This window comes from Aethalodelphis obliquidens, unplaced genomic scaffold, assembly GCF_003676395.1.
Source record: "Aethalodelphis obliquidens isolate GAN/ISIS:26980383/991018 unplaced genomic scaffold, ASM367639v1 scaffold17, whole genome shotgun sequence".
Taxonomy (NCBI): Eukaryota; Metazoa; Chordata; class Mammalia; order Artiodactyla; family Delphinidae; genus Aethalodelphis; species Aethalodelphis obliquidens.
The window spans coordinates 294,771-350,283 of NW_020837961.1; the positions used below are offsets into that span (position 1 = coordinate 294,771).

Here is a 55,513-nt window from a genome sequence, read left to right on the forward strand (position 1 = left end):
ATAGAGTAATGGGCTATTTTAATGGTTAAAAATTTGTAGTTAATATTAAATAACAGTTTAATATTTTAATAATTATATAAGGTATGAAAGCCTCTAACTTATTTTAAAAATCCACCATTAGTGATAGAAATTAGTACTTTTATAGGTTGTTGTCTTATTTGTCTGCTATATAGCATTTCTGTGTCAATTACGTTTCAACATCCGTCTCTGGCTACAGAAGCCAGTACAATTTTTATTGCTTTGACATTTTTCTCTATTCTCCTCATAGAATCTCATCCTGGCTTCTTGGCTCCAGTGAGACTGGTGCCTGGAAGCACGGCTTGCCTTTCCTTCCTCACTCTTGACCTAACACTAGTCAACCGTGTCCGTGCATCTCGGGCACAGAGTGTTAACCAGCAGACAGTTCCTGCTCGGTCATCTTCTCCCCGCGGTAGAGCTCGGGGCAGTAACTAACCTAAGTGCCTGGTAGAACGGAGACCGGAAGTAGATTAATTAAAAGTCTGCTCGTTTGGTACCCGGCCTTTTCCAGTTCAGCAGTTCCCTCGGAGAAAGTGCAACAGAGGCCAAATTGTGGCCAGCTGCGGACTCCCTGGAGTCGTGGCTCCTGGCTGTGGTGCGGGGTCAGGTGTCCCACCCGGATGGAGTCCAGCGCCCCCTGGACCTGGCAGGGCAGTTGAGTAACGGGCAGGTCTGGTTGACACGATGCTCATCCAAACCATGTTACTGACAATTTTAGCTCTCTCAACTAGTCTCACTGACGAAAAGTGAAACGTGATGAGCGCAGTCTTACTAGCTTTCAGTTTGCTATAAACGATGTTGAGGGCACAAGCCACAGAGGAAACGTTTATCTGCAGCACTACACTAAACAGGAGGATGCTGGCCACGAGGGCGTATTCCTTTCAAGACGTGTGCGTTGCAAGATAGACACACACACACACACACACGCACACCCTTAGTCTGCACACGCCCACCCTCAGTCTGCGCACACACACACGCACACACACACGCACACCCTCCTTAGTCTGCACACACACGCACACACCCCTCCTTATTAGTAGGTGCTCCCCCCCGGGGCAGACCTCTGCATAAGAACACGTTTGGTGGGAGGACGCAGCAGCTGCATCTCCCCGCCCCAGAATTGGTGCGCGGAGCCGCTGCGGCTGCTCCGCCGTCCCTGCCGCGGCCTCAAACGAAAGCTCGTCAGCCGGAGGGGCGGCACCGCAGACACCGAATTCCCTGCGCTGCGCGGCCGCGGATTGGTCGGGAGGCGGGGGGCGGCGGCAGCCGGGGGCTCGGCGCGCTGGCGCTGCGGGGGCGGCGTCGGGGCGCGCCGGGCGCCGCCGCTTGGGTCGCTCGGCCGAGCGGGCGCGGACATCATGGTGAGTGCTCTCGGCGCCCGGGCCGCGCGTCCCGCCGGCCGGTGGGGCCTGGCCGCCGAGGGGACCGGCCGAGCGCCGCGGACGCGCGGGGACCCGGGGCAGCCTGGCGGCTCGCCGGCGTCCGGAGCCGGCAGACCGGAACGGCCGGGGTCGCGGCGGGGGCGACCGGTGTCCGGCTTCCCGGAGTCCACACCGCGCGCGGCCTCCCGAGCTCGGGCAGGGTGCGCGCGGCCTCCCGAGCTCGGGCAGGGGGCGCGCGGCCGAGGCGGGGGGCGCCCGTCTCAGGCGGCCGGCGGCCGGGGAGGGGGCGGGCTCGCGCCCCCTCCGGAGGCCCAGCACTTCTCGGCGGCCTGGGGGTGGGGAGCACGGTGACCGAAGGGCTCTGCGCGCGGCCGGCGCCGGGGCCGCCCTTCCCCCGCTCCCGCGCCCCCCGGCCGAGCATCGGCGGAGGAGGCAGAAGCTGGGGGCGGGGTAGCGGGCGCGGCGCCTTGCCCCGCAGCCGGTCCCTGACGCTCGGCTCTCCTTGGCCCCGCAGTACGGGTTCGTGAATCACGCTTTGGAGCTGCTGGTGATCCGCAACTACGGTCCGGAGGTGTGGGAGGACATCAAGTAAGTGCGTGCCCGCCGCCCCGCTTCCTGCCCGGGGCCGCCGCGCTCCCACGCTCGGAGCCGGCCGGGAGGGGCGGGCGGGAAGGAGCCCGGGGCCGCGCGGCCTCCGCCCCGGCGGGCGTGGGAACGCGCTGTCCGCGCCCCGGCGGCTCCCAAGTGGAGAGGCCCCGGGGATGACGGGGCCTCGCAAGCGGACCGAGACCGGCTCGCGGGCCCTTTGCACACCTCGCAGGCACGCGCGGCAGGGACGCTTTTCCGGGCTGCGGACACTCCCTTCTGAGCAGCTGTGAGCCGAGCGCGTTTTTCCCCCTGAAACGAAGGGACACCTCTCCCGCCCCCCGCCTCTCCCGTACCCGCCACCCCGGTCTTTTACGTCTGGTTTCTGCTGTGGTGAAGGCTGTCAGCGGTAGGAGGGCACCCTAGTTTCTGTCCAGAGCTGTGAGCTCAGTGCTCTGCACGTGCGCGGAAATACCGCAGCCACTGGGAGTTTAGACCTGCTGCAGCGACCGGGGCATCGTCCCTGTGGACCCCTGAGCGTTGCAGTCCAGCAGCGCTCTCTCCTTTTCTTCCTCTCACTCTGGTGAAATTTGCGTGTAACGTGTATGGATGACCGCAGCCAAGTCGCCACACCGACACCCAGTACTATCTGGATTTGCATCCTGGGACAGCAGTGCGACTGCCACAGGCAACCAGAGGGAGAGAGGGTGTTTTCCCCTGTGGGCAGAGAATACCTTACTGTTATTCACTCTCGTTGCCTGTGCTCACGGATTTCCTTCTGTTGCGTCACGTAGGTGATGCTTTATGCTGTATGCTCCTAAATGTATTACAGCTAGTGGCAGTGAATGCCAGCAGGCTCTATCATGCAGTTCCGCGATAGTGATTTCTTCTACAGATCTGTTTCCGAGGAAATGCCCAGGATTAAATACTAAGCAGTAGAATGCAACTTTTCCTCCCCTCGGGTCTGTACCCTTGAGCATTGTTTCAGGTTCCATAAGCCACTTATGTTGCCCACGGAGCACATCTACTTATTATAAAGAGAAGTGGGGATTTGAGAGTTACGTGGTTCCATCAAATGAGAATCTAGGCACTAAAGCTTACTTTGGGATTTGAACTTTCTATCCACCTTATTAATACCTTCATAATTTTTATGTTTCTTCGTAGACAGAGTTATAGAGAAAGCAGGCATCAAGAGAAGATGTTAAACAGATGTAACCTCAGTGTAGGATTGTTTTTAAGCCGCTTTCTCTGTGAAGGTATGAAAGCACCATATATATCTCCCACGTGGTAATGTCTCATCCGTAAGCTAGAAGTCCCCAAATTTCCCGGTGGATGTGCGATGGCAATGAATATGTTTAGAATTTTGAGAGCACAGGATGGCTATTGTGGTGAAACAGTCTTATGTATGTTTATTGGATTTAGAACGTGTGTCTTACCCATTATCAGTTTCAATCACTGTCAAATACAGAAATGAAAAATCATACCTCATAGAGAAATGTGTCGGAAATGTAAAAATTAAAGTATCGAGTGATTTGTTTATGTTGGCCGTATTTTCCGCAGAGAAGGTAAAAAAATATCTAAAAATTTACAAATCCCCTCGATGTGAGAACTTAACTCTACCAAATCGCGCTAAGAATGTTGTTTCATTTTCCTTTAAAAAATGTATTAATTTTGAATTAAACATCAATATCGTCTAACTCATGAATTTATTTTTAAGTAGCATCAAGCAGTATCCTTCATCTGTTTAAGTGCTAATAATTTAAATCATACAAAACATCTTTTTTTTCTGGTAAAGTGAAGCAAATCATGGATCTTTTTCCTACAAAATGACCTCAAGGATCGTGTGCCCCTGCAAGAGAAATGCCATTGGTTATACTAGTGTTGGCAATCCAGGTGTTAAGTTGGGTTCTCTTTTGTCTCAGCATCCCTCTTGGGGGGAGCCCATCTCGTCTTGGATATGCTGTAGTATCTGGACGAGAGAACCTTGCTGAGCTCCCTGCATGGAGGACCTCAGAACAGCTCACTGTCAGGACCCCTGAGGGATCACCGTGTGCTCCCTGGAGGAGTATTTAGAGATTCTCACTGCCGGAGGGCAGGACAGGAGAGGTTGGCAGGGTTTAAGTTTAAAATGCTCCCTGGAGATGCTGAGTCCTCCTCTGACCTCACCATCTGCTCCAGGGAGGGTTGCTGCAGTCACTGGTCCAAGATACTTTCAGGTTTACCTTTTTATGGAAACTGAATATATGAAAGAAAACGTTTTTGTCTCAGTAAATTCCAGTCTCCTGTAGCTTCCGTTTTGCTCTGTGAGAAACTGTCTAAATTGACGTTTATAAAATTTCATAGAATACTGTTTTGGTTGAGGAGGAAGTGGCCATCCATCCTTCTTCAGAAAGTATATGCCAAACATTTAAGGACAAGTAAAATCCTGAGTAACAGATTCCAGACAGAAAATCCTAAGTGGGTTAGAGCCAGAAATGCTTCATTGTAAACTCCGTACCCACTTACACCGTTACCAACAATATAACCATTTCACAACAGTTTTAAATTCCTCTTTGGAAGAAAATGAAAAATGGTCAAGACTGAGGGTCAGCAAACTTTGCCTTAAAGGGCGGAATAGTAAATGTTTTAGGTGCTGCAGGCCACGAGTCAATGTTGATGATATTATGCGTACCTGTGTAACCATTGAAGGGTAACCACTTAAAAAATGGAAAAGCCACTCTTAGATCCCCAAAGAGCAGAAACCAGTGTTGGTTGAGGTTTGACCCAGAGACTGTAGTTTGCGCCTCTGATCTAGACCATAAATACATGTAAAAGAAGTCAAAGGGACCTCTGGATCTACCTCAGATCTTGCTGTGTTGGCGTCCCTTCAGTTTTGAGACGGCCCTTTCTGGGAGCCGTGGGTCCTAAGGGATGAGAAATATCGGTCACCATTTCAGGAAGAACATCAAGTCAGGATATACGTATTAGAAAAGCGCCTAAATACTGGATTTGATGACCGTCTCTGTCACCCTGCCGTCGGCCCTGGCTGCGCTCGCTTTGCATCAAATTACTGGGTCCAACATCTTGGTATGTGATTTGCAAGTGGAGTAATGACACTGTTAGTTGATAAATATTGGAGTGTGTTCCTTTAGAAGGCCGCCAGGAAGATGATTACTTCCCTGTGGAAAGAACGCAGACGTGTTTGGTATGTGTTGGCAGATTTATCTGTAGCAGGGCAGCGTACTTTTTCATTCAGTGACTCAAACCTGCTTCCATTCTCTAGTTAAGCTTAGTTTTAAGGAGCACAGTCTAGTGCTCGGGCAGTGAGCATGGGAAAATGTTTGACATCATCCTTGCTTTCAGCTCGAGTCTAGCGGTATCAGGATATTTCTAATCTCATTATATCTTGATTTTTCTGCCTGTAACTCAAACATGGAAGCATTTGGCTGTTGGATAGCATATTCTGATCTTCCAGTTTTGAAACGAATGCATCTACTTGAATTTGCTAATCACGAATTGATCATTATAGTTCATATAAGCAAACACGTGGCTGTAAGCTGGTTATGCGACTTTCCCAGTTGCCTAAACTCTCCAGGACTCAACTCTACAAGGAAACAGATAATAACTACTTCATGGGGTTGTCATATGTTGAATGATGCCTGTAAAGCGCTCAACACAGTTCTCGATAAATAACTGTTTAATAAATGGTAGCTGTTAACGATTTTCACTCTAGATCCAGTTTTTCAGCTCGTCCCTTCCCCAGCTCCGCCTACGTAAGAGTAATCCGTTGAATCCACATGCCACGTCCCTCTAAGTGTGCTGTTATTTGAAGATGCAGCATATGCTCTTTTAAAAAATCAGTAATTAGTTTGTTTCATTTTTTAGATCCCATATATACGTGGTAACATACAGTATCTGTCTTTCATTTTCTGTAGTGCATTATTTCACTAAGCGTAATACCCGCCAGGTCCATCCATGTTGTTGCAAATGGCATCATTCCGTCCTCTTTCGTGGCTGAGTAATATTCCATTGTGTATATCTACCGTATCTTCTTTATCCATTCCTCTGTTAATGGACACTTAGGTTGCTTCCATATGCTCTTAATCATTTTGTCAAAACAAATTAAAACCAAATAGTGGACCACATTTTGCCATGTTTTAATCAGATTTTCCTATTCCTGAGGCGATATAATTCAATTTCTATACCTTCCTATATTCTCGCTCAAGTAGGTCTTAAAATATTAACAGTACTTTTTATTATAAAAGCTGTTTAAAATTTCCAAAGTCCTTTCCTCTTTAATTTCACATGAGTGCCACAATACCCATTTGAAATAAGAAAGGCCTTTCTACCTCAATTTGTTTTCCAGCTTTATTGAGATGTAATTGGCCCATAACATTGTGTAAGTTTAAGGTGTATGATGTATGGATTAGGTGTACTTGTAAATTGCAGAATGATTTGTTCCTCTATTGAAAGTCTTTGTGGTCAGTCTTCAGATCACCCAAACGTGGGACCTTTCAGTCCACACGGCCCGCTTACTCTCAGCACCCTCATGGGCCGGGGGTCAGTTCCTCAGCCAGGCTGGCCTTTCCCGTCCAGGAGGGAGGACACCTGTGCTCAGTAGGGTCTCTCTCCGCATGCCTCACTCTGTCCTGCAAATGGAAATACTTCCCAGCTTTGAGATGGCAAGACAAATCTTACTTCTTAAGGGAAGACCTCTTTCACCTCCACAGCTGTACTTTTCCTTCATAGAACATGCACAAGTTTATAATTACTTATTTGTAGTATTATTTGATGAACAGCTGTCTTATCTCACTAAAGTCTAGCATCTGTAACTAGCAGAAGCCTTCTTTCTCTCTCTATCTATCTATAATATATATATGAATTATCTTTCATTTTTTAATTTCCAGAGAATAGAGCACATGTATATTCATCACACTTAATATTTTTTTTCTGTAACCAGGATTTATTATGTCAGAATGGTGACATCTTCAACTACTATTTAATAAAATATAAGCTCCGTTGAGATGGGCATTTCTGATATTAACAAAGGCAGAAGATGTAGCAGTAAATTATAACGTCTCTTTTTGGGAGGGTCAGCGTTCACACATGGATATAATAAAAGGATTAAGAACACTGCTGTTGGATTACCAGTTTCATAAACCCCAAGACACTGTTGGGTTGGATTCAGGGCAAGATTGAATCCTTTAGCAAGTGTCTCAGAGGTGCTGTTTAAAGTCCGTATCATAGACTGTAAGTAGACGTTTGTGATGCTGAAATTAAATTTAAAAACCAGATGAGGATGCTCACCAGGACCTTCAGTGTTGAATGGAACAGCTCATACGTGTTGGACACTTACCATATGTTCCACAGTAGTGGTCCTAAAAGCTTTGTACCTGTTAACTCACCTAATCCTCACATCCACCATAGAAGATAGATTTGTTCTATTTCATAAATAAGGGAACTGAGTCTTCAAGACTTTAAACGCCTGCCTCAGGCCACTCATTTGTCAATCATCAGAGCAGAGATTTGGACCCAGATAGGCTTGTAATGATCATATTATGTGCTTTTCCCCAAACAAGGACTTAAGGAGCTTCTCCTTTCCGATTTTCCAAAGACAGTTTAGCAAGGAAATGGGCAACATATGTGTGCGTTACTACTACCATCTTTGTTTTTGTTTTCACGTGCTTGCCAGGTGCTTGTGGCTGTTATGTTTTTACAGGCGGTTTTATTCAGGAACAGGACCTCTACTAAAGAAAATCAGAGCCTCAGAAATTCTGAGCAGTTTATGTAGTTCTGGAAGCGCTCTGGGCCGCTGTGCTCAGGGTCAAGGACACACAGGGCTGAGGGACTCTGGTGTGATGAAGCTGCTGCCGAGAGCTCCTTTGAGATGTTTGTGATTGTGTTTCCAGAGCTGGGGCAGTTTACTTAGGAGGCTGTCTCACGGCAAGCTGGACACAGCCAGAAAAAAAATACCATGATGTATCCAGAGTGGTACTTTGTCTAAATCCGTGTCACTTGTGAGAACGTGACTGTCACCATTTATAGGGCCTGGATGAGTGAAGACACTGGCTTGAGAGGACTGACCTTCACCAACTGGAAGGGGGTCCAAGCAGGAGGCCTCTCTCCTCCAAACGCCCTCAACTAGTCTCTCCTTTGGGGATGCAGACTTTGGGAACTGGCGATTGTGCTGTTGAAAATGGAGAGGTAGTTAATGCTTCACAGCCGCTCCGAATAAAGGGATGTAAAATTTTAATTTTCAGGTGTCATACATCGTAATTGCCTTGTTCTGTGGTGGGAGGTTTTAATTTTAATACCAGATGGACACAACCCAGCCCTGAACGTCCTAACCTCTCACTGAAATGGACCGTCCTAGGATCTGTCGTCACGACGATATCTGCGTGCTGTCTTTAATACAGCATGTGCTGGGATAATGGTTTTTACAGGATCTGCACCCCTGGGAGCTGTCGTTGGTCAGGTTGATCGTTTGACATGTGTTGATCTTTTCTGCCTGAGACCAGACCTTATTTTGAAACTCCCGTGTTCAGCCTGTCCCATCTAAGAATTCCCGTTTTCGTACCTCGTTGGGAAGCTTCTTTACCTACTAGCCAGCAGTCTCTGTAGTATCCTAAACTTCCTTGAAAGGTGTATAATAATAGCAGGAGCTCAGTGTCAGAATATGAATTCAGTTTTGTACATTCACATTTTGAAGATAAGGAATATCTCCGTAGGTATGGAGTTGTGAGAAATGCTGCCTGGATATTTCTGACAACTTTAAATAAAAAAATTCCCAAGTTTGAAAAGAAACTCTGAACTTCTGCCGGTAACGTGTGATTGTTTGATTTTTGGTAGGGAGTTTGGAAACACGTGGAGGGAAATGTATTTAATTCATTCATTCACTTCTTTTCAAACATGCACACATTCACAGAGTGCATGCTCTAATCCAGGTATCTGGGTTAGGCACCAGTGATTAAAAAAACAAAACCATAAAACCCCCACCATAATAAAAATAGCTGCGACCCTTTTGGGGAAAGGTAATTTGTGTAAATAAATGATTGGTTTAAATTCCAACGAATAGCCACCTCTAAAAGTAAGTAGGAAATGAACTGCTACTGGGAACATTTTTTTCACGTATACAGACTCAATTTTCAAATACTTCGTATGGCTACACATGTATAGAAGAGTTATTTCTGGTTTTGTTTCCAGGTGCAGGTTAGAGCTTTATTTTTAAAGCTCTTGGGAGAGGTGGCGCCTGTTTGGGTTTGGCTGTCTGAGGCAATAAATCCTATCCGCTAAGCGGCACACTAAGTGCAACCTTAGCTTAACTGCTTGGATGCTGAGTGGAAACCTCTCCCTGCGCTGTCCCTGCTTCTTCCACTCGCCGTGTCCTCGTCCTCCCGCCTTCGTCGTCTTCAGCTGCTGACTGCTGTCAGTTAGATGTTCGGGACGTCGAATGTGGGAGGCCTTCTCCCTAGATTCGTCTGCCATGAGCACGGCCCCAGGTGGCGCGGTTCTGCCTGTGAGAGGCGAGCGCGCCCATCCGCGGGGCAGTGCGTGTGGGGTCCTTCCTCTCCGGCGTGTGCAAGGCGAGACTGTGACCTGGGTTGAAAGCACTTGAGCTTCTTTCCATCTGGGTTTACTTGGTGGTCAAGGAAAGCGCCTTTTTACCTCACCCCACCTCACCTAGGCAAACTTAAAACTAAACCTTCTCTAAATATTTATTATTGTCTGCTGACCTCTTTCAGGGATCCAAGTAGAAAGATCTAATGCTTAACCACCAAACACAGTTGTTAAGTGTACAGGGAAAGATAACACAAACTACGGTCAGTCACACTGTTTGGAAACAGTGGGAGACTGTAGTCGTCTGGGTTTATCCGGGGGGTCGTTACAGTCATAATGGGAAACAACAGAGTGTAATCACACACACAGCAAGATATTTGATGATAGTGTTTCATCGGTTGCCATTTGATAGATGAACAGCGTTGAATACATTTTAATCCAGTTTGCCTATGGCTTGATATGGTCTTTTTTGTCAGCTAAAAATTATTGGGGAAAAAAAAAAAAACATGTCCAAAGTGTTTCATTTTGGGGAAAATTTTCAATCATGTTTCTCAGAGAAGCCTGTGTTTTTCTCACATGCAAACCGCATGTAATTTAAATAACGGGGAATTATATAATTGTCTTGTGTAACGCAACATTCTAAACAAAATTGCTGCCCCAAAAATATACTCTGAATAATGAATGAGTCCAGAAAATTTGGTCGTGTGCATGGCTGAATTTGGGTAATTTAAGCACGAAAGGAATTCTACATATCAAGGAAATAAATCAGATATTGTTAGAAATGTTGTATGTGTACATTTGAGTCATCCTTTACTTTGCTTTTAAGGAGGAAAAAAACCTTGAAAGTTATGGGATGACAAAATGAGGGATAGAGAAGTGTAAGGGGATGTTACCTGAATCATGTACGGTGTTTATGTAATCCGAATAGTAGCTTACTTCCCAGCCTTTCTTTCATTTGTTGGTCACCCTCTGTGATTTCAGGTAGCTGGTGAAAAAACATTTTCTTCCCTCAAAGAACAGGTACAACTGAGAGATTATTGTTATCACGACTGTGCTCTCTGGAGGCCGAAACATTTGACACAAAGAGTCTGAACGAACCTAAGTTTACCTCAGAGTTAGAAGAAAAGCAGTGTTGAGAATTGAGAGACACTCACTCAGAATGTCTACTGGCTCCAGTGGCCATGTTGCCAGAAATTAATTTTGGGGTATGGCTGCTTTGGCTCTGTAAATTCTCCTGTTCAGTGTAATGGAGCAGACCAGTCGTCGGTAAGTGATTGCAGTATCTCCAATTAGCTTTTACCCCGAAAAGGGAAGAGTCTGAAGAATGGGCTGCAGAACGACGTGCGTTGGGTCCAGAGAGACGAGGTCCCCGAGGTAAAAGTGTTGCCTCTGGACCCTTTGCTGAGAGGTAGCTTCAGGAAGCCCTTGTGGTCACTGCTTAACCTTGCATACTGCCCCTCCTCCGCTGCCCTCCCCTCCCCCGTTTATCCTGATCTCCTTTTTTTTGTAGCATTTATCACCTCATAATAAATTATAAAATGTGCATATATATTATGTAAACATAATATATAAATATGATAATACAAGAATATAATGATACATGCTTGTTGTTTGTTTCCATCTCCTGAAATGTAAAGCTCTTTGAAGGCAGGAATCTTCATCTGTTTCGTTCATTCATATATTAAAAGTGCTCAGAAAGGGCTTGGAGCGTAATAGTGTTCAGTTATTTGTGGCAAGACTCGTCCCCCAGGGGGAAAAGGACCCAAAGGGCGACCCAGAGTTCCCAAAGATTTCTAAGACAAATGTAAATAAGGAATTCTAATCATTTTGAATAATTTATTGGAATTCAGTGTGAGATTTTTGAGAAGACGATTATTTCCTTTCATGTACTGCTGTTTAATTTATATCTCAGCCTCCCTCCTGGGAGCATGTTGGGCTGATTATTCCAGGAAGTAAAGCTTAAAAGATACGGGCGCTTATTTTATTAAAGCAAGAGAAAGAAAAGAGGGAATGCATTGACTCATGGTTAGGGGATTTCTAGGGAAATGGCCATTTCTCTATTTTGTGCAAAAGAACTTTGTATTCTGTTTAACGGTTATGAATTGGTGACTGTTTCTGAGAAACTGAGTTCATTACAAAAACTTATGTCATTTGATTTATCTCAGTTGGAAGAAAAAGAATAGGGCATAGTGAGAGCATGAGTTAATTTGTCCTTTATTATATATTTAATTAAAATTTATTTATATTTTAGTAGAAGGCCCTAAATCAGAGGCTTCAGAATTCCAATCTGAAGACCAATGCTGTTCCATAATAAAATGGTAGTGACAAAATGAGAAAAATTAGACTCTCCGTATCCTACAAATCAGTAATTTCTTTCCTAGGAATTTATTCTAGTATAAATTAGAATTTAATTTAACTCTAAATCTAGAATTTTTACATAGACGTATAAATAATGCTACAAAGATATTCATCACAACATTTTGTTTGGACTTGTGAAAAAATAAAAGGAATTTAATATCTACTAAAACTTCAGTGTGCCTAACCAATGCAATTTTATGTAGTCAAGGTATAGAAAGGTATATTTATTGACATGAAAAGATGTCCGTCAAACAGTTAAGTCACTAAAGGAGGCTTTAAAGCATTATGATCTGGTGTGTGTTATATACGCAATTATTTTCAAGCCTAAGCAACCTGAATATAATACCAGCGGTGGTTGTCTCAGGATAGTGGAGGATTGTTTTAGGTTTTTCATTTCATATACTTTATATTTTTATACAGTTAGAAATTAGAATGTGTAAGTTACACAGTAGCATTTATCAAAAGATAAGTAAGTGTTTTTACATTCTATTTTCATGATTTGGGAATATTTCACTGACTTTTGGTATTAAAAAGACTTGCAGTTTTGAAGATGTGTTCCTTTCACTTAACAGCAGCGTATGTTCGGCCAAGGGGAGAGTTTCACAGCTTGTATGTAGCTCTTTGGTTTTAGGCATGGCAAGCGCTGCGGTCATCAGTTATACATATCAGTTATATACATAAAATGCTTCAGCGGCTTAGAACACACTTTTGCACTCTTCATCTCACTACAGCTGTGGAAGGTGGGGTATATTATTTCTCCCATTGTAGAAGAAAGGGTTTTAGAAAACAATTTTATTGAAGTATATGTAGTTGATTTACAATGTTAATTTCTGCTGTACAGCAAAGAGATTCAGTTCTACACATATATACATTCTTTTTCCTATTCTTTTCCATTACGGTTTATCACAGGATATTGAATATAGTTCCCTGTTCTCTACAGCAGGACCTTGTTGTTTATTCATTCTGTATATAATAGTTTACATCTGCTAACCCCAAACTCCCAATCCTTCTTTCCCCTGAGAGAGAGGGGTTTTAATGCTCACATGCTTTATGTGATTTGTCCAAGTTCATTCGACTAGGAAATCCTGGGCTCTGAAATTCACGTCTTCGTGCCCACCAAAATCATGCTCTTCCCCCCACGTGCACTGTTACGCGTAACCGCAGGCAAATAATTGGACTGCTCTGAAGAACACAGGGTGTTTGAAGAAATGTCCATCCTCCCTGGACCCAAGCTGTGCTGCCATTTGGAGCAGACACTGGTGTCACAGCCACGGGCGGCTACTGTGGCAGCCCCACTTCCGAGGGGCAGAAGGCAGGAGGCTGCCAGGCGGTGCGGAGGAGCACCCCCCCACCCCGCGATGTGGTGAAACGTCACCCAGTTACGTTCTCCCCGAGCCGCCCGTTTTTGTGCATCTCATGTGGACGGGGTGTCTGGGACCTCGGCTGCGCTCTTCCAGGGCAGGCAGTGTTTTGAACGATGGATTTCTCCTCCCGTTTAGGCACTAGTTTGAGAAAAACAAGCTAAATCCCATCAAAATGAATATATAACCATGACCACTATTTAACTGACAACTGTGATTTCCTGTCACTAATCCTGCGTGTATTTTGAGTTACTGCACTTAACACGCTGAGGATTTGGTGGACGATGCTACCTGTCCACCGGGCACCTCAAACTTCACGTGTTTAATACAGAGCTCCGGGCCTTACCCCTTGGTCCACGGCCAGCCGTCTGTCCCAGTTCAGCCTCTGGTGGCAACATCCTTCCGGCTGCTCCGGCCAAAACCTCAGTGTCATCCTTGTGTCCTTCCCTTCTCTCACGTCCTGCGTCCATTTCATCGGTGAGCCACGTGGAACCTTCTTGTACACCAGGATCTGGGCCACTTCCCTCCCTCCACTGCTTTCACCCCAACTCAGGTCACGGGCCTTTCTCGCCTGAATGTCCCGGTGGCCTCTAACCTGGTCTCCTTGCTGTGGCCTTGCTCTGTCCTTGCTATGACCTTTCTGTCTTTGCTCTGACCTTGCTGTGACATTGCTCTGTCCTTGCTGTGTCCTCTCTTTGTCCTTGCTGTGACCTTGCTTTGTCCTTGCTGTGACATTGCTCTGTCCTTGCTGTGGCATTGCTCTGACCTTGCTCTGACCTTGCTCTGTCCTTGCTATGCCTTTCCTGTGTCCTCTCTTTGTCCTTGCTCTGATGTTGCTCTGTCCTTGCTGTGACCTTGCTATGACCTTTCTGTCTTTGTCCTTGCTCTGACCTTGCTCTGACCTTGCTGTGACCTTGCTCCGTCCTATATGCCTTCCATCCATGCTCAGTGCAGCCCTAGGATCCGTCCCCTCACTGAAGCTTCTGCTCCTCCTCCAAGGCCCTGGGCTGCCCCTGCCAGCGCTCTCACCTACTCTTCCCCCGTCCGGGGCTCCCAGGCTGCTCAGGGCTCCCTGCAGGCATGCTTTGCACTTGACTCCATTGCCAGCTTCTCAGTGATGCTTCCGGCTGTCGTACTTGAGTCCCTTACCCCCTTGCCCAGTTTTACTTTTCTCCAAACTACTTGCCATTATTATATGTGTGTGTGTGTGTGTATGTATATGTATGTATATCTTAGTTCTATCTTAATTTTATGCCCTTCTGTCTCCCCTCCTAGAATACATTTGTTCCAAGAGGTTGGTACTCTCTCCTACTAAAGGCTGTATCCCTAGTGCCTCTAACTGTGCCTGGCACATAGAGGGACTCAACACATATTTGCTGCCTATTAATTTCACCAAAAGTTATTTCGTGATCATATTTAATATCAGGCATGGTATTGGGCATTAGAGTACTATACAAATGTTAATCTTGTTAAAACATACTTAAATATATCATTTTTAATTTGGGGAGGGGGGATGTGAAGTAAGATCTTTGCAATCACTAGACTTTTAGGTACCTGTCACTGATTTAACCAGATTGCCAAAAGTAAATTCTGTTCCAGATATGCAGCCATTTCTTATATGATCATTGTAGCTGTTCTTTTATTTGTCTGTCTTCTTTTTGTTTTCTAGAAGAGAGGCACAGTTAGATGAAGAAGGGCAGTTTCTTGTCCGAATAATATACGAAGATTCTAAAACATATGATCTGGTTGCTGCCGCAAGCAAAGTCCTCAGTAAGTTAAATGTGACTCGCCACCGTAGACGTCCAAAGGCATGCGTGGCCCAAGGTCGCGGTTGAGCTGCGCAGGACGCGTGCTGCCCAGCCCCACTGGGGCACAGTCACGTGTAATGTTAGCCTCGGGCCACACTGAGTCCCATTGCTCTTTTTACAGACTCTTTAGAGAAGAGAGGAGCTCTCTGCCCCTCCCCACAAAAAGCCATGTGTTGAGGAGGGAAAAAAAGTATTGATACTTAATGTAATAAGTTAATAACATAATAATTTAATGTTGCCATGTCAACAGCACAGTAATTTCAAAAATGTAGAATAAAGAAAATATTATCTCCAAATCTCTGTTGTAATCACAGGTTTTGTTGGGTATTGGTAAAAGAAACAAGAAACTGAGGTCTGCATCAGGCAAAACTCATGCAAGGAAGGCAAAGTCCAAAAAAAAAAACTTCATGGGAAAAATGTTGTTCTCAGAGTAGTATCTCGCATCCTCGTGGCACTTAACTTACAGCTAGGCTACAGGTCGGATAGACTAGATGCATGGTTTTTGGCTTTGTCAAATACAGCTAGAAGAGCAAGTGCTACCTTTTGCAGGATACAAGAATTACCAAAAACAGAAGTATGGTAAATTGTTAATAATAAGAACAATATCTTGCCTTATTGGTAATCAGAATTGACACAAATGTGAAATAATTTTTATACAAATTTGGCAATTAAAAAAAATATCTAGTGTAGTCAAGGGTAGAGTTAAGGAGGAAATGGTGCACATTTAAAATCTGTTGGTAAGATAAGAGTTTTTTCCGAGAATAATTTTGCATCATCAGTCAAAATCTTTTAAAAAATGTTCAAATCCTTTAGAAATTTTTCTTAAAGAAATGATTAGATTTCTTAACATTAAGATTTATGGGTGTTTTCATTTCAGAGTTACTTACATTATCAAAAATTGGAAAAGCCTACATTTTGAACAAGCAGGCATTGGTGAAATAAATTGTTGCATATCTGTGTTGGATAAAATAGTGATTAAAATTGATATTAAGAAAAAATTTTAAATTTTAGGAAATATTAATAATTGAATATTAAGAAAAACACAGGGTCTTAGGGTACATACTATATGCAACCGAGTTATTAAATATGGATATTTATATAAAGAAAAATAATTTTGCACCACAGTATTATCATGTGCATTCTTGATGATTTTCAAGATCCTTCTGTATTTGTTTGGAAAAAGTAGGTTATACCTTAAGTATAAGTTTAAAAAAGCTCAAAATTTTGTCATGCAAGCTGAGAAACTGCTCTGCTGTAAGTACAGACTTACCCTGTTAACACGTCAATACGCTGTCTTCTCAGATTTCATTGTATTTTCCTGGCCAGATGTTTCTCCTGTGATCTGTTCACTCTGCACAGAAATTGAGGATATTTAACAGTTTTTATTATGCACTTGTCTTCATTCCTCCCACTAACAATTTTCCGTCTCTAATATATTTTCTTTCTGTTGCCTCTCAAATCTATAAACTAGATCTCAATGCTGGAGAAATCCTCCAAATGTTTGGGAAGATGTTTTTCGTCTTTTGTCAAGAATCTGGTTATGACACAATCCTGCGTGTGCTGGGATCTAATGTCAGAGAATTTCTGCAGGTGAGCAGTTTGAGGTCCTGGAGGTTTTGATTTTCCAATGTAGTCTCTAGAATCCTTTTATTCAGCCAGCTGGATGAGTGTCTAACTACTGAAATGGAATCATAGTGACATTTTTCCTAATTCACGTAAAATAATAATTATTGGATGGTCTTGAATACATTTTAGCATTTTTCCTTTAATTTTTGGTACTGATGCTGAATACTTAAGTTGTAAAGCAGTGGTCTCTGAAAGACTCAACATGTTGTGATCTTTGCAGCTGCCTTTTTAAAAATAGTTCTTTGTGCTAGTAGCTGTGGTTTTATGTATATAACGTGGGCTTACTTTCTACTTGCAAGTCACTCCGAGTTTGCATAGCGTAATTAAAGAGTGTATCAGTATCTGTGATGTTCTACCTGAAGCTCGCTGTTTTGGAGAAAGTGCCTGCCACCAAAACAAGTTTGAGAATCATTGCTGCCGGTTACATATTAGTCAATCTACTCTGGAGAGGAAAATAGGAAATCGTCCAAAGTCAGTCTCAGGTGAAGTCAAAGGTAAATAATGACGTCAAAGGCCTTTGTCTTCTTGTTAAAATTACCTTATTATTATTATTTTTTTATTATACTAGCAAATGACACATTAGGTGGGAGACTATTTTGGGATTGACTGCCCTATTTTAAGCACAGGCATTTGTGAGACCCTCTTCTTGAAATGTGTTAACATTGAATGTTATGTGGTTGTTTGTAAAGGATGTTTCTAAACTGGCCGCTGAAAGCAGCCAGGTCTTGCTGGAAAATGATGTCAATGCAATACTAGCTGAACCGGAGCCCAGTTTGGGGGGAATGTAAACTGCTTGCAATCCGCTGCATTACTGATTTAACAGCCAAAATAAGAACTGTAGTGTTTAATCAAAATGTTGGTGGTTTACATAGTGACATTTTCCTTATAAACTAAAAACAGCCTTAAATCAAGATGGAAGCTGGTTTGTGGTCCCTGCCATGGATTTACGAAACTACTGGTGTCCGAAAAAGCTGCCACTTCCAAACGAAGTAGCTGCCAGGAGATACTTAAATTAACCTTTAACAGGTTGTATCTAAATGGATTACTTCACATGGATTAAAGTTTGAGATGTACAAGTAGTTTGGGATTTGGGGGTTTTGAATACATTTCCATTTTTAATACTTCTGTTGACTGCTGTCACCTCAGCTAAGTTTCAGTTGCAGTTCCTCTCCCTTAATTTTAACATTGTCGGTGGCCACATCTGTGTCAACAAACGGTTTACTTTTTTTTTTTTTTTTTACCCTTTACTCACTGTGACCGACTGCTAGGTGTGTAGTGGGACAGCAGAGGATGGGCAGCTCCGGAGGTTTCTCCTGTTCTAGAGCTGCCCTGCCCGGCAGGATGGTCTCCACGTGAACGCTCAGCCTGTGAAACGTGCTCTGGGTAAAACACACCAGGCTTCGAAAAGAATGCAAATAGCTCGTACCTAGCTTATGTTGATTACATGGTGAAATGGTGAAAGTTTGGAAATGCTGGGTTATATGAAAATGTATCATTGACGTTTATTTCACGCGGCTCTTTTTCCTTTTTTAAACATGGCCACTAGAAAATTTAACATGACCTGAAGACTAATATTTGTGACTTGCTTAATGGCTGTTAATGCCTTTTATTTTCCCTGGGCAGCATTATTTTAAATAGTCCTGAGTCTGTTTTCCTCAAAGTCAATAGGCAGTTTTAGTTAATATACCTTTAAATTACACACGATTTTATTTTATTTTTTTCTTTTAGTGCCAGTGTGAACAGTGAGGAAACTGGAAAGTTAGAATACTGTAAAGTTTTCATCAGTATTGTCTATTTTTGATTGAATTGTTTTTTTTCCTGGTTTTGAAATTAATATCTTAATGGCAAATTGGCTACATCAACATACTGCTTTTCTTAAAAGTAGCTATTTGTGTTATGAGTAGGCTAATTACAAACAAATTAAATGGACCGTTTTTCTGTAAAACTGACTATGAAATAAAGCAACTGATTTTCTTAAATTGTTTTAAGATCCTAGCTTGCATTTAAAAATTGACGTTCTTCATTACATAAAATAATAAAACATTCTTCACGGTAGACTTTAAAGAGTTAGATAAACTGGGCTTTATTCTAAGGATAGTTAAAAGATTATTTTTGTCCTTCACCACCTGACTTTACACAGTCACTAAATCCTTAGACTCTACGTCGTAAGTACTGAATTTTCAGAATCCTACCACTTTTCTTCGTTTCCCTACCCTTCCGTGGGACAGTCTACCATTATATACAGTGACGGATCGGTTTCCCCATCTCTCTGCATGTGACCCCTCCATCTCCTCTCCATTCTATAACTAGTGACTTTTCTGAAATGCACATAAATCTCCTCCCATCAGTTACTTGCTTAAACCCTTCAGTGATTCCCAATTGCTCATTGGAAATGTAAAAAGCAATTAAAATAATTGAAACTACTCACATCCCCGTCTATCTCTCCTCTTACGCTCCCCCCAGCCCAGCCAAACAGGACTTCTTCCAGAACGTTTTTTTTTTTTTTTAAACTTGCTCTCTCTGTCCTCTGAGCTTTTGCGCCTGCTCTTCCCTTTGTCTGCAACACTGTTCCTGGTCCTTTTCAGCTGGACCTGTCCTCGTCATCCTGCTGGTCAAATTACTTCTTCCAGGAAGGCTCCCCTCCTCTCTCCTGGCTCTACCCTGTTTGAATCAGGGAACTGACATTTCTCATGTTTTCACAGTACATCTATTTCCTCACCCATAGGAGGTCTCGCACGGTAGATCATTTCCTGTTTGGGGCTGGAATGTAAATGCCATGAGGCCAGAGGTCGTGTATAGTCTCTTAATGATGGTATCATCACAGACTTTATCTGGGAATGAAAGAACATTTTTTAAAATGAATATTTGATGTTTTTACAAAAATAGGAAGCAAATACCCCAATAGCTCAAGATTAATTTTTTATTAAGAATAATAATAACCCATTTTGAGTGAGGCTATATAACTTTGTTTAGAGATTGATTATAGATTGAAATATAGACGAATAGACACACTCTAGACCAATTTTTTCTTCATGCGGGCGTGGCATATTACTGTTCATTCATTAACATACAAGTGACATTACTTGTATCTATTGAAACTTTTAAAATGTTTGTTCTAATATTTCCATCTGAGGCTCTCAGGCAACAAGAAAATAGCTACTGAGATTGTACCACGGGAGACCACTGGCCATGCGTCAGGCTGGGTTCCTTCATCCACGCCCATCCTTCTGAGGAGGGCTTCCTTGGGGGCTGTCTCTCCCGGCCTCTCAGTGGGATACATTATTAACAGCGACTCCCTATTAAATACACATATTTTTGCTTTTCTTGAAATAATTTTTAAGTTTTCTGAGTACCAGGCACAGCGTATAACAGGCAATCAATAAAGAGTCTTCAAATGGTAGAATTAGTTAATTCTGAGTTCTATGTGTATACTTTTTATTTGGCCCAGGCTGTATTGTCCAGATAATACCTCTGTTCCTTTATGCACATTTTATACTCAAGGAGATGCTGTATAGATAGTATCTGTAGTTTAGTTCCGGAAAAATGTTTGTTTCTCTCATGGATTTTGTCATTTCCTTTGATTAGTGAACTTAAACAATTTAACAATTTACCAGCTTGAATAATGGACAGTTCTCCTTTGAAAGGCTTTGCTGCCAATAGCAAATTCCCGGCTCTGCTTACACACTCTCCCGTGCATTTTCAAAGTCATTTTAAGAATTTTTACATCATGCCTATTTTTAGTCTACCTCAAGACTTTCACGAAAAGAGCTACACATCTTAAATGGATAGTGTAATAAAATATAGGTTTTAGAGGAAACTTTTTAGAAACATTGTTCTTCCAAAGACATCACACAATTTGGAATTGATTTTTGTTAAATGTCCTATGAAACCATCAGTTTGTGGACTATTGATAAAAGTAGATAGTCCTTGCAATTAATTATTATCTTTTGCTGAGTTAGCAACCGAAAACATGATTTATCAAAAAGAGTTAAACAAGGGACTTCCCTGGCAGTCTAGTGGTTAAGACTCTGTGCTCCCAATGCCGGGGGTACAGGGGGTTCGATCCCTGGTCATGGAACTAAGATCCCACATGTGGTGTGGCCAATAAAATAAAATAAAATAATAAGTAGAGAAGAAAAAAAAGAGATAAACAAGAATAGGAAGACATTTTGATTTAGATTTTTGGATTTTACACATTTTATCTGGATTTATTGTCTTAAAGGTAAGACTATATTTCAGCAAGAATTTTTTCCCTATTCTGCCACTTTCTTACTCTTAACTTAGGAATAAAGTGTGGTTTCATGCTGCTGCTGTAGTAAATTTCTATCTGAAGCTTCTAGTGTATTGATTAAAAGAATGCAGAGAACAGATGGGACTTGAAGGCTCCATAAAACATACAGCTGGTAAGGAATGTCCAGTCTGATGGTATTCCCGGCCTAAGCCATGCTCCCCTTTACTTTCGGATGCCCTGTTGCATTACTGCAGATTGTCTTTACCCAGCTAGCCACACTGATGGCTCCCATCTCACACGCTCTGCTGCAGTGTGGTTGTGCCTCTCCTCCATGAAAGGGTGGAGTCCCCTTCCCCTGGATCTGGGTTGGCTTTAGTGATGATTTGGCCAGTAGAATATGGCAGAAGTAACATTCTGATACTTCCTAGGCTAGTTCATAAGAACTCTTGAAGTTCCCATCTGAGTATCTGGGAGCATTTGCTCTTGGGAGGTTCCCTGTAGGAACCCAGCCCGTGACACGAGCCGCCCAAGCCACAGGAGGGGCCTGTGCAGGCCCTCGGACAGTGCTGCTGGCTGCGCTCTCAGCTGTTACGATGAGTCCGTCCCAGCCTGTCTCACTCCAACCCGAGAGGACTTCCCACCTGAGTCCAGACAGCCCACAAAACCATGAGAAATAATATTAGTGTGTTAAGCCAGTAAGTTTGGGGTGCTTTGATGTGCAGCGGTGGATAATTGGGACAGCGCTCTGTGTGTTGTTTTTCCTTTTATGTTTTGTGTCTGTGTTAGTGTGTGTGTGTACATGTGTACCTGTATTTACGGATGGATGAGTAGAGCTTTGAGTTGTCCATGTTTGAAGAGATAAGATGGTATACGACCTCTGGGTCTGGAACCCAAGTCAGTCCACAGCAGGGCTACTGATTCATTTCCAGTGGTGTCTTGTTATTTATTATGTTATATATTTTTTACTTCCCCAATAATTTTACAGAGGTAAAATGAAACCTAAATGAGTGTGGGAAGCTGACTATTGAAAAATAAAGGAGCAGTTTGCAATCTTAGAGACCAGTCAGGATTTAAATTATGAGCCTGCTTAAACATGCATAGGAATCTCAGTGGAATAAGCAAACAAATATTCTGTCATCGTTCACTGGAAACACTGGCTTCTTCCACTACTTTGGGTTTGGTGGCGTTTTCACTTACTTCCCCAGTTCATAGACCTAAGAGTCTTCTGCCAGGGCCTTTGTTCAGCCTGCAACGGGATCTTCTTCAATCTGTGTCGGCTCCAGGGTTTGGCTTCTAAAAGACTACACTGTAATTTGGCCAGCCCGCCAGGAGCAATCTGGGGTTGATGGCTGATCTGCAAGTCTTAAATGTTTGTGCAAAGTGTTATTTCGGGAAATGGGATTTTTCCTGAACAGCTGTGAAATTCTAATATTTCCCTAAATTATTTATAACGTTTCTTAGAAAAAAATGCACCATTAATTTTATTTTTAACTTTTGAATTTCAAGAAGAGCTTTTCTCAAAATCCCAAACACCAATTTCTATAACCTGTGTCTACCTGAAAAAAAAAAAACGCACAACTCATGTGAGAGCCATGAGTTGATTCGGTGTCTTGCTGAGGACTGTAGCCAGGGACACAGCCTCTCGGGTGACTGAGAAACCGTGGCACAGATGGAAGGGGCAGGTCAGTGTGTATGTGGTGTTGGTGAAGGGGTATGTGCAGTCAGGCGCACGTCTCGGTACCAGGTGTCTGCTGGCCACCAGGAGCAGGGATCTTAGTTAATGGCTTTAGTGCTTTTCTGACTGGCGGAAGATGCAAGAATCCAGGCTCATCAGAATTTCCTAACTACCTGAGGGCCTGTGCTAACATTTTTTTCATCCCTGATCTTCACTCTGAATTCTTTCCTGGGTGTATTGAAGGTCAGCAACTGCAGGGGCTCAATGACTAAATTCTTGTAGAACCAGGTGAGGAGTGACATCCCTTAGTTGGCATCTGCAATTTTAAAGTTGACATGCTAGAACTCTTGAAGGAAGATAATATTTTAGAATTCTAAGAACTTTTTCTTTGAATAACTCGTATATATTTTCACAATTTTACAAGATATTGATTGTCAGAAGTTGTATATGAACGAGATTTTTTTAAACATGAATTTAAAGGCAGTATTATAATAAGTGAAATAGCTTACACAGGTAATTCTATGACTCTTTGCCTTTTATTTTTTAAATTAAATTTTCTCTTGAGAGGATGGTAATGATAACTATAAGTAGTTTTAAAAATATCACCATTTAAATATTTTTAGTGACTCTGGTACAATTTCTTTTTAAATAAGGCCTTACATTATTTCTTTTAAAAAAGATTCCCTGTAGCTTTTCGGTTGGAGCAGCTTTAAGTAGAAAAGGCACAAAAGTATCATTAAACGTTGCCCCTTACTTGCTGTGAGCTCGTGCTACTCACGCCCGGACCTGCTGCTTCCCGGTGTGTAGGGGTGACTTTTCCGCTTCATCTGCGTCTTGCTCGTTTCCGTTTTTCACATTCAGATTCTAACATAACATCTTGCTTCTGAAACTTAAAATGCTTTTCAAATTGCACGACTCTCACAAGTAAGTATTGATGTTGGTCTTGCTTTTCAGAAGTGTGAGGAATAGAAAGAAAGGAAATGCTGTCCCTCATCCTCTTTCCTTAAAAACAGGGAGGTTTGCAGTGACTGAGTTTTAAGATTCTTTCCAGCTCTTGACTGCAGTAATGCTCTCAAGTAACACAGACAGCTCCCTTCTCCCCATCCCCTAGAATAAGGATTCTTTTTTTCTTTTAATTAGTTAATTGATTTTTTTGGCCATGCTACTCTGGCTCTGTGTTTGCGGGGTCTCAGCTCCCCGACCACGGACTGAACCCAGGCTACGGCAGTGAAAGCCCGGAATCCTAACCACCAAGGCCGCCAGGGACCTCCCTAGAATAAGGGTTCTTGAATGCTGAAAAATCTCTCTCTCTCTCTCTCTCTCTCAACACTTTCAAGGCAGGGTCTTACTACACCTATTTATGTGCATCATTTAGGAATTTTTAATTAGATGCCCTGGAAACGGGAATGAGGTAGTTAATTCCCGGAAAACTTTGCCTCTGTAAGTATGTATAAGCTTATTTGTGCCATGCATAGTACAAAGAGAAATTTTGCATTTATTTTGAAGCATTCCAAGATCTTTAAAAATATGGAACTTCAAAGTAATATTTCTCAAAGGATTAATAAATTCTCTTTTGGTCCTAAATCTGTGGGGTGTACTAAATCCCAGGGCGCCAGCACTAGTTTTTTCTTCTGTAAATGATAAAGGCTGGAGGACTTATAAGTAGCAGAATTCCTGAGAAACAGTACATTCATCTTGCTTGTAGAAAAAGCAGTAAAGTGATACCAGGACATTCAGAGAAATGAAATGGCAACCTCAGACCAACCTTTTGGCATCTTGAGGCAAAATAGATGAATGAACCTGCTCTCTGTTCCTTTCCTGTTTCCTAGTGTCACAAAGCTAAGGAGAATGACGTGAAAGCGTATTTGAGGTTTGCTTTACTGTTTCCTGGGAATCTACTTGTGCTGAAATACATGCGTTTATATTTTTTTCTTTCTCTCATTTGTGTACTTCTTTGTAACTAGCCATTCAGCTCTTTTCTTTGTATAGCCACCTCCATGGGTATATTTAGAAATAAAACAAAACTAGTTTTAATTGAAACTCTTGTTTTCCAAAATATATTGCTACAACCATGTGGACAAATAATTACCTTTGTATAGATGGTGTTATAATATGTAGACAGACAAGGTTTTTCTCTTGGCTATTTTGAGTATCTTTGTTGTGGCCTTTGAGGTTCCTGCAAACAATTATCTGTGAAGTCTGTGAAGAAAGTACATTTTTAGCAGTACAGATGTACTCAGTTGAAAATAATTTAATATATAATCATGAATTCCATTTCTCATAATAGACAGCCAGTGGTAATCACTTCAACTTTGAGAGAGTAAGACCCAGTAAGGGAAGCTGTAACTCAAGAAATCCCAGGAGTGCTTTTTATGGTTAGATACTACCTAAAGAAAATCAATATTACATTAAGTGGTGTTAAATCTTTTATGCTCCAGGAAAGCACTTTAGTTGTCTAATTAATAGCAAACTCGACAAAACCGTCAATCCCTGGAGAGTTGGTAACCACAGAGACTTATTAAAAGATTGACATGACCTCATGTGTCTTGATTTCCCACTTGCTTTGAATTGATAAATTTAAGCAACATTTTATTATTAATACTTTAGTATTAACAATACCTTTAAGGCAAATATTAAATTAAAATGGCGTTATTTAATTGAATTATTTAAATTAAAATGTCCCCACATTTAGGGAGCAGTGCATGTCCCTGTGTGACTCCTGGCCCATCTCTCGCTTTCTTTAGCATCAGTGATGCAGAGAAGGTGAACGGTACCATCGGGTACCGCCTCCTGCCATCTGCTTATCTGCGTATAGAAATGTGCTCATATAATATGACACAAGATGAAAACAGATGAGTGTGAAAGTAGTCTAGGCATATTGACTTAAGATGTACTGTATGTGAACATTTTATAGAAAAGAAATTGAAAAAAAAACCCTACATATTTCAAGTTACTGTTTGACTCATTTTTAAATTTTTTCATGAAAATGAGCCGCAACACAGTACCCGGGCCTGACTACATTAGGAAATTATTTTAGGAACAAGGACAGAAATTTAATTTAGCAGCAACAGGCTGAATTTTGACTTTGCGGGAAACACATACAGAACTCTCTTGATGATCTTTTTTCTCACCAGCTTTTCTGTGACAGCGTTTTTGCAGCATCAGCAGACGTGTAAGGGGTCTGGCAGGGTTATGAGGGGCAGTCTTCATGTCTCCCTTCCCAGGAAAGGGTTCCCGTGGGAAGACCTCGTCATAGGAAAACCCTCCGTGTTACTTAGCAAGTGAAGTCGTCTCAGGCCTTCAGCTGCTCGAGGTTTCTGTAAACTGTCCGCCCTTAGCATCTGCCGTGTTGGGTTCCTCTTACCTGGCAACGGCAGCCTGTGGAGCAATCAGGACCACTTGGTATTTGAGTTAAGAACTGGCCTGACTTGATTATAACAGGTGGAACTGGGGGGCAGAAAACCAAATTTTAGCCCTAGGCCTGAAGGCATTTCAAAAAGAAGCCGCTTCACCAGTTGAGGGGACTTGAGCCATGTATCCCAATCAGAACGTCAGCCTTTGTGACCTCAGCTCTTACTGCACTCTGCGTCTTTGGACCCCGTCCTTTAGTCTAACCCTAACCCTTGTAGGCACCCAAAGCCACTCTGCACATCGGTTTGTGAGCTAAACCATGAACCGCTTACAGTCCGGGTTCGTGTGGTGCAGATCTGGGCCGGCCCTGCCCCCTGCCCCTGGCAGCAGCGCACAACCTGCGTGACGCATGCGCAGTGCACATGCTTTTATACGCTGCACAGACAGCGCACGGATGAGTGTTTGGCGACGCAGGGCCGCACGTGCCCTCAGGGCGCCACCTCCTGCCATACTCGCGCCGCGTCCTAACTGACGTCTTACTGGATCCTTGTTTCCCTAAACTGGCCTCTCTGAGACATCTGGAACGAGAACCGTCCTTCCGTTTTGGCCCCTTTCCACACCTCCTTTTCAGATGTGCTCCTCGAGGTTCAGGGCATCCTGAGATCGTTTTGCTTTTCCCATTCTCTTTAGTAATAATCACCAGTTATTGACAGGTTCCTATTTGGTGAATTAGCTGTTTTACTGCTACCATGACAAATGCCCACAACCATAAGTGCTTAAAACAACACCCATTATTATCCTGCATTTGCGTAGGTTGGGAGGCCATAGGGGTCTCCCTGGACCATGGTCAGGGGGCCAGCAGGGCTGCGGACGGGGATGGGGGATGGGGAAGATTTCCTCGCTCGTTCGGGTGTAGGCAGAATTCAGCCCCCGGGGCCAGACGTAGGGCTGTGGACCAGTTTACTTACCGGCCATAGCGGGGCGGTGGTGGTGGGGCTTGTAAGGCCCCAGGCTCTCCCCAGGCCCTGCGTGCGGTGTCCTGTTCCTCAGACCCTGTTTCCTCCTCAGTTCCCACATCCCTCCCTGCAACCAGGAAGGGGTCTTGGCACCTAAGGACTCGGTCGCTCCTGGGATTAGGCTGGGGCCCAGCCATAATCTTCCCAAGCAAGGTCCATAAGCTTAGCGCCATTTGCAAAATCCCTCTTGCCGCGTGAGGTAGCATGTTCACAGGGCCGAGGTCTGGAATCTCGGGGACACCGTTATTTTGCCTGCTACGTCTGGGGTGGGCTCATGCCTTGTATACATCACTTTAGTTATTTCCATTTTATCAGAAGAAATCAAGCCTTAGAAAGGTTGGGTAGGTTGGCTACATTATCATGAAATGACAGTGTCATGATTTAAATCCAAGTTTGCTTGATTATTTTTATTATTTAGTTATTTTTTAAATAGTTGAATTTTTTTTCATTTTTCTTTTTTTTGGCCACACCACTGAGCTTGCGGGATCTTAGTTCCCCAACCAGGGACCTAACCTGGGCCCTCAGCAGTGAAAGCACAGAGTCCTAACCACTGGACCACCAGCAAATTCCCAAAGTCAGCTTGATTTTTTTTTATAATAAGTGATTAATTTTATATTTGGGTTTTTTTAAAACATCTTTATTGGAGTATAACTGCTTTACAATGGTGTGTTAGTTTCTGCTGTATAACAAAGTGAATCAGCTATACGTATACATATATCCCCATATCTCCTCCCTCTTGCGTCTCCCTCCCTCCCACCCTCCCTATCCCACCCCTCTAGGTGGTCACAAAGCACCGAGCTGATCTCCCTGTGCTGTAAGGCTGCTTCCCACTAGCTATCTGGTTTACATTTGGTAGTGTATATATGTCCATGCCCCTCTCTCACTTGGTCCAAGCTTCCCCATACCCGCCGTGTCTTCCAGTCCATTCTCTGCGTCTCCGTCTTTATTCCTTCTAGCCACCTTGCTCTTAACTCCTGTACCATGCTATGCTACGTGTGTGCGCTACCATATTTGTGCAGCACACACACACACAACACGCATTATGAATTAAGTGTTGGAAAGCCACGTTGCACCCAGTCAGTAGTATAGTTTGTACCATTTCTTCTGGTGATCTTTAAACAAAAATTTTTTTTTAATATTAGAGAGTAATACAAGAAAGTGGGGAATTTGGTACATTCTAAATTAATCAAAAAGAAATTAATCACAAGGCTATCAGAACAGAAAATATTTATTTGCAAATTTATTAGTTTTCCAAGACTTCAGTTCCAAAAGGTTCAGTTTCACAGGTTAGCTATGAGGCTGTACCTTGCTTGGAGACTATAAATGAACATGGAGAAATTATACTGATATAATTTCCAAAGTAATTTTAATTACTAAAATATTATTTTACAAAGAGTATGCTTATATTTTCATATGCTTATAACTCTGATGTAGTTTTTGAATTAATAGTCAAGTTTTAGGATTGTAGTGGAAACAAAGTGTAATATGTGATCACTTTGGGCATTCCATGCTGGTTATCATAACATAAATATACAACTGCCCCAAACTCTTGTAAATATGCATACCTTTGTCTTAGAAACTGTTTTTCTTTTTTCTGCTTCAGGTATCCGTTTTACACCCCCTTGTTTGTTTACCTTCTTTAAAATATTTCCACTGTTAGCAGTCACAGATGTTTTTCTTTTTTTTTAATTTATGGAAATATAGTTGATTTACAGTGCCGTCTTAATTTCTGCTGTACAGCAAAGTGATTCAGTTATATATATACACATTCTTTTTCATAATCTTTTTTTAATGCAAAGGTTTATTTATTTATTTATTTAAATTTTATTTATTTTTGGCTGCGTTGGGTCTTCGTTGCTGCATGCGGGCTTTCTCTAGTTGCGGCGAGCGGGGCTGCTCTTCGTTGCGGTGCACGGGCTTCTCATTGCGGTGGCTTCTCTTGTTGCAGAGCACGGGCTCTAGGCACGCAGACTTCAGTAGTTGTGGCACACGGGCCTAGTTGCTCTGTGGCATGTGGGATCTTCCTGGACCAGGGCTCCAACCCGTGTCCCCTGCAGTGGCAGGCGGATTCTTAACCACTGCGCCACCAGGGAAGTCCTCATATTCTTTTCCACTATGGTTTATCACAGGATATTGAATACAGTTCCCTGTGCTCTACAGTAGGACCTTGTTGTTTATCTGTCCTATACACAGTAGTTTCCATCTGCTGACCCCGAACTCCCAGTGCATTCCCCCCCGCCCCGCCTTGGCAACCACAAGTCTGTTCTTTATGTCTGTAAGCCTGTTTCTCTTTCGTAGATATGTTCTTTTGTGTCATATTTTAAATTCCACATATAAGTGATGTCATATGGTATTTGTCTTTGATGTACTTCATTTTGTATGATCATCTCTAGGTCCATCCATGTTGCTGCAAATGGCATTATTTCATGCTTTTTTATGTCTGAGTAGTATTCCATTATGTGTGTGTGTGTGTGTGTGTGTGTGTGTGTGTGTGTGTGTGTGTGTACCACATCTTCTTTATCCATTCACACAGATGTTCTTCTTAATTTCATCACCTTAGTTTCAAGTTCTCTGTGGTTCCTGCCTTACCGACGTCTGGATGCAGCAGGGAAGGCTGTGCCCTGTGCATGTTCGCATGGCCCGTGGGCGCCTGAGCTCAGACCTGAGTCTGCTTCCTCAGCCTTCTCTCCCGAGGGCAGCTGCCACATGGGAGCAGGACTTACTCATCACTCTGTCCCCTTCCTTGCAGAACCTCGATGCCCTGCACGACCACCTTGCTACCATCTACCCGGGCATGCGAGCACCTTCCTTTAGGTGCACCGATGCAGAGAAGGGCAAAGGGCTCATCCTGCACTACTACTCAGAGAGAGAAGGCCTGCAGGACATTGTCATCGGGATCATTAAGACGGTAGCTCAGCAGATCCACGACACTGAAATAGACATGAAGGTAATGGTCAGTACCTGGGGCTCTTCTGGGCACAGGTGACATGCGGGGTGTTAGAAAGGTGCTCTGAACGTGCCCCTGGTCAGCGCTGCTACTGGCGCTCAGCAGAGGTAGTACCAGCCGTAACACTGGCAGTCTTCTATATTTGGCTTGGAATGCACACACAGGGTAGTTTTTCCTTGTGGGAACAGATTTTTCTTTCTAATTATATATATTGCTCAAGGCAACGGGAAATTTAATTTGCAGTTCCTGTGAGCTCACACTAGCTGGGAAGGAGGAGGACCTTTGTCTGGCTGAGCTGTGGCCTTCAGAATACAAAAAAAACCCCTGTAACATGGACACATTCTAAAGTAATATGAGATGAAGTATTATTTTACTGGGTTTTTGTGTGTGTGTGTGGACTTTTTGGTCTGTCCCTGAAATGTGGTTTGAATATTTCATTTTTGTGGGCTAAAACCTTTGCTTTTTTTTTTTTTTTTTTTTTTTTTTTTTAAATTAGATCACTTGGTAAAAGAAGCTGGTCTCAGACTTTAAAAAATGTGTTGCTGCTGATAATTCATCCTGTCAGTTTTGAGTGATAATTTCAAGGTACTGATACAATAGCTGTGCAATGAAGGGAGCTACCATTTTTCCTTATTTCTAATCCAGAGAGTTGCTCCCAGGGAGCTGTGTTTTGTGTGCTCAGCCCCAAGAGACATTTTTCAGTGGCCCTAGGTTTGAGAAAATTGGACCGAGGGTACCCTATTTCGGTTTGCTTTCTTTATGGAAAATCTAATAGGCAGTGCTTTCTTAGATCTATAGTTACATTCTAACATGTGTGGGAAGCCCACACTTTAAGTACAGTATTACACAAATAGAAATTGTAACATTTAAATTGATTAATTTAGAAAAGTATGCCGTATATTTAATCTAGTAATGTCACATGAGATTTCACGGGTGTTTTTACTTCCAAGAGTTGGTGTCGTTTTTTACGTGATCCCCAGGTGCATCCTTAGTTTCTCTACAACTAGAAAGTGGCAGTATGGATAACGTAACATTATCAAATCCAGAGACATTTAAAAACTTGGGTCAAGGATTGAAAGTCACCCGTGATTAGGAATCTCACTGGAATTCAATTAAGATTGTATACGCCTTTCATTTCCAGCTCTGGATCCTGACACCGAACTAACACTTCACTTACAGTACGTGAGCCTGTATCACGGGGGTTGTAAACACTGGGTCTGCTCTCGGTTTGTTCATTACGTACGTAGCCAAGCTGAGCAAGAAGTAAGGGCATAGAAACTTCAGGAAAGCAGCATAAACTGGGCACCCTTGGAAACTGCAGCTGCCACGGTTATTAGAGCCTTTGGTATGGGAGGTTGACAGCAGTAGCGCTCTGTATAATTATGGGGTTCACTTTATACATCCCACTTATACAATGTGGGTTGTCTTGTGACCTTCATTTATTCAAGTATTCCAATATAGATGTCTGAAGTATTTGCATTTGGTAATTATATTTGGTATATTTAATGTTTTTCAAAGGCACTGTTTTAATTTCCTGAGGTATTCTTATGTTGAATCCCTAAGTTTAATAGGTCCAGAGCTCCAGACAATTTAACTACTTCAGGAATATTGGACCATGTCATGAAGGTGATATATGAAGGAGAGGTTAAAAACATGATCAGAAAAGCTGTTCATTTCTCTGATTTAACCAAGGCAAAAGGGTATAATTGAGGAATTCATTAGTAAATTTAGGTTGCATATAATTCAGTTCTTCTAGCTGAAATGGAAACACAGCAGAACAACAAAATTTTAAGATTGTTTTGTTTTCTTTATGAGACTTTAGGGAAATTAATCTTCATGGGGCAGAATTTTCCAATCATAAATAAGAATACTAATCTTTCAGCAGTGTAGTAGATTAGTGTGACAGTTTTAGTAGTAATATCCTGATTTCACCGTGAAACTACATTTGGGAAAACATATACAATAGCGTCCATATTAATTGAGATTTGTTCTTAAGTGTCAGAGTTGGCTGCAGTGAACTAGGGAAAAAAGTGAGAAAAAGCAATGTTTTGCCTTCATTTAGCTGCAGCTGAAGAAATATTCATTCAGCTATTTCCCATTTTGATCTGGCCGCAATTTGAGATATGGTTTTTTCCCTTTATAAGAGGATGTGTTGGTTGAAGTTTCTTAAACTCGAAAGGAAAAATCTTTTTTAAAGCTTAATCATTTATTTGCCTGTGAATAATATTTAGAAATGTAGTTATTCTTTAGAGAGCTTCGCTCATGATCATGATTACTCCCATAGAATAAAGTCCTAGACTTGGAATTAAATCAAAAAAGGTAATTTGGGGAGGGGGGATTTTTATGCATTTTGTCGATCTATTCTTCAGAAAGATTAGTCAAAATACCCCATTAGTGGCATGTGAAATGACTCTTCTTCTGTATCCTACCTCATGTGGTACTGTAATTTTTATATACTTGCCGATTGATGGATAAAAAAATGACATGGCATATTAAATACGTATTTCTGTCATTTCATTTCCCTGTTTGTGCGTGTCATTTTTGACCATATTAAACATACCACTCTGTATGATGTGTAGGGCGTCTACTGTACGTGTGCCTGGCTGAGGGGTGCTGAGCCCACCAGGACAAGGGGGTGCTTTCCCCCAAATTCTACCAAAGAGGCTGCATGGACCACTAGGGGACTCGTACCAGATTTGCTATCTTTCTGTGAATTTACTTAGTCAGTCTTCAGGTTTCATAAATCAATGTCCAGCAATAGTTTTCTATGTTAGGCGTGTATACTGTTTGCATATATTGAATTTTTAAAATTAACCTGCTAAGGGAAGTTCTCATCACCAGTTTCTTAGGTATTTAGGTATTGTAACTAAATGCAGACAATTAACACCATTTCCCCTTTTGGCATCCAGGTTATTCAGCAAAGAAACGAAGAATGTGATCATACTCAATTTTTGATTGAAGAAAAAGAGTCAAAAGAAGAGGATTTTTATGAAGATCTTGACAGATTTGAAGAAAATGGTACCCAGGAATCACGCATCAGCCCATATACCTTCTGCAAAGCTTTTCCCTTTCACATCATATTCAACCGGGATCTCGTGGTCACTCAGTGTGGCAATGCCATCTACAGAGTCCTTCCCCAGGTAAGAGTACATCACATTCCCTTGGGGCCTGAGACAGAAGGCCACAAAGACACTATCGTTACAGGTGACCATTCATACCTTTAACCCTTTGCTTATGTATCAGGTAATGTGGAGCACACGGTACGTCACAGAAGTTCCGTAACTGCACACTAAGTGTGTTTCAGCATACTGCAGCTTTGCCTAGGACAGCTACTTATTTTTTTCTGTTTTAATCACAAGGGCAGTGGGAGAATTCTGTGGGAATAGTGTACTTGTTTTAATGAGGAAGTGAGTAACTTTCCAGTAACAATCAGTTTTCACTTAATTTATTCAACATGGAGCAAATAGTCACTGAATATCTACTGTCTGAAAATAACTTTCAAAATCAACCACTGACATTTGCAGGGAAAAGGAAGGAATTTAAAATACACCAAAGAGGAAAGCGATAGACGTTACCGTGGGGTTTAGTAGAAAAAGCATCAAAGGACAGCAGTTGGGTGATGCCAGGAATGTACGTTTGACTTGTATTATTATTATTGTTAATACATTATCTTCTTATTCAGACCTGTTGTCAAGTCCTCTCTTCCTACTTTTTCTTTTCTCTCCGTTTCTGACTTTTGGAATTGCACATGACACGTGTCTAGAGATACTTTTTGCTTGTAATTAAGGACTCTTAATTCAGGATGAACTCCCATGGGATCTGGCATGAACCCGTAAATCTGGAGGCAGAACCATGTGTGGACTGGGCTGTTATGCTGCCTCTGCCTCTCCTCCATTGATGACCTTGACTGTGTCACGTCCCTCTTGGCCTGCTCTCCCCTTGTTATACTGTGAGGCTAGAGGGTGGATGAACATCACTTAGTGTAAGCAGTCACTCACTTTTCCTTTTATTGGTAATTAGCCATCTCCCGATAAACTATGAGTGTCGTGGGTGGTTTTGCTATTTAAATTTCATTTTAGGCCGTGGACATCTAACACCTCATGCTACAATTTAAAAGCTAAGTTCCATTCTTTTTTCTTCAAAAATTCTTCTCTTGTTTAGATTAGCTTATATTTGAATATTAGTCCCCTGATTCCATATTAGGTTTCATGTTCAGGCAACTACTGGATGTTCATTTAGTCACCAAGCTGCTTAGATGATGATGTGAGTCCACAGTTGAGGTCACTTTCTTACGAAATAATTACGATTTTCTATGTTCGAGTGCTGTTGAGCTGGTCTGATCTAATAACTACTATCAGATCATAAGAATTATTGACTAAGTATCCTTTTGTTTTCATCTGCATTTTAGCTCCAGCCTGGGACCTGCAGCCTCCTGTCTGTCTTCTCCCTGGTCCGTCCTCATATTGACATCAGTTTCCATGGGATCCTCTCACACATCAATACGGTCTTCGTACTGAGAAGCAAGGTAATTGAGATATTATTTCAGTAAGTGTGAGGAAGTAAGGTCTGTTACAGATTAGAAGTGTTCCACAGGGATAATTAGCTGCAAAAACATTCTGTGAGATGCAGAAGGTGTAGAGAGAGAAACGCCAGAGCCCGAAGGGAGTCCTATTTCAAAGGCAACGGTGCTGATTTGGGGTTTGCCTGTAGGGAAGTGGGACCCTCTCCTCTGGTTAGAATAAACGCGTGAGAGTTTGGAGAAGGCCTCGCCCAGGCTGCCCGGGTGCACGCGATGAAACCAACACCTTTTACTCAATATACAGCTACAGACTCCTATTTTAGAAATCTGGGGAACTAATAAAGATTTTTTAAACTTCACCCAAAGCCGCTGGTTTGTTGTTCCCTAAATTGTCTGTTATTCTTCAGGGCATTTTTGTGGGGAAATACAAGTGATAACATTTTCATTCAGTTGATAGTTGGTGGTACCCAGATCTCGTAGTTTCTGTTCTTGGGGCTGATGTAGCCAGTGTTCCAGAGGACGAAGCTCATCCTCCCTTCCGCCTTCCACCTACAAAGGTCTTCCCTGCACCTGCTTCCTGTATTTGGAACCAGCTGCTTCCAGCTGCTCTGTGCATGTAGGGGTGGGCATGGGGACACTGGGTCTGGTCTTTGCTAGAGCCTGGGATTACGTGCTGTGGCCATGGTGGAAAATCAGAAATAAGGCTCACTGCAGCTTTCCATAAAGATGTGAAAGTAGCACAGCTACTGTCTTTCTGGGTTCAAAGGAAGCGGTCAGTTGGCTTTTCTGCAGTGACGTAAGGCTGTCTGCTTGTTACCTGGCGGACTCTGGTGAAACGCCTCTCCTGTTCTACCTGGGCCGATGTTCTCCCTTACGGTTTGGTGGGAATGAGGGTCTCTGTGTCCTTCTCGGCTGAGTCGTTAGGTAGAGACAAAGGCATGAGTGGACGGTTGTGTCTTGCCTTTTCCAGGAAGGGTTGTTGGATGTAGAGAAATCAGAGTGTGAGGATGAACTGACGGGCACTGAGATCAGCTGCTTACGGCTCAAGGGCCAGATGATCTACTTACCTGAAGCAGACAGCATACTTTTCCTGTGCTCACCAAGGTAATCACTTCGAGGTGAATTATAATAGATAGAAGTACCCATCTGGCGCTAATGAAGGAGTCCAATATCTTTTTATTCAATTGTTTCTACAAAGTATGCTTAGACTTCACAACTCTTCTTATACGCCTCTCTATAACAAGGATAACTTCATTGAACATTTGCAATAAACTGGGAAGGAGTCATGTCTTCTGTTTTGTTTGCCGTGTCTTAGTCAATTTGCTAAGTGTTTATGCCATTAGATCAGGGGATACCTAATCTGAAGGTAGCTAACTCTGTAGCTTTGTACCTTCCAAAGACACATCACATGTCCATAAGCAAACCTATAAAGCATGTAATGCGATGGCAGAAATACATGGTTATATTTGGCACCAAGAAGTTACTTTTCTAATGATTTCTGGATGTAAGCTATTTTATATTAAAACTGTTTCACTACTTTAACTGAGATATACTATTCAAAATATAGTTTTAAGTTGACATTTATGTAAATAACGTTTTTTATAATAAACATAGGGACTTCCCAGGTGGCGCAGTGGTTAAGAATCTGCCTGCCAATGCAGGGGACATGGGTTCAAGCCCTGGTCCGGGAAGATCCCACATGCCGCAGAGCAGCTAAGCGCGTGAGCCACTACTGCTGAGCCTGCGCTCTAGAGCCTGCGAGCCACAGCTACTGAGCCCACGTGCCACAACTACTGAAGCCCATGCGCCTAGAGCCCATGCTCCACAACAAGAGAAGCCACCACAATGAGAAGCCCGCACACTGCAACGAAGAGCAGCCCCTGCTTGCCACAACTAGAGAAAGCCGGCGTGCAGCAATGAAGACCCAACGCAGCCAAAAACAAATTAATTAATTAATTAATTTAAAAAAATAGATATAATAAACATTAGAGGGAAGTAAAACTGTAGGTTGGTATTTTCCCAACGTGACAAGCATTCTACTAAAAGATGCGTGGGGATTTAGAATAAGAAACACATATCTAAATTTACTTGAGAGCAGTAGACACAGATAACTAGAGAACTTGTTAGGTGATAGTTTGTGTATTTATAACTTTGTGCAGGCAAAATGTATGCATATTATCTAGTAACACTCAAGAAAGGATGTTTTGGTGGGCTGTTGATTAAAAATTTAGTTTAAAGTCCAATTGATCACTTTTCATTTAAAGATATTGTCTTAAAATTTCTGAAAAATCAAATGAATTTTGTAACACCTTCCTTGGAAATTATTAATATGGTATTAAAGACTCTATAAGACTAATGATGGGTTTTTCCCCTGAGAATATATATTACGAAAATAAAAGAGACAAAATTAGGGAATATAAACTCTTTATATTTTTTATTAATAAACTCCATTGATCTAACTATATATCTTCAACTGCTATAAATAAGTGTTCTTCCTTCTGCCTCTTTCCAAGTTGAGCATCAGTAGAATGACAGCTTCTCAATAGGGACAGTTTCTACTCATGGAGAGAAAGGTTTCTTTGGAAATAGAAGCAGGAAATTTAGAGTCTACTTGCTAATCACCATATGCAGAAATTGGCTACATAGTGACACACTCACCCGTTGTCATATGGGACCTGCTCATGTATATAGACAAACCAGTACTCACACGAAATGAGATCAACTGAAAGCAGTTTTACTTACAAAATAAATAACCCCAAGAGGAAAACAGTTACTGGCACAAAAACAGAAATATAGGTCAATGGAACAAGATAGAAAGCCCAGAGATAAACCCACACACATATGGTCACCTTATCATTGATAAAGGAGGCAGGACTATACAGTGGAGAAAAAACAGCCTCTTCAATAAGTGGTGCTGGGAAACCTGGACAGCTACATGTAAAAGAATGAAATTAGAAGAATCCGGACCACCATACACAAAAGTAAACTTCAAATGGATTAGAGACCTAAACGTAGGACCAGACAGTATAAAACTCTGAGAGGAAAACATATGCAGAACACTCTATGACATAAATCACAGCAAGATCCTTTTTGATCCTAGAGAAATGGAAATGGAGACAAAAATAAACAAATGGGACCTAGTGAAACTTAAAAGCATTTGCATAGAAAAGGAAACCATAAACAAGACTAAAAGACAACCCTCAGAATGGGAGAAAATATTTGCAAACGAAGCAACTGACAAGGGATTAACCTCTGAAATTTACAAGCAGCTCATGCAGCTCAATATCAAAAAAACAAACAACCCAATCCAAAAATGGGCAGAGACCTAAATAGACATTTCTCCAAAGAAGATACAGATTGCCAACAAACACATGAAAGGATGCTCAACATCACTAATCATTAGAGAAATGCAAATCAAAACCACAATGAGGTATATAACCTCACACCAGTCAGAACGGCCATCATCAAAAAATCTACAAACAAATGCTGGAGAGGGTGTGGAGAAAAGGGAACCCTCCTGCACTGTTAGTGGGAGTGTAAATTGATAAAGCCGCTATGGAGAACAGTATTGAGGTTCCTTAAAAAACTAAAAATAGAACTACCATATGACCCAGCAATCCCACTACTGGGCATATACCCTGAGAAAACCATAATTCCAAGAGTCATGTACAACAATGTTCATTGCAGCTCTATTTACAATAGCCAGAACGTGGAAGCAACTTAAATGTCCATCAGCAAACAAATGGATAAAGAAGATGTGGCACGTATATACAATGGAATATTACTCAGCCATAAAAAGAACCAATACTGTATGAAAACACATATATATGGAATCTAAAAAACAAAAAAAACCAAATGGTTCTGAAGAACCTAGGGGCAGGACAGGAATAAAGACGCAGATGTAGAGAATGGACTTGAGGACACAGGGAGCGGGAAGGTAAGCTGGGACGAACTGAGAGAGTGGCATGGACATATATACACTACCAAATGTAAAATAGATAGCTAGTGGGAAGCAGCCACATAGCACAGGGAGATCAGCTCGGTGCTTTGTGACCACCTAGAGGGGTAGGATAGGGGTGGTGGGAGGGAGATGTAAGAGGGAGGGGATATGGGGATATAAGTATACATATAACTGATTCACTTTGTTATACAGCAGAAGCTAACACACCATTGTAAAACAATTATATTCCCATAAAGATGTTAAGGAAAAAAAATAATAGCTCATTAAAATAATAATAAATATGTTTGGAGAACAACGAGACATAATTTCATTAAGTTTTCTCACTCAGTATGAGCATTTGAACCCTTCATTTTCGTTTTACAGTTACAGTCATTTTTCCTCTGCTCACTGGCAGGTCTTGTAGACCGTTTGCTGGATGAGCTGGCCTCTTTCCTGAAGGGTGTGTGTCAATAGTAAACTGATCATTTTATTTTTCTTTATTAGCATGCTAATATTTGCTTTGATTTATGGCCATTTCTGCTGAGAATACATTGCAGGGAAACATTTTATTAATCCCAATTTCGTTAGTAAAGTCACAACACAGTTATGTCATTTTAGAGAAATTATTATTATGCACAACTAGAAATAATTACTTTGCGTTTAAAGAATTCAAACCAAGAATGTAACCTTCAGACATTTTAACCAAATACTAAATTTTTTTAAAAGTCAACTTCTTACTGGTAGATCTTCACCGAATCAGTAAATATCACGTTGTTCTAAGAATGATGCATCAAATTCAGCAAGAGCAAATACTGTTTCAAATAAATGAGAAAATTTGTCAAAGAAAATAAGAGGAGTAGAAGAAATTAGAGCCAGAAATAAGAGCGGAATAGAAAGTGCATGTTAGAAAGTCATGAGTACAGAAAAGTCATGTTGAAGATGGGTCATAAATCAGGCTGTAAACCTTTCATCATTGTCTGTGAAAGAGAAGACGCCTAGCTACGTCATAGAACCCCTAAGGCAACAATGAACTAGCTTCTCAGAAGAAACACTGTTATCCTTGTTAAAGAGAGGAAAGATAACTTTTTCTTCATCTCTTCATAATGAGGGAAAACTGTGGCAATAATAAGTAACAGACTTGTGTTAAAAACCCGAGCCGGTTTCGTAGGGCAGTTTTTCGCATTATCTTTTAATTTAGGCTGATGGCCTTAGTGCCATTTGGCAAAACTGCATGTCAGGTTCACTGCATGTCAGGTTCACTGCTCTTTTGACAGATGTTTAAATATTGAGAAGAACGAAGCACATTCCTCTCGCTTTTCTCCAAATCTTCCGCCTGACCTGCTGAATGGCAGGCGGCGGGATTAGACTCCTGGACAGGAGCCAGGGCAGTGTTACCGTGGGGACCCTGGGGACTGACAGTGCCTCCTTCTCCCTGTGACAGTGTCATGAACCTGGACGACCTGACCCGGCGAGGGCTGTACCTGAGCGACATCCCCCTGCACGATGCCACGCGGGACCTCGTGCTGCTGGGGGAGCAGTTCCGAGAGGAGTACAAGCTGACCCAGGAGCTGGAAATCCTCACGGACAGGCTGCAGCTCACACTGCGTGCCCTGGAAGATGAAAAGAAGAAGACAGACACGTAAGCACGTGCCCTGTGCTTAAAGAGGGCGGGCAGGGCTGGCGGGGCTGGCCTGCGTGGTAGCCGGTGGCCCTGCCGTAGTTAAGACTGACCGTCAGGCTGCTCGCTGCGCAGCAGGCCCGTAAATCCAGACACAAGTTGCTGGGGCAAGGAACAGCGATCGTAGTCGGAAAGACGGCAGACCCAGAAGATGGCGGACTCGTGTCCCAAACGACCATCTGGCCTGAGTTAGAATTCGGGCTCCTTTTGTACTAAAAGGGGCAGGACCAGCCGAAGGGGGTGGGCCCAGCCAAAGGGGCGGGGCTAAAGCCAAAGGTGGGTGGGGCCCGCCAAAGGGGCGGGGCTAAAGCTAAGCACTTCTTGGTTCCTGGCTGCGTCTGGGGCTGGGAGGTGTGAATGTCTTCCTTGCTGCGGCCGCTCCCTGGTGAACCTGGTTAGGCTGTTTCCTGGGAGCTAAACAAAGGTATTTAGCTTAAGGCTCGTGACCTGGGGAGCAGGGTTCCCAGAGATGGGCCATCGTGTACAATTTAATCTGATAAGCAACACCCCGTTAGTGATTAGCTTGTAATAGAACACAGAGGTTCTTCCCTATAACAGGACTCCGAGGCGTGGGACCTGCCGTAGGTCTGGAGTCCTAGGTAAACTCGAACACATCACTTCGATAGAAGTTATGCACACAGAAATCAATCAGTCCTAATAGTGATTTTACAAACCAAGCTGGAAGAATATACGCTAAGGCATGTCTCTGGAAATCATTAGAAGAATAATTCAAGTGCGTATTTCAAGTCCAACTACCCGTTCATCCAGTTCTTCACACAAGAGGTGTACCTCTAGGTGCCAGGGCTGCCCAGGTGCTGGGGGACACAGAACACTGAACTTAGATTTGGCCATTATATTTTGAAAGTGTTCTGTTCTTGGACTCCAGATTATTTGTGAGTTCGGCAGGTGTGAGTCTGACAGACTGTAGTGTCATCTGTGATGACAGCAATTGCATCTGTAATTTGATACATGAACAAAGGTATCAAAACACAAAACTGTTATTTTTCTACGAATGGTGGATTAAATTATGAACTACTGGGCAAGTAACATTTAAGATAATATTTTGTTTTCAAGTAATTCATTTAAACAGATACACATTGTGCATACTGCTTGGCCTTGCTTGAGTATATTAATTAAAATCAATTAAAGACATGAAATCACTGACTTTCGTAAGAGAATTTTTCCGGTGATCTTGCGTGTTCATTTTTAACGTTTGTATAATAGGCAGCTGTCTTGGAGAATTGACCTCATCTTCCTTCGTGTAAGAACTGTGTCACTCTACTTGACACCATAGGGTTGGTAACAGCACCACTTCCTGTCCTTTTCTTGCATTGATGTGTGTGTGTTGCCTATGGTTGGATGCTGTGCCCACAGGTAAACACATCAATTAACTGTTTATTGGCAGCTTAGATGGATAGAGAATCCACGTAAATGTCTGTCTTCATCCCTAGCTTCTTCCTGCCCTTCTCCTACTTTGTATGATGAAGGTGAAAACTAGTTTCTTCGACACCACTTTACTTTCCTCACGGCCCTGAAGGGAACCCCTTAAGCGTTCCAGTATTTGGCAAATTTCCACAAGTATGTGGGATGAGGTGGGCCAGTCAGATTCCTCCTACTGCTCGAGAAACCACTCAAAATGTGTATTTATCAGTCTGTGGTACAGCTTCCACCATGAAAAATAACACATCTTATGGAGCTTGTAAGATAGCACTTAGCACCCAGGCTCACAGTCACCTGGATTTGTAAGTCTGAGTTACTCGGACCCTGCTCGGCTGTTATATTAGAAAACCACCAAGGTTTCCATCTTCATTGGTGTTTGGTTTTCAAGGTGATCTAATTATAAACATTTACTATGAATTTTTGTTGAAATGAAGTAGTTGTACTGGTCACATTTAATATTCAAATACAGCTTTAAAATGTTGTATAAAATGTTCTCTGTTTGAAAGTGAAAAGTGAAACACTGAATAAATTCCACTAAAGGTGGCGAAAAAATGAGACCTCAGCACCGTTCTGCACCTTAACCTTGGCACCGGTGCCGTCTGGCTTAGGGGAGGAAGAGGCTCGGAGGTGGTGGCTACTCCTGTGCGCCCTCACGTCAAGGAACCGCAGGTCTGCCTGCTTCCGCTTCTCTGCTCAGCTCTCACCCCTCCCGTGTGCTGACCACTCTCCCTGCTCCCCAGAGCCCCTGGTCCCGTCAGCGTGGTCTCAGGATTGTCAACGGAAATAGGATCTTTTCTTGTCTAGACCAATTTCTACCTGCTTTATCCGTTTCTTCCATGAAGGAGTGAGGCAGGAATGAAACAGAAAAATCTGCCCTTTCTTTCTTCCTTCCTTCCTTCCTTTCTTTCATTGAAGTATAGTTGATTTACAATGTTGTGTTAGTTTCAGGTGCACAGCAACGTGAATCAGTTATATATACATATATACATATTCGTTTTCAGATTCTTTTCTGTTAAAGGTTTTTACAGGATATTGAGTAGAGTTCCCTGAGCTGTACAGTAGGTCCTTGTTGGGGAAATCTGCTTTTCACGTCAGATGACAAACGTTGAGGCAGATGGCTTATCCCTGAGAGGTGAACGTATCCCTGGTTTTGTGGGATCCAAACAGTGCTAAGTGCTTGAATGGCTTCTTTCACCCTGTGAATATCCCAGCAGGAGCGTCGACACACAAGACCACGCAAGAAAACTTTGACTTCCCGGTGTCAGTCCTCTGTTTCGTTTGGCTTATTTTGATTTGCTTTGAACTGGTTTGGATTTGGGGATGTTCTGTGGGATTAAAACAAACCAATTATTTATATTTTCTCGACTTGACTTACAAAGATGGCTAATAGCGGGTGTCCTGTCAGAACCCAAGCCTGCACAGTGCACATGGCATTGAAGTCTACGAAGTGGGCCGGAGAGGCACTGAAGCTGCTCTCAGCATCTCTCACTGTGGCTTTGTCCTCACCCCTCTGGACAGGTTGCTGTACTCTGTCCTTCCTCCGTCCGTGGCCAACGAGCTGAGGCACAAGCGTCCGGTGCCTGCGAAGAGGTACGACAACGTGACCATCCTCTTCAGTGGCATCGTGGGCTTCAATGCCTTCTGCAGCAAGCATGCGTCTGGGGAAGGGGCCATGAAGATTGTCAACCTCCTCAACGACCTCTATACCAGATTCGACACTCTGACGGATTCCCGGAAAAATCCATTTGTTTATAAGGCAAGTCCAGGTCCTGCCCTAATGCAGTGCCATTCCCTGACTGTAGCCCTGCAGGCTTGGTACGGGCAGCTCTCATGCCTTCGTTATTTACCATTTTCTTAAATAATACCTCTCGTTCTAAAACATTCTCTTCCTTGTAACCCAAATGAATGGAACAGAAGATTCCCTAGTTAAAATAAAATGTTAAATCCGTGCAGGTGGTTTATCACACATAATATAAACATGGCATTCGTGTCGTTGGTCTGCAAGCGACATTTTTACTGAAAGGTAAAAGTGATTTGCACAGTAAAGAAGCCATGGAGCATAAGAAGGGGACTCAGACCTGCTTCTAGATAGCATCAGCTTGAAGGGAAACGTTTATAAGGCATTTCTGCCCTTGGTTTCAGTTAGTAACAAATATAATATTGGAAAAATGAAGTCAGTGGAATATTGCTTCGTAAAGGCAAGAATGTGAACTAAACCACCCCCAGGCATCTGGAGTCATAGAAGTATCACAAGGACTATTTATTTTATAGTCTTTTTCCGAGGAACAGTGTAGCACTTGGTGAGCACATCATAAAAATCTGTGGTTAATGACCAGGATAAATCACTGAACTGGGGGCAGTGGAGCTTTGGCCCATCCAACCATCAGTGTTTTAAGGGGAAATAGGGTAGTAAATTGTTCTACTGGGTAGTAAGCATATCTGAGCTGAGAAACCGGGACTTAACTAGAGGAAAAATAATGCCTGTAATCAGACTCCAAGTGCCAGATGTGTACATTTCAAATAATGACGTTTCTTCTTGTTGGAGCTGAAGGTATCAGAATTTTAAGAGATTCAGGGGAGGAAAGTTGAAAGTTATTGATAGCAATTGGAAGAACGTGTTCTGTGTAAGGGTAGCAAGTGAAACAGTCATGTTTGTACTGACCAATCTGTGCCCTGCTAGGTGGAAACGGTCGGTGATAAGTACATGACGGTGAGTGGGTTACCAGAGCCCTGCATCCACCATGCACGTTCCATTTGCCACCTGGCTTTGGACATGATGGAAATTGCCGGCCAGGTCCAGGTAGATGGTGAATCTGTTCAGGTTAGTAGATAAAACAGATATTATAATGGTAGTAATACACCTTTTGGACAACTGATTTATATTCTTGACCAGCTAATCATTAATTATGTACAAGGAATAACATCTTGACAACAAAGACTAAGATTTTTAATGTTTTTTAAATTGAAGTATAATTTACAATGTTGTGTTTCTACTGTACAGAAAAGTGGTTCAGTTACACATATATAACGTGTATTCTTTTTCATGTTCTTTTCCATTATGGTTTAATACAGGATATTGAATATAGTTCCCTGTGCTATACTATAGATCCTTGTTGGTTATTTATTTTATATAGAGTTGTGTGTGTATGTTAATCCCAAACTCCTCCTGATTTATCCTCCCTCTCCCTTTTCCCTTTGGTAACCATATATCTGTTCTCTATGTCTGTGAATCTGTTTGTGTTTCGAAGGTATGTTCGTCTGTGTCATATTTTAGATTCCACATATAGGTGATATCACATGATATCTTTGTCTGACTTCCTTCACTGAGTATGATAATGTCTGGGTTCATCCATGTTGCTGCAGATAGCATTATTTCATTCTTTTTTATGGCTGAGTAATATTCCATTGTATATATGCACCATATCTTCTTTATCCATCCTTCAGTGGACACTTAGGTTGCTTCCATGTCTTCGCTATTGTGAATAGTGCTGCAGTGAACACTGGGGTGCGTGTATCTTTTCAAATTATAGTTTTCTCCAGGTATATGCCCAGGAGTGGGATTGCTGGGTCCTATGGCAGCTCTACTTTTAGTTTTTTTAAGGAACCTCCATACTGTTCTCCATGGTGGCTGCACCCGTTTACATTCCCACCACCAGTGTTGGAGGGTTCCCTTTTCTTCACACCCTCTCCGGCATTTGTTATTTGTAGACTTTTTAATGATGGCTGTTCTGACTGGTGTGAGGTGATACCTCGTTGCAATCTTGAGTTGCATTTCTCTAGTAATTAGCGATGTTGAGCATCTTTTCTTGTGCCTTTTGGCCATCTGTATAAACAAAGACTCATATTGTATTGAACCCATTGTATTACATTCTTCCATAGAAATGGGAAACCTGTCCACCTGTTTGAAATCTTCTTTGTTCCGTGTACTGAAAATCATGAGGATGAGATAAAAACCCCTGTCCCTTCTGGTTTATTTTTTAAAATCTCTTTCCTGTGTCTCATGTAAGTTGCCAGATTCACATCTTTGAAAGCTTCAAACTTGACAAAAAGAATGTTTCTCTTGAAAGATTTCTGTGAGGGTTTTTGTCTGTAATATGCTTGGAGTTCTAGAGAATTCTTATGATTTTTATATGATGACTCTGCATTATTCTTTAATATAGAGTAAGCAATAATTCATAGTATTGACTTTATTAAGGCAGAGCTTTGATTTCTGCAGATAACGATAGGGGTTCACACAGGGGAGGTAGTCACCGGTGTCATAGGACAGAGGATGCCTCGCTATTGTCTTTTTGGAAATACTGTCAACCTCACAAGCCGAACAGAAACCACTGGACAAAAAGGAAAAATAAATGTGTCTGAATATACATACAGGTAAGAGACACATCTAGGTGTTTACTGATTTGAAAAATGTCTCTTTGCATGTGTTTTAATTCCCTGGGTGCTTTTATTGCCTTTAACATTTACCACCTCTGCTCTTAGGATTATTTATTATTTATTTGAGAAGATGGTGTCATTATTTCCAATTTAAGTGATGCTTCACCATCTTAGGAGTTTCTGCTATGATCATTGTTACTAAAACCTCAGGGTGCCTTTAAATAGCTTTGATGTGTGTCACTTTCTCTGTGCAGCCGTGCTCCACGTTTCTCTCCCTGTTCCCTGTCCCCTTTAGATGTCTCATGACACCAGAAAATTCAGACCCACAATTCCATTTGGAGCACAGAGGCCCAGTGTCCATGAAGGGCAAAAAAGAGCCAATGCAAGTTTGGTTTCTATCCAGAAAAATTACGGGAACAGAGGTATGACTCATCAGAGTGTAATTCCTTTTTTAAGACAGACTATAAACATGGGAGCTAAATCATAATCACTGAAAACACGTTTCATTTGCAAGGAATTCTTGCTTACGCGAACTCTTCAGTAGAGCAGCAGAAATACTGAACCATTAGTGAGCCGGTTAGAACTATACAGACTTCTTAGCGGAGACTTTATGGTTGCTGGTTTTGTCCTCTAATGAGATTAAAACCAAAGCAGTAGACGGAGGAGACCTGGTTTTGGTTGTTCCTCCGCAATCTGGCTCAGACCCAGCTGGGGAGTGGGCGGTGAGGGGCGCCCCCGGGCCCTCCCCAGCGCCCTCAGCTGTTGTGAGGGCGCCATCAGGGCCAAGACAGGGCCGCCTTCACGGGAGGTTTCCTAACCATGACGCTCCAGCTCCTTGTAAGGGCCACGCTGTCACCTCGGGGGATGTTTGGGCATTTTTGGACATCCTGGTCCCTCGTGTGTCTTTCCTGGAGAGAAGAGTGATTTATACTTTTCCGGAATCTAAATGATTCTGCAGGGAGGCTATAGGTGCCTGCTCGTGCCCTGGGTGTACTCCAGCCTGAACTCAGGTGCTGGGGGGCCTCAGAACTCTGGGGTTCGCTCGGTGGTCCTGTGACCCAGGGTGGCTCGTGACACCGAGGCCCTGCCAGCTTTCCCCCCTCCCAGTGGGTTGCATCAGAAACAAGTCTGATGCTTTGTTCCCCGCTGATGCGCTGGTTCTTTAGAGGGGGGGAGACTCCTTGACTATGTGTCTTTTCCTGGATGTACACATTCGTTATAAATACGTTTAGAGTAGAAGTCCTAAAAGGAATGGAATGCCAAGTTCTAAAATACTTACCTTCATCTTCTCTTCACTGTTCTCACCTCTGGTGCTAGCTTGCTTCCCGATGTTCTGATAAATTAGCTTCCCGCCAGCATTGCTCATTTGACTTGGGTGCTTCTGTCTCATCCAGCGTGATGCTGGGAATGACTTAGAAAAACTGTAGATATGAATGCAGATCAAATTTTATTTAAAAAGAGAAAGAAAATCTTTTGGGAGTCCTACAAGCTTTATTATCACTGAAAATTAATACCCTATTTTTTCCACTTTGTAAAGGAAACAAAGCAGGATGACAACTGAATCTTGGACCTTGAGGTGAAGAGGACGGGGTGAGGTCCAGTCTTCCCCTAACTCCTGCCAAGCCTGGGAGCAGTCATTCCCTTGGTCCTTTTCCATTTCCCCAGGCCTTTCTCCTGGTTATCTCTTTCCTTATTCATTATTCAGCTTTAGCTCTGCTTGTGAGTATTTTCAAGGTTTAGTATATTATCTGAAGTTTGGCTTCGTGTGGGTGATGTGAGCTTCATGTGTCTTAAAATCTACTCCAAGCATCACCTAACATGGTGACTTGCAAGTAGTAGACACCCAATAAATATTTGTTGAATTTAATTAAATGAAACAGAACAGTATTTGGCCATGTCTCTCTCTCTCTCTCTCCCTCTCTCTCTCTCTCTCTCTCTCTCTCTCTCTCTCTCTCTCTCTCTCTCTATATATATATATATATATATATACACACACACCCCATGGTTTTCCATATCTGTTCAGTGCTCTCTATATATGCATATGTATATTTTAATGACTATAACATATAAAAAAGTTTTGTCATGTTGGTGTATATCATTATAGAAATCATTTTCTAAAGGAGTGAATTCAGAATTTTAGGGAAAAAATGCAATTTATTGTCAGACTCCCCAAATAAGAATTAATATATCATGCTAAGAAAATACTCACTAGTTTGAATTATGCTCACTTTCCTTCAGAAATAGAGAATGCACATCTCTGTTATTAAACTATTGGGTTGTTCACTCAGATCCCGTGGCAATTATAATTCCTCTAAAACGCTGTCGTTTGCATTGTGCCCCTTGTGTAATTATAAGTCTCACTACTCCCGTGCAGCTGTTAGAGCGGCACTGTTTCACAATGAGCTATTGCGTTAGTTTGGGGTAAACGTTAGGGGCTCTGACCACATCCAAGGAAAAAGCTGGAAGCATGGCTGGGGTGTTCCTGTTCGTCAGAGCCCCTGCTGGCCCTTTATTCCCAGAAATTAGCTCCTTTATCTTAGCTTACAAGAATGTGACTATATCCAGGGCATCGTGTTCAGAAAACTTACTTTAATTCCAACATAGAACGCATTCCTGTTGGACTCGTTAGCCTGTCGTCCTTCAGTATCTCTGATAATTTATTAACATCTATCTTTATAAAATATAGTACAATTACTTCGGTGTAAAAATGTTTGTCTTTAAATTTAGCATTTCCTATCAGCACATTGATATTTGTGTAAAATGTTCTGTGTTCATGTGTAAGAGATCCTGCAATAAATTATTTTTTCCACTTGTCTCTAGACAGTTTTTAATTCAATACAAATGAAATGAATAGTCTTGTCGGTCATTTGATTGATTAGTGCCGTTTTTGGAATACATCTTGTCACTTTGCCTGTTACAGGCTTTCATTTTGATTCCCTGCTGTTAGGATAAAGCTGAATGGTCCCTCTTCCTCAGGCCTATTCCCAGATGGTATTTTTCTCCAATGACAGCGGCAAGACCAACCTTGGCAGGGGTGGGGAGGATATTTGCACAGATACGTGTGAAGTGACACTGACGCGCTCCCGGCATTTTAGGGGTGAAAGACACGTACAAATAGCCAAACCGTCTGATATTCATAGTGATGAAATATGTTCAAGACACAGAAAGAATACTCAGAGCGTGAGAAACAAGAGGACGGAAGTGGGGTGGGAAGAAGGCGGCGGGAGACCAGCTGGGTTTTGTGATGGTTTTGTCTGAAGGTAAATTAATGCGTCCCTTGGAGAAGCCTACTCTCAGTGCCTCTGGGTCCCATCTGTTCAGCCCTTCTGGGTAGCACCAGTAGAACCAAATGTTATGGAAAGGTAAGAGTTTCTCAGCTTGATTTGAGGGTAATATGTCCATGTTTTTAAACTACAGAAGAATAGCAGTTTATACCCACGCACAAATGTATTTCAGGACCAGTTCGTTATCTCATTTTACTGAAATCTTGATAGAGTCACCAGATGACATGTTCTGTCTCTTCGTCGTGGAAGGTGTGACGTTGTGGTTTGTGATAAGAGGTGTATACGTTTGGTCTTAGCCCCCGTCCCCTTCTGGCTCGGAGCTCCTACAACTCCAGGAATTTCCTAAGTGATGAAAATGACAAAGGTGTCTTTCATCATGTTAGTGACGTGACTCGGGGCCTGCGCTGGGTTGGGGGGAGCTTGTTGCCAGGTGAACCGACCTGGAGTTCAGAGGGTGGGAACTTTTAGTCCCACCCTGACCCGCGTCTCCTGGGAAGGGAGAGGGCCTGGAGGTTAAATGCTTGCCGGCAGCCAGTGATCTCATCAAGCGGGCCTGTGTGATGACGCCTCCAGAAAAGCCCAAAGGTCGGAGAGCTTCCGGGTTGGTGGACACGGGGCGACGCAGCGGTGGGCCTGAAGCTCTGCGTGTCTCCCATCTGGCTGTTCTGAGTCACAGCCTCTTGTAATTACAAGGCAGCTAGTAAGTAAAATGGGTCCCTCGGTTTGTGTTTCTCTCTAGCAGGGAACCTTGGGTCTGCAGCCGGTTGGTCGCAAGCGCGGGTGACAACCTGGCCTTGCTTTGGTCCCCAAGTGGGTGCGTATTATAGGGCTGAGCCCTGAACTTGAGGAATCAGAGGCGATCTTGGCGTAGACGGTGTCAGGACTGAGCTGCATTGTAGGACACCCGGCCGGAGTCCTGAGAGTTGCTCTGTGGTGGGGAAAACACCCCACACTGTAAATGGGTGCAGATTCTTACAGGGGAAGAAAAGAGTCACGTCTCTGCTCACCATTAAGTAGGTTTCTCTTTGCAGCCTCGCTGCCGGCTCTTAGGACCGCTAGGGGGCAGCAGAGGGGCCGTGCAGAATCGAAGTGGGGCGGGCGGAGGGGGGAGAGGAAGGACACGGGGCTCTCGTAGGAAGCGCTGCTGGCGTGTCTCGGGTCCGGACCGAAGGCCGCTCCCTGCGTGCAATCTGGAATTCATCCCTCCCACAGTCCCCTACGGTCAAAGGAACGTCATGAATAATTATTTTTACGCCATTATGACCGTTTGTGTAGCAGGAAATCTACTCCTATGCATCATGTTCAGAAATTTCACCCACATTTTTCCTGCTGATTCTGTAGAAAGGTGTGTAAACGTGTCAAACAGGCCATTTGTACTAGAAGCTATAATTTCGTCCAGAATCATTATAGGCAAGCTAAGTTGCATGTAGCTCATGTTAAAATCTATCAAATACAAATATTGTTTATAATAGACAAGGAGAAAATTGGAAAACCCCTTATTTTGCATTAAAAAATGCATTTAAATGATTCTCTCTTGCTTCTACCATATTGGAGAGAGGAAATAGTATAGGGTAGATGTAAAAAACCAAACAAAAGCAAAAACCACTGTCCGGAGAGTCAAGAACCTGAGTCCAGTTCTGGCAAGGCCAACCCTGTGGTCTTGGCATCTTAGATTCCTAATCTGTGGAAGGAGCTGGACAAGATGATGTCTAGGGTTAATTCTTGCTCCAAAATTCCAACATTTCTGTGGTGAAAATTTCAGGGCAGGGATGCTGTGACTTTGGCCTGGCCCTCTGGGGAATTCTTAGAAAGACAATCCAGTCTTAACTCTTTTTAAGTCAAGTAACAATGAGCAGATCAACTGGGTGATTTTAAAGCTAATTTCTAAGAAATAAACAACTCTCTGGCAAACACCTGCTGAAGACTTTTGATTCCAAGCTAAAATCAGAATGACTAGGTCATATTAGTGTATACAAGTATTAAAGCATTAAAAACTGGCCCTATAATATTTCCCTAATTATGTTGAGTTCAAATTCTTTAGTAAAGAGCTGGGCTTTTGATTCTCTAAAAATAAGGGGAGAAAATGTACCTCTATTTCAAGCAGTAATCTTTCTGAGTAGAAGATAACCTATTAAAAATTAAAGACAGGAAGTGTCAGTGAGTGGTACATATAGTTTTTTAAGAAAATTATTACCAATAAAATGTATTGCCCGTTTTGTATTAACTTGCAAAATATTTCCTGCTGAAAAAAGAAATCTGTAGCCCAGAGATGGAAACCACTTAAATATCCATCAGTGGGTACATGGATAAAGAAAATGTGGTCCATATATACAGTAGAATATTGTCCAGTTTTTAAAGAGAAGGAAATCCTGCCATTTGCAACAACATGGATGAACCTTGAGGCCATTATGTTAAGTGAGATCAAGCCAGACACAGAAAGAGAAATACTGCATGATCTCGCTTATGTGTGGAATCTAAGAAGGGCGAACTCATAGAAGCAGACATGTGCTCAGATGCATGTGCTCAGATCTTCTATGAAAAGCAAATAGTCCTTTTAGATACTTGATTGTTTGCTCCTTGTCAGTACACTGAGTCATACCTTGTTATTTATGAAAACAAAACAAGAAAAGTAGATGAATAGTTGAAAGTGGTCATTAAGTAAAGAAAAAAATATATGCATGCTCATACTTTTTCATTTATAATATGCAGTTTTGAATAGAGCATTTCTTTTGAACGTAAACACTCTGTGTACTATGACACAGTAGAAACGGTGATAAGAACTGTAATAAAGAAAAATGAGTTCTATCTGAGAGATTTTTAGAAAAATATTTAAGGAAAAAGAAATTAGACCTTTTTATAAGTTGCTGACATCTAGCAACTTAGCGTTTTCAGATGATAAAGGACCTTCCATTTTCACGTGACGATTCTTTTGCAATGTTTTTGCATAAGAAGCAATTATGAAACACTATTATCTTTTGACAAAGCTAAGACTCTTTATAAAGATTTAGTTCATCACTCAGGTACCACCCACACTCCATTCTCCTGTTCATTTGTATTCCTGTTAAAGATTGTTCTTTCCCTGTCGACCCAACCTGCTATTTTTGCATTTGACAGGAATATTACCCAGGTATTAACTAAAAATTAATTATGCAAAAGGCAGCTGCTAGAAGTTTTGCACATGTATATACACGAACAGTTTTTACTTTGCTTGTGCTCAACAAAATGTCCCAGAACTTTAGGGACTCTTCAGACTTTAGTGGGAGCAAATGTCCCTACCACACTGACCACAAGCTCTTCTATGTGATCTTACCAAAAAGTTGCTCCTGATGTATGTATTTTTGAGATTCATAACTCTTTAAATACAGCTCTTTGTATTCCTTAACAGGTAAATCCCTTTTAAAAAGAGTTCTTGTAAAAATAGTGTTAACGCTATAATAAAAGTTACACACTCCTTTTAAAAATGTGCATTTCTTTAAGTGTTTTCTGTATTGAAACTACTAATTGAACTTCGAAGACAAGAACAAGCTAAGGGGTGATCAGATCCCCTGCTGTCCCTGAAACTTAGGACAAAGCCTACATCACCAGGTGGCAATCAGGGGGCAATACTACAGTCACTACAGAATGCCCTTGTCCCCAACATTGTTTGGAACATTTTGTGTGTGTTGAATCCTTGTAGCAAGCCATTGAGTAAATATCCTTATTATCACCTCCATTTTACTTAGAAGGAAACTGGGGCACATAAAGTTTGGGTTCCTCACCTAAGGTCAGACAAGAGTGAGTGAAGAACCAGTAATTATACACGGTAACCAGATACAGAGCCCGTGCTTCCAACCAGTGTTCTCTGAGGTCTCTCAGGGTACAGGTGAGCAGAGCAGCGGCAAGTGATCAACTTCCAGTGTGTGTCCAAACGTTAGAAGATTGTCGGTCAGGTAATAAAGTTCTAGTTGGACAGGTGGACAAAGAGCGTGAAGGAGGTATGACAGGTGGTTTTGGTCCCGCATCTGATGACTAACACTAAGAACAGGATTTGGAGGCCTGAGGCACAGGCAAGGGACCAATGCAGGTCTAGAGAGGGACACAAGGCAGCAATCACAGGATACAACAAGAGAACCCATATGGTGTGCACCAGGAGAGGTGTCCTGTTAGTAACTGGCCCCATTGTGCCTGAAGACCAGATTGGCCTTAGAGTTTTCAGGCCGTGAGACCGACTAATTCAAGAGGGGGCTCTGCTGGGCTGGAGGGGGAGTAGGAAAAGAGCATCGTTGGCCGAGTCCTTCCACGAAGGCACTTGCTCAGAGTGCAGACTGCTGGCTCCCTGGATGTAGAGGAAGTCCTCCAGAGGGTGGCGACCTCACCGTCCTGCACCTGCCCCCATCACTAGCATTTTCTATTTATCTGTGAGGGCTGCTGACCAAGGGAACGTTTTTGACTTTCCTTTCTAAGGCTTCAAACAAGGTCTCTCAGAAATATACAAGACATTTCCTTTATTTCCCATCTTCTGTTGTACCTGGATGTAATCCATTTCCATTCTTCTAATTTGTTCTAATGTTGATGACTAAAAACAGATATCTCTGTGACAGTGAAATATAAAATCTTTATTCATTCTTCTGGTGTTATATCAGTTTCCAAGAAAAGGAGGGACCTGACTTCTTCAATGTTTCTTATTATCAATCTTATTTGAGCAATAAAATAAATAATGATAATATTGGATTGTAACCAAAGTATTTAAAAAAAACCTTTCTGAATCCATGCTGATTTAAATAAGTGACTGAAAAAATAAATAAAAGAGGGAGATAGGACAACTCTTCCTTATGGAGTAATTCCAATAGAAATAATTACGAATGAATCAGCTACTTGGGGATAAAAGAGAAAAATCTGGAGAGTCTGAATAATAGATCTAAAATGAAATTGAATTAATTAATAGGTACCTGGAGCTAACTTATTCCATATTTTTGGCTAGGAGTTTCGCTTCACTGTAAAAAGTAGTTGGAGTACTTAAAAATAACTCGCTGTGTTACAGTCTACTTAGCATAATAGAAATTTTCATTTTTCTCAAAATATGTTCAGGGAACAACACTATAAATGTATTTATAGTATATCCTCCTTTCATATTTATATATTTTGTTGTATTAAAGATTACATGACACTGTGTCTAGCACACCGTATATTCGTTCGGGAGTCTTCTTACATTCCCAGATGTCAAGTCCCTGTTTTCTGTCCTCCATATTCTGTATGCTTTGACAGATACTCAAGTTTGCCTCCTCATTAAGCCTTTGTATTATACAATTTCCTATATTTTTTCACAAAATTTGAATATTGTATACACCGTTTAAGTCTTTCAGAATTTTCCCGTGTCATTAAAAAAAAAGTCACTAATTCAATTTAACAAAATTTTAATATTGTTTATTTCCACTTTTTAGCCATTACAAATAATGCTGCAATGAGTCTCATAAATTTTTGTGCTTTTTTCTTATTATTTTCAGAGGATACACTCAAGAAGAGCAATTTTTTGATAATAATTAATGCTTCTTAATGTATTTCTAAATTACCCTTCAGACAGACAGTAAGTGCTTTAGGACGGTGTTCATTTTCCTGTCAACACGACAGAGTACTGTTAGTATTTTTATATTCATTAAATCTTTCAAGCCCTGATTTCTATCTCATTATTTTCTTGTATTTCTGTAATTATTTAGTGAGTTTTAGTATATGCATTATTTCCTGGCCATTCTCATCTCTCTCTTCCTGTGGGTATGGCATATTTGCATTCTTTGACCTCTTTATGGGTGGGATGTTTGTTTTTATGGACGCTTTGGAACACACTATGTAATAGAGATATTAGTGTTCTGTTAACATGCACAGTATTTTCCCCCTAATTTTCATTTCCTTTTGTAATGTTAGTTTTGGTTGAGCATAATATCCTGGTGGATTTCTCTTCCTTGTCTTGTAGACATTATGACAATCTCTGACCGTGTAGAGAGTCGTATATCTGTGTAGCAGAAGTATTTTATGTGTAGTTTTTTTGTCTCCGGAATGCCCAGATCACAGAGACTAAATTCTTTTACAGTTACCTGCATCATGCTTATAAGACCATGCATCCCTCAGTGCAGCAAAACTGCGTGTCCTTTGCTTCCCTAAATCATGTTTAAAAATGAGTGCTGTAGGGCTTCCCTGGTGGCGCAGTGGTTGAGAGTCTGCCTGCCGATGCGGGGGACATGGGTTCGTACCCCGGTCCGGGAAGATCCCACATGCCGCGGAGTGGCTGGGCCCGTGAGCCATGGCTGCTGAGCCTGCGCGTCCGGAGCCTGTGTTCCGCAACGGGAGAGGCCCCAACAGGGAGAGGCCCGTGTACCGCAAAAAAAAAAAAAAAAAAAAAAAAAAAAAAAA

The 55,513-nt window shown here is 42.2% G+C and overlaps 1 protein-coding gene across 2 annotated transcripts; it reads left to right on the forward strand.

Moving 5' to 3' along the window:
- Window positions 1-1,332: 1,332 nt before the first annotated feature.
- GUCY1B1 (guanylate cyclase 1 soluble subunit beta 1) lies at window positions 1,333-48,659 on the forward strand. 2 transcript variants are annotated; one of them, XM_027116799.1, is made up of 14 exons: window positions 1,333-1,379; window positions 1,915-1,988; window positions 14,910-15,010; window positions 16,520-16,638; window positions 29,697-29,894; window positions 32,804-33,034; window positions 34,303-34,419; window positions 35,384-35,517; window positions 39,795-39,992; window positions 42,990-43,227; window positions 44,152-44,181; window positions 45,688-45,842; window positions 46,141-46,267; window positions 47,383-48,659. In XM_027116799.1, exons 1-14 carry the CDS (start codon window positions 1,377-1,379, stop codon window positions 47,404-47,406), a joined length of 1,749 nt encoding a protein of 582 aa, XP_026972600.1. In that variant the 5' UTR covers window positions 1,333-1,376; the 3' UTR covers window positions 47,407-48,659. The 2 variants fall into 2 exon arrangements, with proteins under 2 accessions (XP_026972600.1, XP_026972599.1); XM_027116798.1 differs by having other exon boundaries at window positions 1,334-1,379; window positions 44,152-44,292.
- Window positions 48,660-55,513: the final 6,854 nt, after the last annotated feature.

Excerpts from the sequence above, each read along its gene's own strand:
- GUCY1B1 (XM_027116798.1), top strand. Across the intron at positions 33,035-34,302 it reads TCTACAGAGTCCTTCCCCAG|CTCCAGCCTGGGACCTGCAG; the intron begins GTAAGAGTACAT and ends TCTGCATTTTAG. Across the intron at positions 34,420-35,383 it reads TCTTCGTACTGAGAAGCAAG|GAAGGGTTGTTGGATGTAGA; the intron begins GTAATTGAGATA and ends TGCCTTTTCCAG.